This window comes from Microtus pennsylvanicus, chromosome 3 (genome assembly GCF_037038515.1).
Source record: "Microtus pennsylvanicus isolate mMicPen1 chromosome 3, mMicPen1.hap1, whole genome shotgun sequence".
Classification (NCBI taxonomy): Eukaryota; Metazoa; Chordata; class Mammalia; order Rodentia; family Cricetidae; genus Microtus; species Microtus pennsylvanicus.
The window spans coordinates 27,900,504-27,961,603 of NC_134581.1; the positions used below are offsets into that span (position 1 = coordinate 27,900,504).

General features: G+C 45.4%; 1 protein-coding gene and 2 long non-coding RNA genes across 4 annotated transcripts; 2 read left to right on the top strand and 1 right to left on the bottom strand.

Moving 5' to 3' along the window:
• Nucleotides 1-9,983: 9,983 nt before the first annotated feature.
• Nucleotides 9,984-18,259, bottom strand: Paqr9 (progestin and adipoQ receptor family member 9). 2 transcript variants are annotated; one of them, XM_075964976.1, is made up of 2 exons: nt 17,142-18,259; nt 9,984-16,561 (listed from the first exon to the last, which is right to left on the bottom strand). In XM_075964976.1, the coding sequence occupies exons 1-2, from the start codon at nt 18,257-18,259 to the stop codon at nt 16,555-16,557; spliced, it is 1,125 nt and encodes a 374-aa protein (XP_075821091.1). In that variant the 3' UTR covers nt 9,984-16,554. The 2 variants fall into 2 exon arrangements, with proteins under 2 accessions (XP_075821091.1, XP_075821092.1); XM_075964977.1 differs by having other exon boundaries at nt 9,984-18,259.
• Nucleotides 18,260-31,848: 13,589 nt separating this feature from the next.
• Nucleotides 31,849-49,939, top strand: LOC142846968 (uncharacterized). The gene is made up of 4 exons (XR_012910100.1): nt 31,849-32,011; nt 37,661-37,775; nt 49,570-49,663; nt 49,889-49,939. It is a non-coding gene; the product is annotated as an uncharacterized LOC142846968 (long non-coding RNA).
• A 7-nt stretch (nt 49,940-49,946) lies between these two features.
• Nucleotides 49,947-55,604, top strand: LOC142846969 (uncharacterized). Its single transcript, XR_012910101.1, has 3 exons — nt 49,947-49,981; nt 50,842-50,975; nt 55,479-55,604. It is a non-coding gene; the product is annotated as an uncharacterized LOC142846969 (long non-coding RNA).
• Nucleotides 55,605-61,100: the final 5,496 nt, after the last annotated feature.

Sequence of the window (61,100 nt, forward strand, 5' to 3'; positions counted from 1 at the left end):
ACCTGGTTCCAAAAGAGGTCTTTCTGGAAACCTTCTCACAAACATAGTAACACTGCGTCTCTGAGAGTGTTGTGTGTTGGGGGTGAGTGGGTTGGTGAGGGCAACGGAGCTTAAGAATCCCCCTACTCCCAATTTGGGGTACAGTTTTCCCCCTTTTGTTGTAAGGAACTTCAATCTGCCACTACACAAGATTGTGGACAATGACAACTCAGCACCCCACACAGTGTACCACATACAAGGATAATTCAAGACCCTAGCACAGCCCTAACAACTAGGCCGTTTTTCTAGGGCCATCTATTATTCACGATGACATGTGGCTGCTCAGGAGAAGTTGTAAACTGGCCCCAGCATTTGTGAAGGGCGCCAAGGACACTGTGACCAGACAGGTACTTTTGTTGAAACCATTTAACTATACAGCAAAACTAGAGGAAGGGGGCTCAACAGGAGAAAGATGGCTCAACAGTTAAGAGTGTGTACTGCTCTGGCAGAGGACCCAAGCTGAGTTCCCAGCACCCACATCACGTGACTAACAACTGCCTATAACTCCAGCTCTAGGGGATCTGACCTACTATTTTGGCCTCCCTTGGCACCCGAGTTCATGTGCACATGCTTATACCACACACACACACACACACACACACACACACACACACACACACACGTGGTTCCGAAACAGGAACCCTTCACTCCTTGTTCTTTTTCTTTTCCCTTTTACTTCTAATTGTGTGTGTGTGTGTGTGCGTGCGCGCACACACATGCGCACACACCCAGGCTTGCCATGGTTTATGTGTGCAGGTCAGAGGACAGCTTGGAGGAGTCAGTTCTCTTCTGCTATGTGGGTCCCAGGGATTGAAGTCACGTCGATAGGCGTGGTGCCGAGAGCCTTTACCCACTGAGTCGTCTTAACCAGTCTCCTTTTGTACCTTATGTTTCTGTGAACTAAAATCAGAACCTGAAGGAACTTGAGGCTCACGTTTAGATCATCACCTGAGAAGACCTGCTCACGTGAGGTAAAGCCCCACCAATACAGCACCACTCAATCAAGAGGGGTTGGAGTTCAAACCCTTTTGGGGTCTCACTATCCAAGCTGGCATAAACTCATGGCAATTCTCCTGCCTTAGCCCAAGTGCTGTGATTACAGGCGTGAGCCACTGTGTGCAGCAATCATGTGGAAGCAATGATTACATCTCGAGGAGAACTGTGTTTTATACTGACACACGTCCACATGATGCCCACCCTTCTAGACAGTTCCTACATGTTCTTCTATGTTGTGGAGGATCCAGGCGGGAAAGGAGGAAATTCTTGTGAGCAGGTCTGGGAGCGTTCTCTCTTGCAAATACTATAGCTTTCAACATTGCAAATCTCGAAGGTAAATCCCCATACTTTCCAAGGGATTCTTTTACCTTGCAAGAAAAAAAAAAAGATTGGCGAACAGGAACGGAGAGTGGATTTCTGAGACAGAAAGGAAAGAACCTCATTTACACGTGACGAAAAAGTAGTGAAAGTTCTACGGGAGCGATTTTCTTCCCTGGCAGGCTGCAGGTGCCGGGCGCCTGATGCGTCAGATACTGGTTCTTAATTCTGTTATCTCGACTGTCCAGGACATGCTGCAAACAGTCCACAGTCTTAGACACTTCCCAGTATTGGCTTCTCAGTTTCCTGTTTTCCCTGTGGGTTTGTGTTGGAATCTTTGTGTTTTTGAAGCACTAGGAATAAAGCCAGCCCCCTCGGCCCCTGCTAGGACAGTGCTGGGTCCCTAAACTACATCCCCAGCCCTTAACATGCCCTACCACACCTAGCATTGAATCTTTACATTCCGCCCTCTGTGTGGATGACTTACCTTTCTAGAATATTGATCGTTTTGTCTTGGAAACCTTAGCCCAACTGTTTTGAGTCTACTGATATCAACATTCTTGCCAAATCTGGACTTCATTCTGGTGCATGCTCTGTCTTGAAACTGTGAGTATCCCCCTCTTTTTCAGTAAGCTTGTGAATTTTTTTTTGTTGAAAAATAGACATGTCTTCTGGGTGGGGTGAATGAAATACGAAGACAAAACTCTAGACTGTTTCCTGCTCTGGGTTCTCTGGGTTCCATGTCCATCTCCACTTCCAGACAGTCACTCTATGACTTTGTTTATCTGGTACATCTGAGAAGCATTGTGGGTTTTCATTTCAGTTTCTTGTTAACATTTTACTTGCTACTTGGAGTCACAACCTGCAAGTTCCTTACTCACCACCCAGGAAGCCAGAGGTCCTCAGCCTAAATCCTTTACTCAAAGTGAAACAGGGAGAAGAATAACAAAAAAAGGAAAGACTATTGGGTTAACTCAAGAACTGCAAGATGTGTGCGGAGAAGGAAGGGACAAGCTCAGGACAGACCCCTTGTGACATACCTTCCTAAGCCTGCCAGCACAGTCCCACCCAGAATTGGTGGGTTCAACAGGAGAGACCCCTTTTCAGAAGAATTTCAGGAGGCTGCTAGTAGAAACAGCAGGTGCAGTGTAAACACAAGCACCTTGTCCTCAATAGGAAGAAAGCCTTACATACGTATGTCTTAGTATATACTCCTCCTGCGTGTCCTAGTTAGGTTTCTCTTGCTGCGGTAAAACAAACTTTGTGGTCCAAAGGAACTCAGCATAGGAGAGGGTTAATTCGACTTACATTTTCATTTCGTAATCCATCACTAAGAGAAGTCAGGGCAGGAACTTAAAGCGGGAACCTGGAAGCAGGAACTGAAGCAGAGGCCATGGAAGAGTGCCCACAGTGAGCTGGGCCCTCCCCCATCAACCATCCACCAAGAAAACACCCCACAAACTTCTTAGAGGCAATCTGCTGGAGGCATTTTCTCAATTAGGTTCTCTCTTCCCGACGGAGTAGAGCTTGTGTCTAGCCAACAAAACTAACCAAGATATAATATTACTGACCTTTTGGTTACTGGAGCATGAAATTGATATGAACAGTGTATAAATTATCTTTTTTATGGAAACACTACTTGTCATTTATAGTATTTATTTTCAGATTTCTTTTATTTGATATATACTCTTAAAGTGTGTGTGTGTGTGCATGAGCGCTCATATACATGCCACTGTGCACACTTGCAGGAGTCTGATCTCTCCTTCTACAGTGTGGGGCCAGGATGGAGATCATCTGGCTTGGCAGCAGGTCCCTTTACCCACTGAGCTATTTCACCAGCCCCTCACCCAATGAACACTCTGGGTATCGATGCTGTACCTCCCTTACTCATTCAAAACTCCCATTAAAGAGGGAAATTTCTAGGTAATTATCCTTCTAATGTTTATTATTTCGATTTTGTTTTGCTTTGAACCAAACTCCCCAAAGAGGCTGCCTGGTACAAAACCTGCTTTGTTTTGCCAAGAATTTTTTTTTAATTAAAGATTTAAAATAAAATATCAGAAGCCTAACAGTATGCTTGTCAATGGTTTGAGGAACATGGAGCTATGCCTCCCTGTTGCCAGAATCCCCTCCCATCCCTATCCCTGTTTATAACAAGGTCACATGAAGCCCAGATTGGCCTCAAATTCATCATAGAGCCCAAGAAAGAATGGAATTCAGTATGTGGCTGAGAACTGTCTTGAATTCCTAATCCTCCTGTCTCTTATCTCCCTCAGTTACCCTCTTGCCCAGCTTGCCCGCAATTTTTGATCCTCCTCTTCTCTGCTTATCTGAGATGTCAGTTTGAACTCAGTTGCAGACAACAGATCTCACTCAGGCAGCTGAAGGGAGGGGGTGATTATCTGGCAATGGCTGCCTTACCGACTCACTGGATAAACTAAAGGAGTCTGATCTCAAGGTCAAGTTTCCTGAACAAGAACGCAGTACCCTGGTGGGGTAGAGGTGCTGATGCCTAGCAGCCGAGTCGGAAAACTGCTGACCGAGACCAGAAGCACAGTGATGTCGATGGCTTCTGTTCATACTTTGAACCTTCCTCCACGCCTTCATGGAGGAGACGATCTGGCAGAGGCGGTCATGTGAGGACAGCAGAAGGTTCCAGAGGCAACACAGAGAGTAACGGAAAAGAGGACCTCAGAAACGCCTGTCCAGCTGGGGAGATAGCGCAGTGGGTAAATTACCTGCTGTACAAATATGGGGGCCTGAGTTCCAAGTAAAAGCCAGGCATGGTGGCATGCGTCTGTAACTGCAGCAAGGGATGGCATGGTGGCATGCATCTGTAACTGCAGCACGGGAGGGCATGGTGGCATGCGTCTGTAACTGCAGCACAGGAGGGCATGGTGGCATGCATCTGTAACTGCAGCACGGGAGGGCATGGTGGCATGCATCTGTAACTGCAGCACGGGAGGGCATGGTGGCATGCATCTGTAACTGCAGCACGGGAGGGCATGGTGGCATGCATCTGTAACTGCAGCACGGGAGGGCATGGTGGCATGCGTCTGTAACTGCAGCACAGGAGGGCATGGTGGCATGCATCTGTAACTGCAGCACGGGAGGGCATGGTGGCATGCATCTGTAACTGCAGCACAAGAGGGCATGGTGGCATGCGTCTGTAACTGCAGCAAGGGATGGCATGGTGGCATGCATCTGTAACTGCAGCACGGGAGGGCATGGTGGCATGCATCTGTAACTGCAGCACGGGAGGGCATGGTGGCATGCGTCTGTAACTGCAGCACAGGAGGGCATGGTGGCATGCATCTGTAACTGCAGCACGGGAGGGCATGGTGGCATGCATCTGTAACTGCAGCACGGGAGGGCATGGTGGCATGCATCTGTAACTGCAGCACAGGAGGGCATGGTGGCATGCATCTGTAACTGCAGCACGGGAGGGCATGGTGGCATGCGTCTGTAACTGCAGCACAGGAGGGCATGGTGGCATGCATCTGTAACTGCAGCACGGGAGGGCATGGTGGCATGCATCTGTAACTGCAGCACAGGAGGGCATGGTGGCATGTGTCTGTAACTGCAGCACGGGAGGGCATGGTGGCATGCATCTGTAACTGCAGCACAGGAGGGCATGGTGGCATGCATCGCAGCACAGGAGGGCATGGTGGCATGCATCTGTAACTGCAGCACGGGACGGCATGGTGGCATGCATCTGTAACTGCAGCACGGGAGGGCATGGTGGCATGCGTCTGTAACTGCAGCACGGGACGGCATGGTGGCATGCATCTGTAACTGCAGCACGGGAGGGCATGGTGGCATGCGTCTGTAACTGCAGCACAGGAGGGCATGGTGGCATGCATCTGTAACTGCAGCACGGGAGGGCATGGTGGCATGCGTCTGTAACTGCAGCACGGGAGGGCATGGTGGCATGCGTCTGTAACTGCAGCACGGGATGGCATGGTGGCACACATCTGTAACTGCAGCACAGGAGGGCATGGTGGCATGCATCTGTAACTGCAGCACGGGAGGGCATGGTGGCATGTATCTGTAACTGCAGCACGGGAGGGCATGGTGGCATGCGTCTGTAACTGCAGCACGGGAGGGCATGGTGGCATGCATCGCAGCACAGGAGGGCATGGTGGCATGCATCTGTAACTGCAGCACAGGAGGGCATGGTGGCATGCATCTGTAACTGCAGCACGGGACGGCATGGTGGCATGCATCTGTAACTGCAGCACGGGAGGGCATGGTGGCATGCGTCTGTAACTGCAGCACGGGAGGGCATGGTGGCATGCATCTGTAACTGCAGCACGGGAGGGCATGGTGGCATGCGTCTGTAACTGCAGCACAGGAGGGCATGGTGGCATGCATCTGTAACTGCAGCACGGGAGGGCATGGTGGCATGCGTCTGTAACTGCAGCACGGGAGGGCATGGTGGCATGCGTCTGTAACTGCAGCACGGGAGGGCATGGTGGCATGCGTCTGTAACTGCAGCACGGGAGGGCATGGTGGCATGCATCTGTAACTGCAGCACGGGAGGGCATGGTGGCATGCGTCTGTAACTGCAGCACGGGAGGGCATGGTGGCATGCATCTGTAACTGCAGCACAAGAGGGCATGGTGGCATGTGTCTGTAACTGCAGCACGGAAGGGCATGGTGGCATGCGTCTGTAACTGCAGCACGGGAGGGCATGGTGGCATGCGTCTGTAACTGCAGCACGGGAGAACAGATGCACAGATCCCAGAGCTTGATGGTCAGTCAGTTTGATTGAAAAAACAAGCTTCTGGTTCACTGAGAGAGCCGGTCTTGAAAACTCAGATGCAGAATAATAGATGAAGACACTGGCCTGTGGGTTTCCACACACCCACATGCTACTCTGCCCTATGTATACCACACACACACCCCGCACGTGTGCACACACAAATAAATACATAATTTTTTATTAGTCAAAGAGGAAGTGGTCAATGATTGCAGAAACATTAATGAACCCAGAGCGCAGTGGGTGGAGGAGTGAGCGGTAAGAAAGCCAGGACAACCCCCAGCACCTTTCCAAAGGCCTGTTATAAAGGAGGTGGGGGTGGATAATGATCAGAGGGTAGAATGGAGGCGGGAGTGGGGTTGACAACAAGGCAGTGTTCTCAACTGGGAGAGGAAGCCACTAGTAGTTCACGTTTTAATGCTCTCATGACTAATTCAGTGGGGAGGAAATAGCTGAGAACACACCGGAGTGCAAAGCATGATGGATACAGTGTGGTATCTGAACAGGTGGGCAGTGGTGGGAGCCGAAATCGGAGGAGAGGTGAAGAGTAGTGGGTTTGGAGACTTCAAATGCCTGCGCTGGAGGACAGGATGGAGAAAGGAAACTGTGGGTATCACAATAAGATCACTGGCTGAGTCCCACCGGGATGCAGAAAATCTGCACTTACAAATGAAGTATCGCAGGACCAGCGAAATAACTTAGTGGGTATGCGAGATGACATCTGCAGCCTGACACACACCTAGGCTTGTCTGGAAAGAGGGACTCTCAGCTGAGAAATTGCTTCCATCAAATTGGCCTGTGGGCAAGTCTGTGGCATTTTCTTGATTGATGATTGATGTAGGAGGGCCCAGCTCAGTGTAGGTGGTTATCACCCCTGGGCAGGTGGCCCTGTGTTGTTTCAGGAAGCAGGCTGAGCAAGCCATGAAGAGCAAGCCAGTACGCAGAGTTCCTTCGCAGCCTCTGCTTCAGTTCCTGCCTCTGGGTTTTCGCCTCCAGTTCCTGTTCTCACTCCCCTCAGGAATGGACTGTGACCCAAAAGCTGCAAGCTGAAACAACCCCTTTTCTTCCCAGTTGCTTTTGGTCGTGGCGTTGCATCACAGCTACCGGAAGCCTAAGGTATCAGGTAAATGCACTTGTCACCATGACGTTAGCCTGGGTTCAATCCCAGTGTGCTGTGTGATAAAGCTTTTCCTGAAGAGATGCAACATCTGGGCCTACTCACCCCAGACAGAGAACCCATGACAGACCAAAGTACAGATACTGCCGAAGTCCAACTTTGGGAACCAATGAGTTTTATTGGTTATATATTGGTTTCTTTCTTACATGCATATGGATGAGGGGTTACCTACAGGTGAAGAGAAAAATGACTCAAAGACAACTATGTTACCAAAGACCATGCCGGGATGGGTGACAGCTCTGCTTGGCTGAGAAGTCTTCATTGCAGCTTGGCTTCGCTGAGGGAGGACGCTGGGCTTGAGTTGCTTACTCTGCCAAAGAGGAGTCTAGTGAATCTGGTCAGTTTCAGGGACTTCCTTCAAGTTGTTCACTGATTTCCCCACATGCACTATGGCACAACTTCCCACCCAATAAATAAATAAAAGTAATTTTTTAAAACTTTGGCAATGTTTTACAAAGATTTAGTTTGCAGATGCTACAGTGTTGGACTAGTTCAGTTGAGGTGGGCAGAAAAAGAGATTTCACATTTCCAGAAGTTTGCCAGGCCACCTTGAAGGTGAGAATGAAGCCCAGACGACGCTGGGTCACCGGGAAGATGAACTTGGTGGTGACGGTGGGGTGGGGACACTGGTTTTCTCTGTCCCTCTTCTCAAGGTGGCTGCAATGAATGCATCTCCTTGATGTTTTTTTTTTTAAACTGTGTTTGGCTGTTATAATTGGCTTCTCAAGGATCTGTGGCCAAACTTCACTTCTTGGGTACAGACTGTGACCCCGAGTTTGATAACAGTCCTAACACACGTGACTGAGGTGAGCAAGTCTTACAGAAGAGTTAAGATACTTCTGGTTTCAGCAGTCCAACATAAGCCAAACTCTGTGATGAAGGGAATTTATTGGCTTCTAAGAGAAAGTCCAAAGGTGTGTAGGCTTCAGGCCCAGACTAAACAGCCTTCTGAGGACACGGCCCACCGCCACTGCCAGCCCTGTTCTTATCTTCCCTTCTTCTCTCAGGCTAGACTACGGTTGATAACAGCAACCAGGGTGGAGGTCTCAAGAAAAAAAAAACTAAAACAATGACAACAACAACCAAAACCCAGAAGCCTGGGAAGGTGGAAAATTCCTTCTGCCCTCTCCTGCCAATCCAGCCTGCTACCATTTCATCCCATGGGCAGGACCTTAAAAAAAAATCCAAGGAAGCCTCAGAGCAGCTCTCTGAGAGACAGGTGGCCAGTGAGTCTTGAAAGCATCAGGAAAGTGTCTGGCAGGTCCAGGAGGCACTGGACACTCATGGACATTCAGATGGATTAGCCCTCTTAGGGGTGGCCTCAAATCAAGTTGAGAAGTGGCCAGACATCCTCCACAGTGCATGAATCCTAACCTGAATGAGCGTGGTTCTGGAGGCTGAAGTACCGAGTCAGGATTTATGGTTGTCTTTGGGAAAGGGGGGAGCGGTGTAAGAGCTGGAGCATCTGTGTAGTAGTTGTATTCTGTGAAGAATTCTTGAGCGGAAAGGAGGGTGTGTGCTAGCGGGGGTGGGGTGGGGGGGCTGCTATTCTTTTAGTATGTTAGCTTCCCTCCCACTTTCCTCCCCTCCCTCCCTCCTTCCCATCCTTCAATAGGGACCCCAGAGTAGTAGGACACTGGCTTGACTGGCAGCCACAGACACAAGTTCTCATCTTCCCTTAAGGCACCATTGACTTCATATTTCACAATGATGGGCATCTGGGGTTTGCCTCTACCCACAGCACGGAGGGTGGATGAAATGGCTAGCAGTTAGCTTTGTCTAGCTGGCAGTTATTTTGTCTGCCTACCAGCCTTCCTGTGGGAAACTCTCTCTACCTTTCTGGTGGTTCTACAAAAGGCTCCAATGACAGATACCCCCACTTTGTCTTTGAAAAAGACCACGTGGCCTCAGGTAGATCAATCAGATGCTCTTTCCCCGGAATCTGAGTTGGGGGTAGCCACAGCCAGGCTAGAGAGCAGCTGCTGTTGGCTTGTCTGGTAGCAGTGCCCTGGAGAGAACTCTGGAGGAAAGCGGGTGTTCTTAGCTGGAATCGCCAGCATTGTATGCCTGACCAGTCAGCCCTCTGGATCCTGTGAACCGACCTTGCTCCTTCTAGAAACCTTGCTTCATTGAAAGGGAAAAGTTCTGTCCCTAATAATCAAAAGCCTCCAACAGAGTCCGGGTGATGAAAAGGCTTAGCATTAAAATGCTTCAGAGCTAAAGGAATTCAGTTGGATCTTCCTTCCCAGAAAAAAAAAAATATTGTGAATTCCCAGCATTGTCAACATTCAAGGGCAGTGTTTACTGCCCAGTACCTATGGGCCATGGACCCCTTTAAAATCAGTGAGCTGGTATTATAGGAGATATGACTTCAAAGTACCTTAGGAATTTCCCATTTTCATTTAACAAATGTTAAAAATAATATACTAAAGATTTTTTCAGGGCAACGATCTTCTTCTGACTGATTGTCATATTTCCTTATATTTATCAGTATTTCACATACTTTGCTACTTTTTTTTGAGAATTGCTAGATATCTTGAGCTGGCCTGTAGCTCACCATGTAGCCCAGGCTGGCCTCAGCCTCCTGAGTTCCAGGAGTTTTTCTATATATTTTACTGTTAGTTTGGGACTAGTTGGCTGAAGAATATGGTCTGGACATTCGCAGAGGCATACAAACACAGTCCAAAGCACTGTGCTTACAAAGTATTTATTATCTCATACATTTGTTTTTCAGCAAAAAAATGCATAGTTATATCATTTTCACAGATTTTTTTTTCATATTCAAGACAGGAGCAAATAAATGTCTCAAAAAATTAAACTCATAGTGAACTCTACAACAGAAATGAAAGGCAATTTGTTCAGTCACATGCACAGAATTGAGCAGAATAGTATCTATTTCTATAGATGAGTTTGCCTCGTTTTTCTGGAAATCTGAAATTATGATGAAGGAACGGTCTTCTGTCGGAATGGACATGAATGGACCATGGGCTTGAGACCACCTTAGAGTCCAGCTTGGAAGCTCCTCCATCCTGAGAATGCCTCTCTAGCCAGCTAAGTCAGCTCGGGATGAGGACCAGAGTCAAGGTGGCCTAAGAATTTAACAAGCAGTGATTCTTTATGCCTACATTATTCTTAACTCCCGTCTTCCTCTGCTGTCACCATTAAACGAAATTTAAAAACAATAGATGAAACCTTTCTATTTGGTCTGCTAAGTCACCCCCCCCCCCCCGCCCCTGCCCTGAAGAATGTGAGGACAGACAGCATCCCTTTTGAGCATCCCTCTCATAAGGCAGATGGTTGAATGCCTAAATACACAGGGAATCCTTTTAAGAACCCATGTCTTCAAGGCTGGATTTGTTTAAAGCGAAGGCTTCAAAGGTGGCTGGAATAGCTTGGGGAAGGTTAATGAAGATTCAAGTTCGGAGCTACCACGTGCCTAAGCAAAAGGAAAAGCTGCCACAGAATCCTTCCTACAGGCCTCCAAATGAGAAGCTTTCCTGTCCAGGCAACAATACACGGAACTTAGGGCTTCATGGGGAAGAATCAAGTGCGCAGGCAGAGCATCCTAGCGCTGTGATTTGCTATGACGGCATTCCATGTGCGTGAAACGTGCCTCGCGTCCTTCAGTTGCTCCGTTGCATCATCAGAAAAGGAAACCAGCGGGGCAGAGACAGGCCTCTACTCCCGAGCCTTCTCAGGAGAGGGAATTTAGTGACGTTTCTACCCAGAATTTTATAAAAGACTTTTAAGTTTAGCCTTGTTATACACCTAGAATCTATCTGATGCTTTTTTGTCTTTTTTAAAAAAAATGTTTATCTTTTTTTGAAAACTACAGAATATTTACAGTTTGAAAGATCCAAGAGGCCTTTATCATTTGGGTAAGAGCTCAGAATGATTAAATGCCCAAAGATGAGGCTTTTGAAAAAGCCCTGGTTCTCATCCATGTGCTAAAGCCCGTTTTTTGTTTTGTTTTGCTTTTTTAAACAAACAAATTGCTATTACAAACCTTTCAAATATAAAATTAAAATGTGTTTAAAAATTTTTCCCATGAATTGTCTTGTTTTGCATCCAGCAAGTTTAAAAAAAAACAACAACTATACTTTCTAAATAGAAATGGAACCAAAAGAAGCGAAAGAAGTGTGTCCCGACACTTTGCCCAGAACTAGAGTTTACTGACATGGTGTCCTATCTTGGTGTGGGGGGGTAACCCATGAGAAGCAAGGCCTTTACGGCTCAGCTAAAGAACCAGCTGAGGACTCCTCCCAACTCTGCCTTGAGTGCAAATGTCTATTGCATATTTTGGGTGGAGTTGTAAGGCATGCGGAAGGCGGCCTGCCACTCTTACACTTCCGAGAATAAATTTGCACACTCCAGACATTTCCTTGAGTGTCATGTTCGGAACAAAATGCATCAAAGCTTCCGTGTTACATTCTGAAGCTTAACACTGGGTGGGGGCAGGCATTTCCGAAAGCGGAAAGAGGCTGCTCTCTTTCTGCACCAAGTCGGAACTGCCTATTGTTGCACACAGGTGTGTGTTTGGAGCTTCCAAAAGGCACACCCCGCCGCCATTCCCAGATAAATGGGCATTTTAGGTCCTGACCGATAACTAAACTATCCAGTTCTGCAGCTTGCTCACAGACTGTGTAAGACGCTAAAACATAACAAAGCAAATCCCAAACAGCCTACAAATGAGTGAAACATTCACAAACCAGAAAGGCAATGTGTTTGTTCTTTGGGGAATGGCAACAGAAAATTATGTTAGGTTTTCTTGATTAGTAAGGACTGATAATTGTTTTGTAATTAAGAAAAACAATATCAAAAACCCCAAGACTTCAATAGGAAGGCTCATGGCCCCTCATAAAGGAATATCCTGAATGCCTGGTTCGGCCGTCCTTTCTCAGGGGACACTTGTTTGCTTTCGTCTGGCAATACATGTTAACAAATACTGGCAATCCTTCAAGAAAATGACTCAAAATGTGCTTCACAATTGGGCCCTGATGCCTTTTTGACCTATGCCCTAATTTTATGGAAACAAATTAAGCCACGGGATAAGCGTACTACTCAAAATATCCCATGGCACTCAGTGCTGGAGTCAAAAGCTACAGGATATTATTAAGATGCCAAATAGGATCCCTTGCCACCTGTTTGAACACTGACACCCTCCAAGTCCACATACTTTTCTAGGGACAACATTTAAAACCAGGTAACACTGTCCATGGGTGAGCGGCTGCCCCATACTGGCAGCTTGAATCCAATCCTACTCCATCTTACCTACACCTTCTGCCAATCGTGTGTGTGTGTGCCTATGCATATTTGGATATATATGTGTGTGTGTGTGTGTGTATGTGTGTGTGTGTATGTATGTATGTATGTATGATCCCCCTTTTGACAAATGATTTCTTTTTCAAGATGCTCTCTGAAAGTTGTCACTAAAGAACTGTAGAAGGAAGAAAGGAAAAGGCTAGGAACTTTCTGGGGATTTAAGCATTTAAGCTCACACCTGTGAGGGGTCTTGCTTTGATTTTACCACACTGTCTATGAAAGTCACTCAGTTACACCTTATGTTAGGCACTTTGAATGGAGCCCTCTTCAGAATGGCGTAGATGCTGTAAACCTTCCAGTAGCTCATCGTTAGCAATATCATTACTGTGATGATAAATGCTAAATTCTTCATACACACATTCTTCTTATACCTGAATGGTAAATTAAGGTTTCAAGTGGTTTTTTTGTTTGTTTCTTTGTTTGTTTGTTTTTTAACTTTAGGCTAAGGAACAGAGAAAAAAAGCAAAAAGCTGCAGATAAATTACTGTGTTAATTAAAATAAGATTCTAGCATACTGATCTTATACCAATGGGAGGAAGAACTCAAACTTGTAACTCTGGTAACGTTTGTAATACTATGGATGGAGGCACGGATCCTTGTTTAATGTCTCACGTACAGTAGATGTTCAGTAATCACTAGGGAGATTTCACAAAGACAAGGTGGACATAAGTCAAAGGACCATAACAGAGTCAGCAACGCCAAACCTAGCAGATGAAGAACAAGATGAGAAAAACCATTCCAGTGGCTGGTAACATTCTAAGATTTTATAATCTAATTTTAAAGGTAGCCATCTCTTCTTTTGTTCTATTCTAAAACTAAATATTCAATTAGATGGATATATTTATCCAAGATTATATACAGTAGATCCAATTAGCATCTGTATGTTTGACCACATAACAGAGTCCAGAGTCCTGCAGACTAAGAGACACAACTGAGCACACAACCATCTCTGCCTTTGAATAACAGTTTGGAAACTGAATTCTGCCACCTTCAGCCAATGAGAAAACCCTTGAGAAGTAACTTCCACCACACCTGTCTACCATAGCTTCATGCCAATTCATTAGCTGGGGGATTTGAAGAAAGAAATTCTGGCTAGCCGGGCGTGGTGGCGCACGCCTTTAATCCCAGCACTTGGAAGCAGAGGCAGGCGGAGCTCTGTGAGTTCGAGGCTCAGCCTGGTCTACAAGAGCTAGTTCCAGGACAGAGAAACCCTGTCTCAAAAAAAGAAAGGAAGGAAGGAAGGAAGGAAGGAAGGAAGGAAGGAAGGAAGGAAGGAAGGAAGGATGAATGAATCCTGGCTTATCCTGACTTATTGGAGTTAGCCCCCAGATTCATCACCAAGCAGAAACATTTACCAATTTTATATTCTCAGCAATGGTTCCCACACACAAAGGAGGTTTTCTGACTGTAAGCACTTACAGGTGGGGTTTATGAACGGAAGCAGACGAAGGCTACTCTGGACAGTTACACAGCCCCATACTTTCTCCCTGGGTTATTTATGGAACGTGGATGGCCACTGGGAAAAGATCATGTTTATTTTTACAAGCCAGTCACGACTTGAAGGACTTGTACTTCCTTTCTCTGGAAGGTCACCTTCTTCACCTGAGTGGCAAGACGGGTAGGAAAAAAGGCTCTCCCCCTAACCAACTAAACCTTATAGCCAGCCCTGGGACCAACCCACGGAGTAACAGGCACAGAATCAGACAGTTATTTCCCAGGCATAACTCCAAGGGGTTGCTCCTGGAGATGCCACCTAGATGTGACTAACAAGTGAAAATAAGATGGATTTCCTAATATCCTTCAAAATGTTACTGCCAAATAGATTATATGAAGATAGTAGAGTGAATTCTTCTTTATAATTTGTCACATATTGGGAAATGTTAAATGTAATAAAAACAAAACCGAATTTAATGGATGTGTGGAGATCATGGAAAAGTATTTTTTAAAGAAATTCATTCTGAGGGCTACATTACTCCTGAGATGTGTAACAAGCCTGGTTAGCTCTGTGCAAACGGGGACCGAGTAAATATTTGCTCTAAAACAGCGTTATCCGCCTCAGCAGGAATAATATAATCCAGCCGGTCACAGGGAGTCAAGCCATCCCCGATCTTGATGGTGTGTGCGGTACCTATCTGCAAACAGGAAGGGAAGCAGAGCCGCTGTTTTCAATTAGAATGCCCTATCGCCAATGCTCGTGGCTCATAAAGAGGAGGAAAGGAACCCAGAGAAGGGAAATGCCAGGAGGAGGGGGAAGCGAATCCTCCTTTTCCCTGGAGCATATGGGGTGGGGAGACCTTTCCTGAGAAAGCAGGTCATCTCGTTGGCTCATGCATCATAATCACTGGAAAATGATACAGGCATGATTTCATCCTCAAGTGGCCTCTGCTTAAAGACAAAGGCACAGAGCAAGAGGGGACCTGGAAGCCCTCCAGCCAAAGCCTAAAATGGCAAATTCTGGGTCCTCCTTCCTGTCCTCACGCTCACAGCTTCTTTCAGATGTCTCTCTGTGTGTGTCAGCCAGGGGAGGGGGTTCCATTCAACAAAAGCAAAACAACAACAAACCCTACAAAATGCTCTTCCACCATTTCTCTAGTTTACAAAGGAACATTCTTTGCGACTTTACAACAGTGACATGCAAGTAAGTCGACGTGGCTGTGTCCTGATCTCCAGTTATCCTTGAACACAGGTGCTGAATTAAGAGTCGCTGAGGTTCAGTCTCTGTGGTAAGTGCGCAGCAAAGGATGAGACACTGACATTCATAGGGTTGTGCAAAGTGTATTTAAAATCCCATTAAGAAGCCCTCAAGTCAATAAGCACACAGGAATTTAACTCGTGTGTGCACGTGAAAACACACAGGGCATTGGTTCCTCCAGGGAATTGTGCCAAGATTCACTATTTAAAAATACAGTAGCAATTAAGAGCATAAACAAAACAGCTACCTTTTTGGGAGCACCGTCTGACCAGTACTGAGGTAACCGCTCATGTACCCCATGTGCTTGCCTAAAATTATACCATGAAGCCGAGGCTCCCGTTCACCAATGTGGTTGGCTCTTAGCCAGAAGGGCTTACCAAGAAGCGTGACGAATATTTAATATACACTACCTTTGTGATGAAGAGCTGCCATTTTAATGACAGGTTTACATGTAGAAGAAATGTCTAACAACACTGGCCAGTCGGGTCATTGGAAGAGTCTGGGGGCATGTTGCGAAGCTTCTGAAATAGCTGCCAATCATTTCCATAGTCTGGATTCAAATGAGACTTTGGTGTTTAACCGGACAATTGGAGTCTTAACTCAGAAATTTCAGTAGTAAGTAGCACGATCCTGACTTTCATAATAGAACTGCCTCGTGCACTCCTGATTGCCTTTTAAGCATTAAGCAAGGTCGCGTGCATTCCTGCCCTCTCCCATTCCTTGTTGGCTGCACCAGGAACCTCAGCCATATTAGAGGGCTGAATCTTGCAGAAGTCATATGCGCTGTACACCTCTGCGCTTCTTCTGCTCCCACTACAAACCGAAACCCAAGCCAGTCTTCCTTCCCTTCTGTTCAACCTCCCGGTACAAGAACGGTGTCTGAGGACCAGTCATTTGGGCATTGCTTCAAAAGGCACGTTTATTTTAGTGGCAACTTAAATAAATAGAGAGGAAAGAATCAGATTAAAAGATAAAAAAAATAAAAACCAAAACCCAGGGTGGGTTTTGTGGACTACATTAAAGTAAGTAGGAATTGGAGACCTATACAAACCACTGGGGCCTCACCAATAGTCTAAGCAGGGTCCCTAAGTAGTCATTCGGCTTTATCACGACACTCACGGGCCTTCAGAAAACACTGTTTAAAAATGTGGTCGAGCGTTTAAGCAGCTTGTCCTGATGTCCAGCTCACAAGTGCGATGTAGAAGGCTGCAAAACCAGAACTGCATGACGGAGAAAACTCAGCGCGTCTCATGGGCTTTGATAAATTATGAAAAAAAAAGATCATTGTATATATTATCACTTAAATAACATCTGATAAACATTTTGAAATAATTAACTTATGTTCACATTCCATGCATTGTCTAGCGGGTTAAGCCCTGGGTTTGTGTCTTTGTGCCCATTTCTCAACACAGAAAGGTCCATTCTTTTGACAAATCCAGGCATTTCTAGACTGCGGTGGGGGCAGCCAGGGATTTGTGTTTATCCTCTTTACTGCATACCTGCCTGGATTCACTAAGGGACACAAAAGACTGTTAGGAAAGCCAACTGCTTGGGGTTCTGTGATTTTCTTCAGTGTCTTTGCAAAATCCCTGGATATCATAGACAATACCTAATTTTCTTCCCAGAGGGCCCCTTTCCTTCCTCTTCATCCCCATCTCCTCTTCCAAAGCCAGTGGACTGGGGGTCCCCAACTAGCCCAGACCTTTTCCTTATGGTCTACAGCACCCTCCTCTAGCAAAGGAAACAACAAAACTTGAAAACAAACCAACAATAACAACAGAAACTCCACGCAAACAGGTGGGCAAACCATAGTCTCCTCCCGGGTGGAGGCTCACTTTTTACTGCAGAATTCCGAGCTGTTCAGGAACTTTCTGATGACCAGCCCCAGGCAAACCACCAGCAGCAGCATGTAGCCCACCGTGCCGGAGAAGGTGGGCGCGTCAGGGGACGCCTGGAGGAACTGGCGCAGGCCCTCTTCCACGTAGTACACCTGGTCATAGATGCTGAGGAAGGTAAAGATGTGGAAGAGTTGGTGGCTGTGGCCTATGATGTCGAAGAGACCCGGCTGGATGCGCTCAGGGATCTTGCTGACGTTGAAGAAGGCGGCCACCACTAGCCAGAAGTAGCGGCGGTAGAAGTGCACGAAGAGCGTGGGGTTCTCGCCTCGCAGGTCGAAGAGCCAGCTCTCCAGCATAATGGGGCAGGCCATGCTGAGCGGCATGACGAAGACGAAGGTGCGCAGAGCGAAGGGGTAGGAGCACCAGTCAGTGCGGCTCTTGCAGCAGGCCACGGTGCAGGCCACGGCCAGCACGAAGGCCACGGGCAGCACGAGGGCGCGGTAGACGGCGATGAGGAGGGTGCAGTCCACGTGCCAGCCCAGGCGCTGCTGCACATACGGCGTCATGACCCTGGCGTCCAGCAGGCTCAGGCTGGGCAGCAGGTAGTAGTAGTAGGCCACGGTGCTGCCAAAGCCGTAGTAGCTGATGGAAGCGTAGTCCAGGTAGAAGAAGGCGGCGCGCAGGCGCAGCGACAGGCAGCTGAACACGTGCGCCGTGCAGCTCATGGCGAAGGTCAGCAGCACTCCCGACGCATAGCACCACAGCGGCAGCAGCCAGGGGTGGTGGAAGGGCAAGTCGCTGCCGCCCAGGAAGAACAGGCGACAGAACTTGCTGAGGAACAGCAGCAGCGGGATGAAGTGCGTCCAGAAGTTGAGCGTCTCATTGGTGGGCTTCAGCACCGAGGCCAGGCACTCCTGCGCCGTGCACGGCAGCCGCCGGTAGCCGGACAGGATGAAGCACTCCACGAAGTCGTCGGGCACCTCGTCCCAGCGCAGCAGCGGCTTGGCGGCGGTGGCCGGCGGGCTCCGGGGGGCGGAGGCGGAGTGCGAGCACCGGGAGTCAGGGGGTGGCGGTCCCTTGGCGCCCGCGCCCCGTTGCTGCAGGCGCCGCGGCATGGTGCCCCTGGCTGAGCTAGGGCGCGCGCAAGGCCACCTCGGGCGCCGGGCGCCGTCGGAGCCTTTGTGCGCGCGCGTGCGCGCGGGACCGCGGCCGCAGGTTGGCGACGCGGCCTCGGCTTGGGAGCCGGCTGCTCCGGGAGCTCGGGGCACCGGGGGACAGCTGAGCGCGGCTTCCCGGCGGCGCCCTCGCCACGCTCGCCTGTGTCAGCGCGCAGCCGGCCGCGCTGCGGTGGTGGCGGCGGTGGCGCGGCTGACTGCGGTGGCGGCGGCGCGGCGGTGACTGGGCATCGTGCGCGCGGGGCGGGCGGCGGGAGGCGGGATGTGCGCGAGGCGCTGGCGGGGGAGGGCGGCGCCGCGCAGGGCGGGGGCCCCCGGGGTTAGGGTGTCTGCGCCGCGGCGAGGGATGGAGGTGTCCCCTGTCTCACGTCGCCTACCATCCCCCCCATCCCCCTCTGGGGCTGCAGCGGCTCGGGCCGCCGCGTTAATGATTGATGCGGAGCCCGGAGGCTGGCCAGAGACGCGGCCGCCGGCGCTCAGTGCGAGAGTGGACCAGGGGGTTCGAAGCGCGACAGCCACGCCGGCGTTCTAGAGGACACTGGGACCCGAGTTCGCGGGGGGTGGGGAGCCGGGCGGGGCGGAAGGATGCTCTAACTGTAACCTGCCAAGATGTCAGGGAGGGCTCTGTGATACCCGCTTAGAGATGGCGTCCGGATCCGAGCCTTGCGGTTGTCAGATATATACCTGGTGCTGCCTCTCCACCCCGCTCTCACCGGTGTGTGAGTGTGAGTGTGTGTGTGTGTGTGTGTGTGTGTGTGTGTGTGTGTGTGTGTGTGTGTGTTCGCGCGTGCGCGAGTGTTGCCCTCCTACTCAATCCACAGCAAGCCTTAGTTTTTCTCCGCTCTAGCGGACCTATTCAGGTGCGTCACTATTCTCCTCTCTCTCTCTCTCTCTTTGTGGTGTCCAAAGGGACAGTCCCCAAACTGGTCTCCAGCTCAACTCACCAGTATGAGAGCTCCAGCTCACCCCTTTGTGTCTTTAGTCAGATGAGGAGCTCAGGGGCGAGGCTCGACAACAGATTTTGAAGAACAATTTAAAACGATGTTATGAAGCTGAATGCCTTGAAGGAACAGAGGAATTTATTTAAAAGGGTTTCCCAAGCAGAGCTGTTCAGGAGTTTCTGGAGGGTGTGGATGAGGAAAGACTATAGGTGCCTTCTAGTAGGAACTTCAAAAGAGAGTTGAGACCTTTCTAGAGACAAAGAGGCATGGGCTTGGATAGACCTCTGCATAACCAGGAGTACCTGGCCGGCTAGTTTGGGTTTCTTCTGGCAAGGGATCTGAAGAAAAGGAGACTTGAAGAGTTCAAAGGTTTGTGATGGGCAGTGGCATAAAAATACCATACCCTAGGCTTCCAAGATGGCGTTTCCCTGTGGCGTTGAAATGATCACCATGTCCCATGGCCCAGTGACAGCTGGGGTGTGGTTTCATCAGACCAGTGCTTCACCTTGGTATATGTGACGTCTAAAATTTTAGGGAGAATTTTAAAATGTCTTAGATATTCATTACCTCGTTTTGCAGGTAAAGAAATAAAGGCCCCGTCACCATCATGAGCACGCCCAGGTGGTGAATCTGAACCCAGACAGGCTACTTTTATATTTCATGTATGAATCTAGAACATCCAGTAACCTCTTTCAGCCAGGACACTGGAAGGAAGAAAGGACCATTTCACCTAGGAAAAGGCTTTCAGTTTTCTTTTGAAAATGTATTTCATGTTCATTTTAAAATTGAAAGAGCACTATCATTAAAGCAAATCCTGTAAGGAGGTTAAAGAAGATTTTCGTAGTGGCACATGATCTAAGTTATGGATAAGTTGTTTATAACTAAACTGTTATTTTCTATTGTAAATGTTTAGAATAATTACTCGTCTTTTTTTTTAAGTTTCAATCCTCTCTGAAATAGTTTCCTTTCATTGATTTAGCAAATGCTTGCACAACTAGGCCAAAGGTTCACATTGGCCTTGTATCTTTCTGACCTATCACACGTTTCTGGTTAGTGGGTTTGTAATGAATTAGGCTTTGTTGAAAGTTTTTAGCTGGTATTTTTCTTTATTTCTTTTTCCCTTTTAGTGCTTTTCATTTTTTTAAAAAATAAGCTTTATTTTCCTTTAACGCATGGAAAGGGACCTGTTGTAGGATATTTTATACTATGTGAAGATGTATTGGTGTAATAAAAAGCTAAGTGGACAATAGCTTGGCAGGAGGTGTAGGCAGGACTTCCCAGGGAGAGAGAGGAAGAGGAGGAGATAACGTAGCTGCAGCAAGGTGCCAACAAGACTCAGAAGGAGCCAGACATACAGAATGGGAAAGAAAGGTAAAAAGCCACGAGTCAAACAATTAATATCAATGGGTTAAATTAAGTTATAAGAGATAGTGGGAGAAGCCTAGCCAAGGCCGAGCTTTCTTAATAAGAAATCTCCTTGTCATTATTTGGGAGCTGGCTAGTGGGGCAGAGCAAGACTGGCTACAAACTATATTTTTCTCGTGACTTTTTACCTTTTTTTCCCATTCTCTATATCCCACCCATTCCGAGTCTCGTTGGCATCTCCCTGCACCTCAATTATCTCCTCCTCTTCCTTTCTCTCCCTGAAAATCCTGCCTATACCTCCTGCCTAACCATTGGCCCTTCAGCTTTTTATTACAGCAATCACAGCAAATACATCTTCACGCAGTGTACAAATAGTCCACAACAGGGACCCATGCTAATTTGTAAAACCGATTAAGAAGAGTCGAGCATTTAATTCAGGTGGATGAATGCTGAATCCAAACCGCAGGCAAATCATTAAAAAAAACTGTTCATTTTCTCTTTGTTTCCCCACAAACAACGTAAGCTGTGGCCTGGAAAGGTGCTGATCATATTATAATTCCCACATTTGCAACCCCTTGTTTGCATAAGCAGCAACTTTCATTACTGGGAGAAATTTCGTGTTTATTTCACAGATTTTTCTTTCACATACAGACCTAGACTTGATTTCCTTTGCCTTGTTTTTCTTTGGGGGACAGACTCTCACTATGTAGCTCTGTCTGGTCTTTAACTAGCTATGAAGACCAGACTGGCCGTGAGATCATACAGATTGACCTGTGTCTGCCTCTGAGTGCTGGGATTGAAGAGGAGGGCCCTCGCACCAGGCAGAACTGTACTTTTTACAGATATCAATGCAAATGCTCTGAGAGCAGGCAGTGGGCTGGCTGGGAGAAGAGCGAGACCAGTGAGGGAGGAAGAGAGGAAGGCTCTACCAAGAAGGGGAGACGGGTGAGTATGTGCAAAGCACAGTGATTCATCTTGATGAAAATGCCACAGTGAAACATTATTCTGTATGGTAAAGAAATACCTCAAGCAGAAGGATGGATTGACTAAATGATTGTGCACAATCTCTATATAGCTAAGTAGTATATGCCTTTCTAATTAAGGCTGATAGAACTGGCCTGGCATGATGACACACACCTTTAAACCCAGCACTTGGGTCCCAGAGCAAGTAGATCTCTGAGTTTGAGGCCAGCCTGGTCTACAAAGCAAATTCCAGGATAGCCAGGGCTACACAGAGAAACCCTGTCTCAAAAAATCAAAAACAAAACAATAAAAAGTGATGAGAGTTGACTCTGTTGAAATATAGTGAAGCTGTAAAGTCAAAAACTGTTTTGTGATGTTCTTTCTTTGAGAAAGTCTCATGACCACTGTCCTTCTTCCTTCCTTTTATATTCTATACCCCACATACCCCACATGAGGCACAAAACCAACCGATGTAATGGGCAGGGTGACTGTGAGCGAGGAACATGATACACACATATGAAAATGTATACAAATCCCAAAAGGACCTTTAAAAATATCCAAACAAGAAGGACCAGGTTGTGCTGCAGAGGGAAAGTGGCGTTCATGGTCCTTCTCTGGTGTAGAGTCCAGACCACTGTCCTTGCTGCCTGATAGAGCGATAGAGAGGAACTAATGAAATGGCAGAGCTTATAATAGATGCTTTCATCATCAAACAGAGCAGCAATGCAGTCTTCCTTAACTACTGACAACCAATAGAGCTTCTCGAATTCTTTGTTTGTTTGCTTTTTTGAAACAGGGTTTCTCTGTGTGATCCCGGCTGTCCTGTAACTTGCTTTGTAGATCAGGCTGGCCTCGAACTCACAGAGATCTGCCTGCTTCTGCCTCCTGAGTGCTGGGACTAAAGGCATGTGCCACCACCACCCCCTGGATGCGGTTCTCTAATTCTTGAAATTGAAATATATATGGAACCATTTGCCATATGCAAATGGTGCACGAGCTGGGTTTTGGGTCTGGTCTCTGGTACTCTAACTACTTCTTGTCAGCAAGAAGCATGTGCATATCGTTGGGCTTGGCAAGGCAGATAGAAGCAATGGGCCAGCTGCCATTCCCAGTGCAGTGCCGTAGATTAGGCATCTCAAGGGAACCAGGCTCTCTGCAATGTTCTTGATGGCCAGAGACCATCAGGAGTGACGCTGAGAAGCCGATGCTGGCATTCAGAGATAGATGCTAGCAAGGTCTCTCAAGACCGGAAAGTGGCTTTAGTTGGTGAGAATACAGAAACTGTAAATTGGGTTGCTCCACGTCTTAGGAATGGAGCTACCTGGAACTACTGTAGCAAACCAGATGGATTTCTCTCCCAATAGGATTTTCTTTGGTTGTGTGTCTTTCTTTTGGGAAAAAAAAATGTAACAAAAAATTCTTCAGCAATTTCAACCTATAGAAGAGCAAGTCCTTTTATGATATACCTATTTTCAGAGAGATTTTTCTTTTGTTCTGGCGTTCAAGCCTGGGGCCTTGCACATGCCAGGCAAGTACTCTACCACAGAGCTACATTTCCATCCCTTTTTAAACTTTTTTATTTTGAGACATAGTCTTAATTAAGCAGGTTGTCTTTGAGCTCACTAGGTGAGCTCAGGCACGCCTTGAACTGTCTATCCTCCTGCCTCAGCCTCCAGAACGGCTATAATTTGAGGACTACATCGCCATGACAGTGAGAGCTAATTTTGTTTTTTGTTTTTTTTTTTTAGTTTCATTGTTGCCCTGAACCAGCCAACTAAACAAAAAGCCACAGTGGACCTCCAACTTCACTGCCCTCAAGAGTCTACGTGAGAATTCTCTCAAACATTCAGGCTGAGCAGAGATGTCCCATTCTCTCCCAGATACAAATAGCTTTGCTGTTGTTTTCAGTCACTCTCTTCCAGGCCAGAGAGAGTCACAATAGAATAATAGTGTCTGAGCTCCCTAATGGTATAGAGAGTACCTGCAACAGCCGTTGGAGAAGGCCTGGTGGAAAAGGCTTGCCCATTGATGGGTTGGGTTCTTATCTCTCGAGCTGTTGCTTCTAAGTTGGCAACAGGGTTATCTTTTGAGGGGGATAAAAGCAAGCCGAGGAAGACTTATTGAGACTATGTCCACCTTTCAGGGTCAGGGCCATTCTCTAACCTCAGCAAGTTCCTGCTCCCTTCCCCAATGGGCGGTCTCCAAAGCAGGTGCACATAGCAACTAATTAAGATGAAGAATGTCCAACTTCTGCACAATTGGATCTCCTTATTTTCAGTGTCTGTACTGTGAGGATATCATGATACACCTAGCAGGTCATGAATGTGTAAATGCGGTCTGGTGTGGGGCGGGGGGCACAACACCGTAAGGAGAGAGATCAAAACTGTTTATTGACCTCTGCTCCACGATCCATTGCCCTTGTTTGTCCCATCTGCTTCCGTCCCCTTTCTTTCAGGATGGACTCCTCCTTTCTGACTCCATGAGGGGCATTTGGGGGTCACCGTCTGGGGTGTTCCTCCTAATTCTGCCCTTTGTGTTTCCTGCCCAAAGCCTGAATTATCTTTCTACAGAGGTTTCATATTTGTTGCATTGAACCTGGTTCCAGGTTATCCTCTAGGGAGGAGCCTGTCGTCACCTGCAATGTTTTGCTTGGTATGGCTTGTTGGGAGATTGCCATTTGCTTGACTTGAGAAAGAGGCAAGTGTGGACCATAGATTACCAAGTGACTCACTATCTACAGGTCTTCTTAAAACACACTGCCTTGCACATTGTAAGCACCCCAGCACATCACAGCGGGGCATGTTTTCCATGTTATGTAGGCACGAGGGCATGAGTTTAGAGTTGAGACTGAGAATCTCAGAGTAGGGACCCTAATAGTTACGGACCTATAGGATGACTTCCCATCCATGGTAATTTTTTTTTTTTGCTATACTATATTCAGCTTCCTTGGTGGGAGCTTTACCTATACCACTGATTCTCAGAACACCCTCTACAAGGTGACTATGCCATCCCCTTTTTGAGACAGAAAACAAGACCAGCTCAGAGAAGTTAAGCAACTGGGTGACAGGGCTTCAGTGAACGCTTATTCCTCCCCAGCCCCTCATTCATGCCTCTGCAAGGCAATGTGTCCTGGGAAATTGCTTCATGGTTAGCCTTGAACATTTCTGGGAAAGTGGCTTAATCGCTTCCATTTAAATTTTCTTTATCATTGTTATTGGAAAGCCTTGTTAATAATTAAATGAGCACAACTGATGAGAAAAACATACTGGTGCATCTGGGCCTGAACGTCAGCCATAAAGGTTATTGAATACGGGTACCCGTTGGCTTTGGCCAGAGAGTCCCCAAACCTTGCTGCCAAACGAGGTGTGTGCGCATGTGTGATGCGAAGGCTGAATACTGACCTGGCATCTTTAAAGACCATTCTCCAAATGAATGAATTATTGATCCCAGGGGTAGGCTGGACCCAGAACAGCTGAGAGAGGCAAGCATTACACTATGAGTTTATAGATTATCTTTACATTTGGCATAATAGAATTGATTATAACAGCTGATGGGTAGAGGAAGGGAAGTATTCAGCTGAAATGTCACGTGTGCCTAAAATCAAGGAGAAGGCACCTCGGTTACCAGGATGTTTGGCCTTCATATTCACTACCAGTTCCATTCAGTTCTAAAATGCGATAGTATTCATTGTTATGGCTTCAGTGTCTGTTGGAAGTGTTCATGGTTATTATTACCTGGGTTTAGCCATTCGCTAAACCAAGAGAAGCGTACCACACTCTATGTGTACAATTTCTTGATCGTGTGCCAGTGATCCCACATTCATCTCGGGCCCCATGTGCAAGCCACAAGCATTTGGGGTCACTCTTGAGGCCTCGTTGCACACTGTTGTTTCTACACAGGGAACAGGAAACATCTTTTTTTTTTCTTTCTAGGAACCTATTTTTTGCCCATGATCACTCACTGCTCTATGTCCTTGCCATGTGTTCTCTCTCTCTGGAAAGTCTATGATCAAATAAATGCTAGAGGGTTTTATCGGGTGTGTGCATGTGTGTGTGTTGTGTGTGTGTGTTTGCGTGCGCGTATGCATTTGTGCGTGTTGGGGGGACGTTTGTTTGTTGCTGGTTTGGAACTTTCGCCTTCTCTCCTGCCTCTACCTCCCAACTGCAGGAGTTACAAGTGGGCACCACTGTCACAAAAGATCTAGTTTGTTTTGTTATAGTTGTAGCTGGAGACTCTACTTATGCTTCTGGCCGGCCAGACCCAAGTAATCACACACAAACTATATTAATTACAACACTGTTTGGCTTATGGCTCGTGCTTATTCCTAGCTAGCTCTTACATTTTAAATTAAAACATTTCTATTAATCTATGTATCACCACGAAGCTGTGGCCTACTGGTAAGGTTCCGGCAGCATCTTTCTCCTTTGGCAGCTACATAGCATCTCTCTGATTTTGCCTCCTCTTTTTCTCTCTCTCTCTATATATCTCTTCCAGCCTGACTATATTCTGCCCTGCCATAGACCAAGGCACCTTCTTTATTAACCAATAGTAATAAAACATATTCAGAGCATACAGAGGGGAATCTCACATCATCTCCCCTTTTCTGTCTAAATAAAAAGGAAGGTTTTAACTTTAACATAGTAAAATTACATATAACAAAACAGGTATCAAGCAAGAATTATAGTTACAATATTTCTTTGTGAGTCTGAAGTTTCATATCTATCTTTTATCATAACTAAGGAAAACTATAACTTCAACCATCTGTCTTCCACTCCATCAAAGACCCCAGAAGGATATAATATTACCTAAGTAAACAGGGAGTGCATTGTAAGCAACTTCCAAAACTCTAGAATTGACAGAGACATCTCGCTGCCAACAGTCACCCAAAATTCTTCTTTAATGTTGGGGCATCCATCTTCAGCCTACAGGCACATAGTATTTGGCAGACTTTTCAATAAAGCAGGAAATTTGGAAGACTGTCTCGCCTATATTGGATGTTTGTCAGTCACTTTCCTTTCTGTTCTGCAAAATGTCTGGCAGTTTCTTCTGTGAAGCAGAAAGACCTGAAAGACCAGCCCACATTTTTCAGTCCGGCAAAGTTCTTAAGCTTTTTTAAAAGTCTTATATGGATCCATGTCCCATGTTGGGTGTCATTTTGTAAACGGAGACTGCTTGTTCATTTCCCAGCCACCCAGACCTGAATAATCACACAGAAGCTATTAATTACAACACTGCTTGGCCTATTAGCTCAGGTTTCTTATTAGGTAACTCTTACATCTTTAACCCATTTCTATTAGTCTGTGTATCATCACGAGGCTGTGGCTCCAGTGTGTCCTTCTCCTTCGGCAGCTACATGGCATCTCCCTTACTCCACCTACTCTCTTTATATATCTCTTCAGCCTGACTGTATTCTGCCTTGCTATAGGCCAAAGCAAAGTAACCAATAAAAGCAACACCTATACAGAAGGATAGCACACATCACTTTTTTTTAAGACAGGATTTTATGCAGCCCAAGATGATTTTTATTTTTTTGCTTTTTTTGAAACTGTATTTCTCTGTGTAACAGACCTGGCTGTCCTGGACCTTGTTTTGTAGATCAGGCTGGCCTCAAACTCACAGAGATCCACCAGCCTCTGCCTCCCAAATGTTAGGATCACAAGCGGCAAAGGCCACCACACCCCACTATTTTGTTGCATTATTGATCCCTGCCTTGTCCTTGTGGCATCTTCCCATCTTCCTCCCTTCCTACTTCTCTTGTTCCCTCCACCAAGTCTCAGCTATAGCTGCCCCAATCTTATGCACACTTACTTCCCTATCTAGAGACACTTCTCAGTGCTGGATTGGGTTATTTGCTGGATCCACACTGAGCATTTTTAAGGCACTAATAAGCATCAAAGCCAGTAGTACGAAGGGGGGTGTGTGGAAGAGCGGAGAAATGCAATGGAGCATGGTGTAGTGAAAACAGAAAGCATCTTGTTTTCAGCTGTAGGGAGATGGTCCCACCATGCTTTAACACAGCCATTCGAAGATGACTCTCCTGGGTCAGCTGTTTTTATGTTAGGGAGATTTCAGTACCAACCTAAGTACTTTTAAGCTTTGGATGCTTTTCTAAATGATGTGCTAAAGGGGCTGGAGAGATGATTAATGGGTGTAGGCACTTGCTGATGAGCCTAATGGCTTGAGTCCAGTCCCTGAAACCCAGCAGAGAGCTGACTCTTGGAGTTGACCTCTGACCTCCACATGTGGGCATGCCACACAACCACCAAGCGCCAAAACAAATCATATTTTTTATTTTAAAAAAAAAGAATACCTTCACCCATCTCTGACCTGAACCCTGTGGGGGTTAAGGCTGGGGTGAGGACCTGAACCATGTACACCTCAGAGACTTGTCCATACCCACTTATCCCCGAGACAGCTGTCAGACCCGGAGAACTGACTTCCTTTCCTAGTGTCTGCCCAGTGTGCTGGACATCCAGACACCATCCTCACTCACCTGTAGTTAACACATGGATCTGGATGCTGGCGAGGGAGCCTTCCTCTCTTTGCTGCTTGGCATCGCATGAATGGCCATCTGTACATTCTTCAGACTTCCTGATGATTGCACTAGCCGTGTTTACGGAGATGCTTGGGAGGGAAGACGAGTGGGCTCCCATTCTACCCTGTGTCCCCAGCTCTAGAGAGCAACCTGAGCATTTCAAACAAGACACCCAGCAATGGCCACATCGACAGCCACTTAGGGGAGACAACGGCCCACAGGGCTGGTTGACGTAAACAGCCTAGGGCATTATATTCTCAAATTACTTTTCAGTTTTAGCTACCAAAAATTTTATGTGGAGATATCAAAGCTATATATTATGGTTTTTTCTCTTGGATTTATTTTATGTTTATGAGTAGGCATGCATGCCTATGTAGCACATGTGTGCCTGGTGTCTGAGGGGGTCAGAGAGGTCATTGGATGTCCTGGAACTGGAGTTATGGATGGCTGTGAGCTGCCATGTAGGTGATGGGAATCAAACCCGTGTCCTCCGCAAGAACAAGTGCTCTCGCCTGCTGAGCTGTCTCTCCAGCCCCATTGTAAGGTGTTTGAAACAAATCAGAAAAAAACAGTCTCATACAAGGAAAGGAAATCTCATGAAAAAAGAGTGAGAAATATCTGATTTACTTGATTTTTGTAATTAAGAAACATAGTATTATTTTACGTTTATGCTGGGCCATGCTGACTGTGCTGTGTAGAATGTCTTGCCGTAGGGAGACTAGTGTTAAGAACAGATACTAACAACGAAGGGCTAAGTCAGGGAGGACAAATTGCTCTATGGGAATCAGATGTGGAGATGGCCAGCTTCCATATTGAGTATTGTTATCATTAAAGCTGATATGATTTTAAAATCCTGCTTCTTCCTCCTTGTTGATGGTGTCTTGTTAACGGTTCATGGAGAGGGGACCTGGTGTGTGTGTGTGGCTGGGGGGGGAGACTTTGAATTTTGTCCCGTGTAGTTAGTTGGTAGTGCTTGGTTTAAGAGAGGAAAGCAAAAAAAAAAAAAAAAAAAAAAAGACTGGGATGGGGCCTGGTGGTGGTGGCCACGCCTTTAATCCCAGGACTTGGTAGACAGAGGCAGGTGGATCTCTGTGAGTTCGAGACCAGCCTGGTCTGCAGAGTGAGTTCCAGGACAGGCTCCAAAGCTACAGAGAAACCCTGTCTCAAAAAACCAAAACCAAAAAAGACTGGGATGCCCAGTTTCCACTCTCCGTCCTCGTCTTTCTGGCTGTCAACCTTCCTGTGGCTCCTCTAGGTCACCAATGTGTGTCGCTAGGAAAGGCTCCCTGTGGCTGTGCCCAGGCTGTCCCCTGCCCAGTGACCCAGGTGAGGAAGAGTCAGTCATGCTCTGCCACCGGGTCCTGAGCCAGCCTGTGCTATCCGCCCTGGAGAGGAGGGACCATTTCTCAGTTCACTGGAAACTAAGCCCTTGCACTCGAGCGCTCTCTACCTCTTTCTGCCTCGCATGCTTTTCTTCCAGTCTCCCTCCATCCAGTCTCTGCTTAGCGTCACCCCTGCTTTCAGTACGAGGTGTGATATGTTTTTATTCGTTTTCTTTCTCATCTGACGAAATGAAAGATATATAGAGGCAGGAGCTTTGCTCAGTGGTCTTTCTCCAGTGCCTGTGCACAGTGGGCAACTGATGAATGTCTATGGAATGATGAAGAGGCTCCCATGAGCCGGTGACATGGCTCAGAAGGTCGAGGTACTTGTCCTGGAGCTTAACAACCTGAGTTGGATTCCCAGGCGCTCAAGTGCGTGCACACATATGCACGCACGCATGCATGTGCATGCACACACATGCACACACACACACACACACACACACACACACACACACAATAAATGAAATACAGTTACTTAAGGCTCTTCCAAATGCTTCCTAAACCCAGAGTATAGACTTAGCTCAGAATATTTGTATCGACAGTGGTCTGGCGTAGTCTCCACAACCCAGACCTGCTAAACCAAAAATAGAAAACACAAAAGCTGTTGGCTGTGAACCGCAGAGATTAGGGTAGTGGTTTCCGTTCTTCTCCATCAATCACTTGGGGACCTTTAAAAAAAAGAAAGGAACAATAAAAAGAAAGCATTGTATGCCACATCTTCACCCCCACTCAGCCGAGCTTCTAGTCCAAGGCGTGCTGACATGCGGGACTGGCGATTTATCTGGAAGGAAACGACACAGAACATAGAACACCTTGGTAGGAAGAGCTGCGGGGCTTTCATTTGAATTTTAAAGGTCAATTCAAACAAAGTAGTTTGCATCAAAGAGAATTCTTGAAATCTCTTTTATTAATAGCATCATTTAGCATCCCTACCGTTCAGCAGCACCTCACTGTGTTCTCCCCTTTCCAAAAATACAATAAATGTCAGCACAGATCTGAGAAATCTACACTCTGCCTTTGGCCTGAGCTTTTAGCATTGCCATCCTCTTCGAAGAAGCTGGTTTTAAACACTAGGGGTTTCCAACGTGGAATGAGCTTGTGAGACCACTCACCGTGCTCTGGTAAAGCACAGCCGAGCATGCGGACACAAAGGGGAACTGGCTTACGTAGAAGCCGTGTCCACTCCTGGCACTGACAGTTGGCACAGCCTGCTACAGCGATGCACGCATGGCCCCAGCGGCAAAACCCTGTGGGAAAAGACCAGGCCACTCTTGAAAGCAGGGTCCCTGAGTGTGTTCTCCTCTGAAGCCGATAGACATGGTGTGTTCTTCAGGGGTCAGGTGACCTGATTGACAGCCTCTCCAGGAGCACAGATACTGAAAGAGAGCCCTGTGCTGGAGCCCAGAGCGGGGGAAGAAAAAGAGCTATGGGAAATGTGGGCCTGTGAAAGGTGGCACACAGAACAGTTGACTTGGCACCAGTAACAGACAAGGAGGGCAGCATTCTGCTTCATGAGATTGGCTGTCCTTTCTACTGGTGTGTCAGCAAGAAACTTTGATAGTCTTGTATTTGCGAGAGCTTGTGTTTGTGTGTTTAGTGTGGTGTCAGGGAGAGGTTGCAGCTGGTAACAAGTGCTGGGCAAAGAACAGTGTATGCCTCGCTGCCTGACCTTTCAGAAACACTGTTCCTAAGGTCATGGTTCCTCTCTGTGTTCTGCATGTCTGCTGTTGTGGCAGAGTCTATAATGATATTATTTCGTCTTGAATGCAAAATGTATTCCCTCTTTCTATCTGTACATTCAACCTCCTGGTGTAGGTGGATCTCCTTCCGGTGGGCCAGTCTTACAGCCCAGTCACAAATATTTCCCCTTACGTTCCCCAGTCTGGAGTAGCCCTATGAAATGGTAGGGCAGAGGAGGGATGGAGTCCTGTCCTGCTTCTTCATGTGATAACTGGGGACAGCACCTGGTCCTTTCTTCTCTTCGTAAACGACTACCAGCCTACATGTGTGCTGAACAGGGAACCCAGACAGTATGGCAGTGGTCCCTGGGATACAATGGGGCCCCGTAGCCTGCTTCCCCAACCTCCTCTGTTCTGTTCCACTGGGCAGCTCCCTCGCAAAGCCTAGAGGGGTGGAGAGTGAACTCAAGACCTCATTTCTGACTATCATCCTGGTTTTCCTGGAGACTACCTGGGTGCACAGTGAGTGGGGGTTCAAAAAACCTTAGCTTCCAGGTCAAACCAGCCTGGGCTTGAAGTCTGACTTTTTCATGGACTAGACATTTAACTTTGTGAACGTTGTCTAAACTCTTTTACCACGTGACTTTACTGTAGCGTTCTCATGAAGACTGACGTGTGGAGTGTGCCAGCCACAGGATGGTACCAGTGAGAGGAAGATAGTTCTATTGCTCCAGTGCCCCCTTAAGCGGCAAGAAGCTTGGGTACCAGATTGTGAAACGTGAGCTTAAGATGGTACACTTTCCAGGGTAGTCCTCTTTTAATGGGTATGTCTGACCAGGATCAGTCATAGAGATTTAAAGGGATGAACCCCTGGGGGTGGGTAGATATTGGCCACCCAGTTCACTGCGGGGGGGGGATTAAGTGTTGGGGAAGCTCAACTGGAAGTTTCTGGGGGGAATGCACTTGGGAGGAGACCTCAGAAAGGAGATATCCTGCCTGGGTACCAGCAGTCAGTCTCCTTGGGGAGGATGAGCATCCTGGAGAAATCCTGGCCACATCTGTAGAAGAGAGATGGAGGCAGCAACTGGAGTGGGGGTGGGGGAGTAAGAAACCAGGTTTGATTTGAACAGCTGCCCTCAGTGTGAGCTGTAGAAGGTATGCTTAGTTAGGGTTACTATTGCTGTGATGAAACACCGTGACCAAAGAAACGGAGAGCAAAGGGCTTGTTTGGCTTACACTTCCACTGCACTGTTTGTCACTAAAGGAAGGCAGGACAGGAACTCAAACAGGACAGAAACCCGAAGGCAGGAGCTGACGCAGAGCAATGGAGGGGTGCTGCTTACTGACTTGCTCTCAGACTTTCCTCATCCTACTTTCTTGTAGAACCTGGTGCTGTGGGACAATGGTCTTGTACCCTGTGAATGTTTATCACTTGTGTGGTTTAATAAAATGCTGATTGGCCAGTAGACAGGAAGTATAGGTGGAGCAACCAGGCAGGAAGTATAGGCACAGCAACCAGAACAGGAGAATTCTGGGGAGAGGAAAGACTGAGTCTGCAGTCGTCACCCAGACGCAGAGGAAGCAAGAATGAGAATTCCTTGCTGATAAAAGGTGCCAATCCACGCGGCTGACACAGACAAGAATTATGGGTTAATGTAGGATGTAAGATTGAATAAGAAGCCTGAGCTAATAGGCCAACAAGTTTATGATTAATGTAGACCTCTGTGTGTTTCTTTGGGACTGAATGGCTGTGGGACCTGGGGGGACAGAAACCTCTGTCAACAGCCTAGGACCACCAGCCCAGGGGTGGCACCACTGTTTCGGGATTTCTGTTGCTATGAAGAGACACCATGGCCATGGCAACTCTTATAAAGGAAAACACTTAATTGAGGTGACTTACATTTTCAGAGATTTAGTCCATTGTCATCATGATAAGACATGGTAGTGTGCAGGCAGACATGGTGCTGGAGCAGGAGCTGAGAGTCCTACATCTTCACCAACAGTGGTCTGAGACACTGGACGTGGCTTAAACATGTATGAGACCTCAATGCCCACCCCCACGGTGGCACACTTCCTCCAACAAGGTCATGTCTACTCCAACAAAGCCACCTCCCAATAGTGCCACTGCCCGTGAGCTTATGGGGGTCAATTACATTCAAACCACCACAGCCATCCACTATGTGCTCGGCCCTCCCCTGTCAATCACTAACTAAGAAAACACCTTACAGCTGGGTCTTAGGGAGTCATTTTCTCCGTTGAGATTTCCTCCTTTAAGATGACTCTAGCTTGTGTCAAGTTGACACAAAACTAGCCAGGACCAGGTGACAGGCCGCAGAACCTTGAAAAGCAGGATCTAGGCACAGACTGACAACTCCAGCAAGAAGGGGGTGGCTTCCGTTCTTCCCTTTACGTCTGGCAAGAATAGCTCATCAAGATGTCAGTCATCACTTGTTCTAATTTGCATAAGAGGGCGTCAGTTTTGTTCAAGTGAAGACTTTCTAGGGAAAGACAGCTCATTGCTTCCCAAAGCATTGGCTATATCCAAAATTCTCTTTAAGGCATTTTTAAACTAACTAAAGCTCTTCATGCATTTACCACCCATGTGTGAATTCCATCCCATGTTCTGTTTTTATTGCCTCAATGGAGCCACACATGTTATTTTCACTGCAGGTGTCTCTGTGACATTCCAGCCCATCACAATGGCTCACCACTGAGAGGGCTTGATAGTCAAAGAATTATGAGTGGTCACTTAAAATTTTTCATTTGTTTACTTCCTGTATATTCCCAAGAATAGAATTAGAAAGTGAACTATGTGAACAGTGGGTGGCTCCTGTTTCAACAAATTTCTTTTTAAGAAAATAAAACAAAACAAAAACAAAACCCTAGATGTTCCTCTTCACTTCTCTGTCAGGCTTTCCCTGCTTATCCCACAGGCATTCCCAGATGTGTGGGGACCTCTGCCTGGGACCCCGAATTCGCACCGTTGTGTGCATGAAGGCTGGGGCAAGGCAGAGGGGAGATGCCTGCTGGGATAGCTGGGGCATGCTGGCCTCAGCCCTAGAGAAAGGGCAGAGAAGAAATCCAGCTTCTCCCTGCTTAAGAGAAGAAAAAAATATTCAGTAAGGGGTGTCAGGGGAAACAGGTGGGCTGCACGAACAGTTAGAGACTCTAACATCATAAAATCTGCCTGCGATTGAAAAAGCAATTTCTGCAGTTAAACATTGGGATGGTTCTTCATTTACCAGTGGTACTCTATTGCAGCCGTGGTGGGTTGCTCACAATTTCTGTGCAATACAATCCATGTCCCCAAGCCCCTAAGGGCAGGCACCAGCCTAGCACACTGTTCCCTGTACCTGGTCCTCATATCACAGGAGCCCATACAGGTCAAATTCATAAATAAATGAACATATTCCTAGAAATCGGAAAATTCCCACAAATGAGAGATCTCAGTTCTGCATTTCCAGAGGGATTCCCAAGCAATCTATGTAGCTGTTTGAAAACGACAATCCAGAAGACTGTTGGGTGGCATCAATCGCGTGCCCCTTGATGCAAAGGCCAGCAAGAACCAAAGAAAAGGAATCCTTAATTACAAGAATTCTTAAGAAACGGAGCTTAATCAGTAATTTTCTGAGAGTCCCAGCATTGTTTTGAATTCCTTTGGTGCCCTTGTCAGGCTGAAGGAAGGAGACCTGCTGAGTCAGCATGCATCCCTCTCTATCATAAATGGCTTGCATGCATTAATCATCAGACAGCGTGCAGGGCTCCACCCTTCTTGCCGCTTTCAACACAGCGTTTCACAAATTCTCAAAGAAGGCAGAAAAACGTTCTTAAAACCCCGAGCAGGATTTTCTCACTTGCAATCCTAACTGGTTGCTTTTAGCATGTAGCTTCTGGTTTACTTGGTATATCATTTGTGTATCTAGACCCCACCCCCCCCCCCCCCGCTAAGCTTATATTTTTGGTTTCCTTGTTCTGGCTTGGAGTTATAGTCTCCTATCATTTGTTGCCAGTTTTTAACACGACCGGATTATATTCTCTTGTTTTATTTAGAATTGTTTATATGTGTTTTCTTAACAGAAAGCGTTCTGTAATTGTTGTGTTGTGTATTTTGTAGCAGATTTTTTGTGTGTGTGTGGCTTTAAGGTCATGGTGGAATCTCACAGTAAACTAAAAAAAGGCTCAACTTTTCCCAAGGTCAGAATGGCCGAGGTGCCCGGATGACCACACAGTGCATGTCCCACAGCTGTGCACTCCACAGCACTGGAAATACCACAGTGTCCACAATATTGTAACAAACTTAAGGGCAAAAGTTATGTGATTATGACACTAGATTTAAAAAAAAACAGGGGCCGGGCGGTGGTGGCACACGCCTTTAATCCCAGCACTTGGGAGGCAGAGGCAGGCGGATCTCTGTGAGTTCAAGACCAGCCTGGTCTACAAGAGCTAGTTCCAGGACAGGCTCCAAAACTACAGAGAAACCCTGTCTCGAAAAACCAAATAAATAAATAAATAAAATAAAATAAAAATAAATAAAAAAAACAGGGAATAATTGGCTGGGTGTGGTGGCACAGGCCTCTGACATTTGTGACATTAGCACTAAAGAAGCATAGATTGGAGGGTTGCAAGTTCAAGGCCAACCTAGTCCATTTACCTGTTCCAGACCAGCCAGACCTACGCAGCGAGACCTTGTCTTAACCCAAGCCAGATAAACAAAACAAACAAACAAAAATCAACCAATAAGTGGTCCTACAACCCCCATTCAGGAACATGAACCTAAGGCATTCCAAATGCTAGGTAAGTGTTCTATCGTTGAGCCGCAAACCAAAGTCATTAATAATAATAAATTCTAAGCACATTAGGAGCACAAGGAAGCTATCGAAAGCCATCAACGACTGGTTTACAGTGCTCAGCGCCATTTTCCTGAGTGAACACTTAAGGTCGCTGTCAAAATGACCAGGGACGAGGGATGGCGCTGCCCTCAGCGCTGTTGTGCAATTGCTGCAGGTGGCTTTTAAAGAAGGTGTAACATTCTCTGTCCAAAAATCTAACTGGAAAAGGGAGCAAGCCTTTGCAGGGTACGTTTTATAAAAGCAAAATCTAGAAGCCAGCTATGGTGGCAGAGGCCTACGATCCAGCACTCAGGATCTGAGACTGGAGAACTTCGATTTTTGAGGGCAACTTGGGCTATGTAATGAGTTCCAGGCCAGCCTGGGCTACACAGTGAAACCCTGTTCCCAGAACAAGAACAAAAACAGGTTAGGCTCATAAACACACACCTCAGCTTTACCTCTGTGATTACCGGATACATATGTGAACATATCCTACTCACAACATGATGGCTTAGGGAGTTCATACAAGAGTACAAAGAGCTAGAGAAATGTCTAACCTTTTATTGAAGACTCTAAATAAGTGGACATTGTACCATGTGACTGAAGAGAGAGATTGATACATAAGTGTCAATTCTTAACAAATTAAGACACACTTAATGCAATCCAAATCAAAATGCACAGACATGTTTTCTTTGGAACTGGACCAATGATTTGCCCAGAACAAACATCCAAAATTTATTAATCTGTTAGATGGTTTTGTCATGGACTTGCCTTATCAAAGAGAAAACAAAGCTTACCCTGAAAGTATAAAATGAAAAACAGCATTGTGGTGGCACAGATGCAGTGGACTCCAGAGACAAAGTGACCACATTTGAGAGCTTGAAGATTGGGGCCTGGGAATGCAGCTCCACCCTGTAGCATGTGTGGTGCCCTGTGATCCTTAATACCAAGCACACACACACACACACACACACACACACACACACACACACAATGGAATGTGTGATCCAATTACATGGAAAAAGGTATTAATTAGCTCTTCATCTGGATATTTGAGGAGATAGTCCAGAGTAAGATTTAGCTTAAGTCACAGTGTTTAGTATTAGGAGATACGTGTGCTTGGGTGATTCCTCAAGTTTTACAATACTCACTTTTCTTATCTATATGAACTTTAGACAGTATTTTTTCAGAGTGCCTAGCTTGTAGAAATTCATCAGTAAATGTTAGCTATCATCATTACTTACATTATTTCACACTCTAATAAAAACAGATTCCAGGCTGATTAGAAATATAAATAACAAAATAACAGAAAAAAAATGTAGAAGAGTATTTGTAAGAATCTCAGCATGGAGATAAGGTAGGAAGACAAGAAATCACCAGTCTTAAAGTACAATACAGCAACACAGGCATTGAATGGAGACAGAGAACAGGTGACCCCCACTCAGTATTGATATGGGTGATCCTCGGGATTACTACTGCAGTTCCTGGAAATGCCATTCCAGCTGGCAGGCAAGTTAAAATGGAATTTATACAGGCATTTCGACTCAGAAGTTTTACTTTTGAAAATGTAACTTATAAAAACAAAAATGTCAATATAAAGGCCATAGATATATAAGAAATTCATTGTGTTCTCTTTTTTTGTAGATTACATCCTTGGCAGGAGGAACCAAAATGAAAATAATCTGAAATTTTTTTAAACAAAGGATTGGGAGAACAAGTTATGGAATATTATGTAGTTCTACAAAAGAATGACTTACATGTATGTGTAATTTTAATGTGAAATGATAAAGCAGGGGCGATGACATGGTAGCTAATATGTTCTCAGATAGCATCTTGCACTATGGTTTGGCCTCCAAACCAAAAGAGAATCAGGGGTGTGCCTCATGAATTGGAGGTAGAACTGAGAGGTGGCGAGCCTTTAAAAGATGGGGGCTCATAGGAGGTGATTAAGCAATGGGGGACACCGCCATTGGAAGAGATTAAGGTAGTTCTATGGGACCTCAATAGTTCCCACCCAAGCGAGTTGTCAAAGCGGAGTGCCCTGAGCCCTGAATTCTCTCTGACTTCCTGTCTTACCGGCTGACTTCTCCCATTTGCATACCATCTGGCCATAATCCCACCTGCTGTGTGATGCTCACAGTCAAGGAAGCCCTTGCTGCTCTAATGCCACCTCCCAATTCCAGACTTTCAGCTTCCAAAATGTGAGCTAAATACTCTTTTCTCTATAAAACAGCCAGGTATTTTATTGTGATAACAGAAAGCGAGAGCCGCACTGTGCTAGTCTGGATGTGAGGTCCTTGTCAGCGCTGTTGCCCGCAGCTCTTGGCCTTATCTGCCTTCTCTTCCCTGATATGTTCTGGATCTTTGCTTCCTTATCTCTCCTCCAGCTTTATACTGTTCTTCATTGGCTTCCTCTCCTATTCTCTGATGATTTGATTTGATTTCTCTCCTTTAAAAATATCAACACAGTGACAGTCTCCGGGACAGGAGTAGGCAAATGTGCATGCTTAGCTAGTTTCCTTGAGTGAGAAGCTTTTGATTTCATGTTGTCAATAAGGGATGGGGGTGGGGATAGCCCTGCATACATATGCATTGATCTATATAGATTTCTCTGGGGGCAGAGGACCTTCGAGGTATACATAAGAGTTAACATTTGACTTGACACTTATTTGTCAAACATCGATTTGTCCTTGACTAGAAAGCCCTCGTGATGTTGTGACTAAAATTATGTCAGTTGACAGCTGTGGGGTGACCTGAATCAACAAAGCAGTCTTTCGTCATCATACGGTTTTGTCCACTTGGGGCTGCTTATCCATAAAGAAGGCAAAAAACCACAAACGGATAAAGAAAATGATTGTAAGTAAGGTCTCCAAGCCGAATACAGTCTTTTTGACCAGAAACAGCAAGGAGCAGCATTCTAGAATTTCCAAAGTCCGCTGTCCTGTTGGCTCCCCTGCCGTGGCATTGTCTCACAGGCTTGGGTGGCTTCTCCTGAAATTATATTTTCTCCACTCTTGAGGTCTGATCGTGGTCCAGTAGGGTCAGTTCCTGGCAAGAGCTCCTCCTGGCCAGCAAAGGGCTGCATCTCTGATGGCAGAGGCAAAGAGAGGATTAGGGGGGAGGGAGTGAGAGAGGGAGAGAGAGAGAGAGAGAGAGAGAGAGAGAGACAGAGACAGAGACAGAGAGAGAGACAGAGAGCACCCTGGCAAAGCTTCTTCTTATCAAAGGACACCAACTCAGCTGCATTAAGGACCCACCTTGATGATTTTTTTTTTGAAAACTGCTATCACTTCTCCTAGGCCTCATATCCACACACAAGCACACCTAGGATTACGGCTTCATTCTGGGAAAATGGGGAGGGACGCCATTCTATCTTTAGCGACTGCCTCAGATTTCTTCGCTAAATTTTTAAAAGGCTGATGAAGAAAAACCTGTTAGAAAAGAAAACTATATTCAGACGTACCTTTATGCTGTTGTCTGAGAGTGTAAAGAGATTTGAAAACTGTCTTGGTCCTCTGGCTGCACACGTGTTTGTCAAATCAGTTTCTTTGCTTTTCGGCTAGCCAGCGGGGAAAGCTCACTAAGAGGCAGCAGAACAATGTGTTCCATTATCCACACACTAAACCACAGGATTAACGAATATTCTAGCAAAAGCAATCACATTTATTAATGTCCCTACAGAAATGTGGTCTAAAACAATAAACTGAACCAGAATAATTTGATATCTATTAATCAGATAAATGGACGCCTTCACTACTCTTCCTGATATATTAAAGGATGGAGGAGATAAATATTTTATCTTTTAAAAGGGTGACTTTGGAAAGAGAATAAATTAAAAATATGTAAGCAATTAATTTGCCTTTCCTCCCAGCTTATGACTCAGGCAAACCGCTGCACAGATTTAATGAGCCCAGTTTTCTCCATTGTTAATGACATTACAGAGCTGAAGAAGAACCCACATGATTGACAGGAAAGGCTGGCAGGGATTCCAGAAAGCAAATGGGGAAGAAAGAGATTTTTTTTTCTCACCCATTCACCAAATATAATTCAGTACTCCTCTTCAGAAGCTAGTTGATTATCAGCTGAACAGAATCACCTGGGAGATGGGCCTCTGCTCATGCTTGGGCAGGGGAGGAGGGGATATCTCAATTATATTACCCTGAAAAGGGCACCGTGGGTGGTGCTGTTCCCTGGGATCCTGGACTAGATAAGTGGAGGAAGAGAAGTGAGTAGCAACATGCTTTCCTTGCTCTCTGCTTCTCGACTGTGGATGCAACATGACCCTCTCCCTAAGTTTCTGTCTCCATGACTTCCCTGCCGTGATGGGTTGTAATCTGGAACCATGCGCCAAAAAAACTCTCGCTGAACTAAGCTTGTTTTTGTTGGGGGTAGCACAGCAACTGAAAAAGGAACTAGAAAGCCAGGACCAGAGTTTTTTCAAAGTGATCCCATTTAAGAGCCTCACTAACCCTTCCCAGTGAAGAAATCAGAGAGAAGAGGCTTGTCAGAGGGAAAGGGAGGTTGGAGGGCCAAAGAGAGAGAAAAAAGAAAACCTTGACCTGGTAACAAAGTGGTGTTTCACGTGCAAAGCATCCAGTCTTTGTAACACCGTGCATGGTGCAATGATCCATACCTACAACTCTTTGCTAAATCCCTGAAGGCAGAGGCTGTGCCTGTCTTATCTGGCTCATTGATTCCTGTACCCCTTATATCACTCTCCAGAGTGCTCCCTGGTGACCACTGTAGGAAGCAGGGCGTTTTCTGTGATAATTTGCTTCCCCCTGCTAAGAGTTTGTTCATTTCACTCCAACTAGGCCTCCCTCTGATGCTAGGTGTCACACCACAGCTCCCTCCAACCACTTTCCAGATGGCTCGCAGGATGATCTTTGGGAAGCAAATAATATAATCTTGGTCTAGAATAAAACATCAAACCTTCCTGTGGGTCTAAGCCCTATGGCACTTTCTGCTTCACTATCTTTTTCTGGGTACCATATTCCCCACACTGTCTTCCCCTCTTCTTACTTTTCTCCCTCTCTCTTCACTCTGTCAATGATTGTGGAAAAATACCTACGCAAGAGATCTTACAAATAAATGCTTATTTTATCATTGTTTTTATACAACAATTTAGAATAACCTCAGTTATTCTAATAATAAGCCTCAGTAGGAGCAGTGTGTTAGTGTCTTAGTTATTTTTCTATTGCTGTGAAGAGACACCATAACAAAAGCAACTTATAGAAGGGAAATTTTATTGGGGCTCACAGTTTCAGTGGGTGAATCCATGACCTTCACAGCAGGAAGCATGGCAGCAGGCAGGCAGGCATGGCACCAGGGCAGTAGCTGAGAGCTTACACCCTGATCTGTAAGCACAAAGCTTTGAAACCTAAAAGCCCACCCCCAGGGACGTGCCATCCTACAACAAGATCACACTTCCTAACCTTTCCAAACAGTTCCATCAAGTGGGGAATCAGTCATTCAAACACTGAGCCTATGGGGGCCATTCTCATTTAAACCATCACAGTTAGTTACTTGTTTTCACTGCTGTGATAAAAAAAACAAAACAAAACAAATAAACAGTAATGAGAGCAACTTAAGGTAGAAAGGGATTTATTTGGCTTCACAGTTCTGAGGTTTAGTTCATCATGGCCAAGAAGTCTCAGCAGCAGGAGCTTGAGACAGCTGCTCACACTATAGCCAGGAAACAGAAGGCCCTGAGTGCTTGTGATCAAATGGGTTTCCTCTGTTTGTATAGTCTGGGCTCTCAGCCCACGGAGTGGTGGCATCCACAGTGGGCAAGTATTCCCACCTCAACCAACCTGGTCTACACAATGTTCCACAGACATGCCAGAGCCTCCTCTCATAGGGGGTTCTAGAGCTCATCGAGCTGACAATTTGACAATCAAGACTTACCATCTTAAGGGGCCCATATGCTATACCATCTACCTTCTGAACTTGAGAATATTGTACAACAATAAAAACCTCCTAAAATGTAAGTTAATGTTGGTCAGCTTAGTAATGTCTATCAAAATTAGCTGTTCATTGATACCTTATGCAGTTTTCCTTTGAGAGATTTATCCTGAAGACATGTTTGCATACTTGAAAGTGGCTAAGCACAAGGTTTATAGTCTAACACTGGTTGGAACAGTGTACACTAAAGACAACTCAAGACTTGATTGATAAGGATCTGATTAAATTATGAACTAGCAACACAGAACACCATGCTTCCATATCGTCTTAGTTAGGGTTACTTACTATTGTTATGGTGAAACACCATAACCTAAATCAAGTTGGGGAAGAAAGAGTTTATTTGGCTTACATTTCCACCTCATAGTCTATTACTGAAGGAAGTCAGGACAGGAACTCAAGCAGGAACCTGGAGGAGGCAGCAGCTGAAGCAAAGGCCATGGAAAGGTGCTGCTTACTGGCTTGTTCCCCATTGTAGTGCCTGCACTACGGGACTGTGTGCAAGCTGGGAACTAAGCTGGAGACTTAAACAGACACACACACACACACACACACACACACACACACACAGAGAGAGAGAGAGAGAGAGAGAGAGAGAGAGAGAGAGAGAGAGAGAGAGAGAGATGGGGACAGGGTCCTTGAACCAAGAATGCCTACTTTATTGTGCTCAGGGGCAGCTTATATAGGGCCTCTGGCCACGCCCCAGCTCTTGGGATCTTCCAGCTGCAGACTCATCAGCACCCACTCCTCTGCCATCAGGGTCTCATTCTCAGAGCAGCTGCAGACTGCCAGAGCAGAGGAAAACAAGTTGTTTACAGGAAATTCAGGGTCATGGGGTCCACAGCCCCCAAAACCACATGACTTGCTTAGCCTTTTTTATAGATCCCGGGACCACCAGTTCAGGGATGAGTACTGCACACAATGGGCTGGGCACTCCCCCACCAATCACTAATTAAGAAAAATTGCCCTACAGTTGGATCTTATGGAGGTATTGTCTTAATTGAGGTTCCCTCCTCTCCAGTGACTCTAGCTTGTGTCAAGTTGATATAAAACTAGCCAGCATACGTATGGATGAAGGTGCTCTAAGAGATGTCTTGATTGAAATGGAAGACACTTCATGATGATCAGGCAGTAAATGCACATACTATTTTTTTAAAATTGGAGGAAGAAGCTAGGCAGTGGTGGTACATGCCTTAATACCAGTACTTGGGAGACAGAGTCAAGCAGACTTCTGTGAGTTTAAAGCCAGTCTGGTCTACAGAGTGTCGTATGGAGGCTGCTTGTTTGTTTCTTGGCTGCCCAGACTCCTGAAATAACCACACAGAAACTGTATGAATTAAATCACTGTTTGGCCTATTAGCTCTAGCTTTTTATTGGCTAACTCTTACATATTAATTTAACCCATCTCCATTAATCTGTGTATCGCCACGTGGCTGTGGTTTACCGAGTAAACTCTGTCTGTGAAGGCTACATGGCTAAACTCTACCTTCCTTCTCCCAGCATTCAGTTTAGTTTTCCCCATCTAGCTCTGTTCTCTCCTGCTCTGCTATAGGCTCAAGACAGTTTCTTTATTAACCAATTGTATTCACAGCATACAGAGGGGAATTCCACATCATTTCCCCTTTTCTGTTTAAATCAAAAGGAAGGTTTTAATTTTAACATAGTAATATTACATATAACAAAACAGGTATCAAGCAAGAATTAAAGTTACAATACTTTATATACTTTATCTTTTATCATAACTAAGGAAAACTATAACTAACTATTCTTCAACTCCATCAAAGACTCCAGAAGGTTATAATATTGCCTGAGTAAAAAGGAAGTACACTGTAAACAACTTCCAAAACTCTAGAATTGACAGAGACATCTCACTGCCTGGACAGTCTCCCAAAGTTCTTCTGTACTTTTGGGGCATCCATCTTCAGCCTACTGGCCCATAATATCCAGTAGACTTTTCCATGAAGCAGGGAATTTCAAAGACAGTTCTGCTTATATTGGCAGTTTGCAGTCACTTTCTTCTGTGTCCTGCAGAATGTCTTGCAGACTCTTTCATGAAACAGGAACCCTGAAGGATTGTCCAACCTTTAGGGTAAGTTCAGCAGTCTGTGGGTCCTGCATGTCCAGTTCACACAGCATACCATCAAGCAGTCCAGGCAAGAGTGGTTTCTTGCCCAAATGACTAACAAATGTAATCAACAGAGCAAGTTCCAGGACAGCCAGGACTGTTACACAGAGAAACACTGTTTTGAAGAAATGAAAAACAAAATAAAACAAAAAAGGAGGAAGAAGAATCTGGATGCTATTCAGATTTGATTAAAATGCATGTGAACACTCCGTTGTCATGGAAAATAACAAAGTTTGCCATGAAATTGGTATGGAACCTATGGGGATGAGGGACAGGAATGAGAAGAAAACTTGGCTGAATATTTGGTATGAGGAACGCAGAATGGTTGCTTACAAGCAGGGTATGTTTCTGCTGGGTAGAACATGCATTACACACCAACATGGAAAGAAAGAACAGAGTTTTTGTGATCTTAAATTCTTTTTATAAAGGCTAGACAGGCATCTTATCAAGGATATTATACATAGACACATCTCTTAATTCTTCTCTATAAGGGGCAGGTAATATGTTCATGCGATTAAAATCCAAGAAGTATTAAAATATGAACAAAGAATTTTTCTTTCCACTTTTGTCCCTAGTCTACTGTCTAAGTTAAGGTTTCTATTGCTGTGAAGAGACTCCATGTCTGTGGCAACTCTTATAAAGGAAAATATTTAATTGGGGCTGGTTTATAGTTCAGAGGTTTATTCCATTATCATCATGGCGGGAAGCATAGTAGCATGCAGGCAGATGTGGTGCTGGAGAATCAGCTGAGAGTTCTGGATCCACAGGCAGCAAGAAAAGACTGAGAGAGTCACTAAGCCTGGCTGGAGTTTCTGAGACCTCAAAGCCAGCCCACAGTGACACACCTCTTCCAACAAAGCCACACCTCCTAATGGTACCACTTCTTATGGACCTACGGGGGCTGTTTTAGTCAAACCGCCACACCTACACAGAAGAAGGGCTGGAGAACAGAGTCTTGGATTTGCAGAATGAGGGGAATGAGAAAGACCATCCCTTTAGCTGTGTGATTTAACTCTTTTTCAGGAAGCCTGTAGGGGCTGACGATATAACTCAGTAGGAGGGCATGTGCCTTGCTAATATCTAATAATCAGTTAATTCAAACAGTGTTGCTGGGATGGGTAATCAATGAGCAGATCAAAGGTCGGGTTCTGAGAATATTAATGATGCTAGTCCAGACACATGCTGGCACTGAACCCTTGAAGCGTTGCTAGTCTGATTTGAGATGCAATGAGTATAGATAGACTCTCTGGATCATAAGGATTCAGAAGAGAAAAAAAAATTCAGTGATGGTCTTTAATATTGACTATATGTTGAAATAATAATATTTGTATGATAATATTTGCATATATTGTATTAAATCAATAAGTTGCTTCTTTATTTTATAGATTGGATTTTACAGAGTAGAATACACGAACGACTGGAATTATGGGGCCATTCTATCCTGGCTCTGCTTCTAATTTTTTAATGTAATAGCTACTAGATCAATTGAAGTTATATATATACCTAGGATTTTATTTCTGTTGAACAGAGTTGATCTTAAAATGCAGGGGGAAAGGTCCCAAGGAATCAGCTCTGCATGGCTGAAGGTCAGGGGGTTTGAGGAACGTTTTGGAAATGATTGCCTCGTTTTGTTCCTTTGAGTTCCAGGTGGAATTGGCTTTTTCTCAGCTTGCTGGGAAGAGCCGGGCTCCGAAATACAAGGCAGTACGTAGTCTGGGACTGCCTGGTGGCTGAAGGGGTGGCATTGGAAGGTTTGCTCATGGGATGGTTCAGGCACTGCTCAGATTCTCCTGTCCTTCATCTCGGGGTACCTTCCCCCCTCTTGTCTTAATTGGCTAATAATGCCTGGAAGTGTACCTTTTACACAGTGTTGTTCCGTGATTAAGACGAGCCTTTCCCTTAAATATAGGAGAGAGAATGACTCAGCAATTAAAAAGTAGAAACTATTTATGCAGAGGACCCAAGTCGGTTCCCAGAACCTACATCCAGTGACTCACAACTGCCTATAACTCCAGCTTCAGAGAATCTAACACTCCCTTGTATCCTTGGCTTTTGTGGGGGCTGTTGCCACCCAGCTCCCAAATAAATCACATGGAGGCTTCTATGAATGCCCGTCCTTAGCTTGGCTTGTTTCTAACCAGTTTATCTTAACTGATATTATCCTGTCTATCTTTTGCCTCTGGATTTTTTTTTAATGTATACAGTGTTCCGCCTGCAGGCCAGAAGAGGGCACCAGATCCCATTATAGATGGTTGTGAGCCACCATGTGGTTGCTGGAAGTGGAAATCAGGATCTCTGGAAGAGCAGTCAGTGCTCTTAACCTCTGAGCCACCTCTCCAGTCAACCTCTGGGCTTTTACCTTTCTCTATTTCTGTATACCTTTCCTTTCCTTCTAAATCTGTGTTTGGTTGTGTATCTGGGTCCTTGATCTTGCTTCTTCTTCTCTTCCCAGATTTTTCCTTCTATTCATTCTCTCTGCCTGCCAGCCCTGCCTATCCTTTCTCCTGTCTTGCTATTGGTCGTTGAGCTCTTTATCAGACCAATCAGGTATTTTAGACAGGTAAAGTAACACGGTATCACAGAGCTAAACAAATGCAACATAAATGAATGCAACACACCTTACATTATTAGAACAAATATTTCACAGCATAAATGAATGTAACACATCTCAAAATAATATTCCACGACATTCTCTTCTGGCCTCAGTGGGTACTGCACTCATTTACACAAACCCATATACAAACACACATCTATACATACAATTAAAAGGAGCAATAAAGTATTTTTTAGATGTTGACCCTCTAATGAAAAACACAAAGTGAAACACCAGGAGATGTTGCTCATGTTGTATGTTGACCAAGATAAAAACAAAACAAAATTAAAAAAAATCAAGTATAAACCCAGCGAACAAATAATAGAAAAATAGGATGGGAGGGGGTAGAGGAAGATGAATTGACAGCAGCAGCAGGAACTTCAGTTGTGAGCATCTTTGGATTCAATCAATATTTATCCTACAGATACGGGCATAGAAAACCGACATGCATAAAGAGGTATTCATCACAGCTTTGCTTTTTGACAGAACTTTGGTGGAGACAGAGTAAGTTAAGCATGAGCATAATTATAATAGAACTGTGGGACGGCATCACTTCTTTAAAAGTGCTGTGCCTTTAAGGGCTAGCAGCTTGCAGACAACGAGCCACTCCGTGGTCGGCTGCAGGAAGATCACCAAGACTTCAGTTGAAAAAGGTGAAGGTGATGGGAGAAGGGGACAAAGCACAGAGGCATTCTGTGGAGAAGAAACCGTCATGGACCTCCCGAGCTAAAAGTCAATAAATGCATGTTTTTGTTATAATATACAAGAAATTAGTGGGCGTTGTTCTTCAAGGTGGGGAGCTGTTGTAGGTAGAGCAGGGAAGCGGGAGAGTTGACCTCTCAATGTCTACTGATTTGTACTTTTTAGGTTTCTATAATATAAATATGTTGCCAATAAGAAAACCTAATTGAAAATTTGATGCTTCTATGTAAGGATGGAATTCCCTTTCCGTCCTCCCTCAAGCTTCCTTCGCCTTCAGTCCGCAGCGCAGCGTTTCCCTGGGACTGCACCTCCTGTTACTTTAGAGCAAACCCGAGTTCTTTCCTCCCATTCTGTGCTGATGAAAAGGTTTGTGCATCTATTTGATTGTATAAGGCAGGACCCAGATTAGATTTCAAGGATTTCCCCTTGTCCTCCATTCCTTTCTTCCTACTTAAACATTTACCAAAAGGCTAGTCTTGCTGGAGTGTGCCTATATAATTCCAGCCCCTGGGATGTGGAGGCTGGAAGACCAGGAGTTCAAGGCCAGTCTCTGGTACAGGAGTTTGAAGCCAGTGTGAACAAGAGAACCTGACTCATAAACAAAATGAAGGAACAAAAACCCTTCATTCCATGCCTATGGACTCCTCCTCCTCTTCCCTGAATCGCTTATATGAAGACCACTTATCTCATATTCTTCTTCTTATCTTCTGAAACACTTTGAAATCTACATTTTGATTTTTATACAATTGAAGGGGGAGAGGGAGTAAACCCAACCCCAAATACCATGTGTGATATGCCCTCTAGTGGTTAAATACTCAAACTGTTCATTCACTAGCCCCTAGTTTTTCAAAAAAAAAAACGACTGTTATTTGAAAAGCTAAGTAAAAACTCTCACTCTCTGTCTCATGGAATGGCTCTCGGTCTCACAGGATGGCTCTCGGTCTCACGGGATGGCTCTCGGTCTCACGGGATGGCTCTCGGTCTCACAGGATGGCTCTCAGTCTCACGGGATGGCTCAGCGGGTAAAGACACCTGCCGCACAAGTCTAGACAACCCCCCAGAACCCACATAAAAGTGGAATGGGAGAAACAATTCCACAAAGCTGTCCACTCTGTGGCATATACTCCCCACATACAACATATCCTGCATCTATAATATATATACATATAAACATACATACATACGCATTATATGTACATAATATACATACATACACACATTATATGTAGACTTTTGGAGTCAGGATTTCCCTGTGTAGCCCTGGCTGTACTAGAACTCTTTAGACCAGGTTGGTCTCAAACTCAAGTATCCACCTGTCTCTGCCTCCAGACTGCAGATATTAAAGGCATGAACCACCACATCCAGATTAAATTAATTAATTTTTAAACTTTTAAAAAATCTGGGGATACACAAAAAATATATCTCAAGATATGGCATACCCTTGGAAGAAAATGATTAAAATATCTCTAGCTATTTTAATATTATTTATATTTAATAATATTTAATATTAAAATATTTCCCAAGCCAAATATTCAGGTCAAATGTGGTTTTCAGTTTAGACCCAGATGTGTGGATCCCGTCACTCACTTGGCAGTGGAAACCTAAACTAACTACAGTCTAATTTGCCCATGAGAGTAACAAGAGAATCAGCATAAAATACACAACTACCAGTGTGGGTGGAGAAGAATCCTCATTTTAGTGAATTATCTAAGTAGGTAGGACTCAGAGAAAGATCAAAAGCAATGTCGTTTGTGGAGTGTCCTTGTGCCCAGCTACAATAAATGAGGGTCTCTTTGGACAAACTTAGGGAAAATCAGGATATCAGGATGTGCTCTTCTCTTCTCGTCTCTTCTCTCCTCTTCTCTTTCCTCCCTCTCTCTCTCTCACCCTTCTTTCTTTCTTTTTTTTTGTTCTTTTTAATTTTTGTTTTCGTTGTTTGTTTTTTGAGGTTGTTTCTCCGTGTAGTGCTGGCTGTCCTGGAAAGAGAGCACTTTGGTCCTGTAGGGAGGGAAGGTCAGCTCAGTTAGGAACGGGTAATGGTCGTCTTTACGAAAGTGACGGGTGGTTGTCCTGGGGCCAACGGTGCGAGGTTCCTCGGCAGAGTACTGTACACTATTGCTAATGGAAGAACTTCTCATTTCCTTTTTCTTCCTGTTGTTGGCCATGCTTTAGTATTTTATGGGACACGTGCACTGGAAGGGACAGAGGCAATGAAGGAACAATGGCCGTGCTTTTTCTTCCTGGACCTTAAGTATAGGGCTTTCAGGTAATTACACTTCTCGGTTTCGGGTATATCATAGTTTGGTCTGGCTGGATTTCTTTGTGATTGATTGATGCATTTATTCGATTATTTATCTTTTTTTCCCCTGTTCACTTCCTTTTAAGACATACGTAATGGCATTAATTGTAATGTGTTTAATATGTATCTTTTGTTTCTTGTTTATACAGTTTATTGTTTTGTGTGTATCTTATATATTTTCCGTTTATTCAGCCGACCTGTGTTTTGAGACCCCGGGCCAGCCTAGATTGCTCTCCAGAGTCATTTTTGTGCTGAGGATTGAACCCTGGGCCTCCTGTATGCCTGGTAAGCACCCTGCCCACTAAGCTATATCCCAAGCCCTATTTTTGTCTTGTTTTTGTTTTTAGAGATAAGCTCTTGTCCAGGAAAAATCACAAGGTCAAGAATCAGATACAAAAGAAATTGGGGAAGGGAAATAAATTCTACTCCCACCACAGGGGATTGAACTTAGAGCCCTTTTCTCTATCTTAAGTTGGGGGTTCTATATATGATCCTCCCACTGGCCTTTATTATGAGCAGCATTGATAGGTGCATCATTCTGAGAGCTTCTGGTATTACAATCAAATAAATGTGTAGCCCTGGCTATCCTGGAATTAATTACTATGTAGACCAGGCTGGCTTCAAATTTTCATTGATTCTCCTGCCTCTGCTTCTGGAGTGCTGGAATTACAGGTGTGTGCCACCACACGCAGCTCTAATACATCATACTCCTTGGTGTGTGTTCATGTCTGATAATCCTCCCAGCAAATTACAGTTAGCCAGTTGTCTCTTAAATCCCTAATACCAAAATAATCTATCTCTTTATGAACCTAAAAAGGAATATAGTTGGGATGCATATTGCAGGAAAGGAAATTTCTGAGCCGTAGAACTGAATATATTTAATTTTATATTATATATATAATATATATTAATTAACTATATTTAATTTTAAGAGCCGTACAGGATTGTTCTTAGAATGGCTGAACCAATGTCTTCTCTAGAGTAAAGGCCACTGAAAGGCCTATAAGGTTTGATTACATCCCATCCATAGGTTTCATTACAGGCCCCGGGTTCGGTCTCCAGGGGAGAAAAGAGTGGCTCTCGTTTTCCATCCTCCCTTTCCCTGGCGCTGGATTTAATCTTGTACATGTTTTGAGCAGTAACAGTATTTTCTAACTCTATTGTGTGAGGTCTGCACCAGATCTCAGGAGCCATTACTGTGTGCTTGGAGCCCTTCTGACATCATACAGAAGCCCAAGTTAACCTCTCGGGGCTGAGAGACACGTGGGAGAAGCTCCAGGTAGGCTAACCTCCTCACCTGAGATGCCAAACACTTTAGTGAGCCATGAGATACCAGAGCAGAAAATGGCTGTCAAGTAGAGCCCACTCCAAACTCCCTACCTCTAGAATTGTGAGCTAGTAAAATGGCTGTTGGAAGTCAGTAGGACTGGGGTGCTTTTCTCTGTAGCTATAGATGTGTGATAAACTCCCACCAGAAGAACTAATAGTTCCCACTCCCCACAGCCACCTGGCAGTGGCAGCTTTTCTAATTTTACAACTCTTACAGGGACAAGCACTTTAATAGCAATTCCTCCAAAATTGCTAACGAAGCTGTAACTTTCTTTATATTCTTAGTAGCTTTGGGCCTTTTCCTTTTAAACTGTATATTTATCATTTGCTCAGCTTTCTTATGGAGTCCTGTCGTTTCTTCATGGTCTGCTGGAGTGCCTGTATATTCTGGGTGTTTCCAGTGTAGTCTTCGAACTGAAGGAGCACTCACAAGAGGTTAACAAAGGGTTTTATTCAAAAGCAAGGCTAAAGAATACACACTAAAGAGCAGCCTGGCTCTGAGAGACTGGTGCAGCTCAAGATTGGAGGCTAATCATTGCCCAGTGGCTTCCTTTCCTGGGTCCAGGAGGATTTGCTTACTAGGGACGAAGTTGGGTGCTTTTCTGTTCTGATTGACAGGCTTAGGTTATGCAACCACTTCCCATATCCTTTCCCACAATACATCTGAATTTGATCACAGGCACTCCCAGTTACGCACAAGCAAAGGATTTTTCCTAAGAGTTTACTCACGGGATGTAGTTTGCATTCCAGCACATGCACCCAAAATGAGTTCAGTCTGGACCAGCCCACTGCCCTGGTCCCAAGATATATTCCAAGATGTATTTGAGCACAAAAGAGAGGTTAATATGGGTTTCTAGAGAACTACAGGTCAGTGACTGGTAGCTTTGTATGGAGAAGGGTTTGTGTGCAGGCCAGTGTAGGTGGGGGTCCTGCTGCTGAGTGCTTTGGTAAGAAAGAGTGTGTATGTAGCCCAATCTAAATTGCCTTGCTAATTTCCCTCAATACCTTTTCATTTTTTATCTCTTATATTCTGCAATATCTCTTTGTGTCTATTGGGTTAGTTAGGGTTTTTACTGCTGCAATGAAACACCATGACCAAAAAGCAAGTTGGGGAGGAAAGGGTTTATTTGGTTTACACTTCAACATTGCTGTTCATCACTGAAGGAAATCAGGACAGGAACTCAAGCAGGGAAGAATCTTGGAGGGAGGGGCTGATGCAGAGGCCATGGAGGGGTCCTGCTTAGGGGCTTGCTTCCCATGGTTTGCTCAGCTTGCTTCCTTATAGAACCCAGGACCAACAACCCAGGGATGTCCCCACCCACCATTGTCTGGGCTCTCATCCTACACAGCCTGCCTGGCTTTTCAACTCATGGTCCGTTTACCCTCCATGATCACTCAAAAGGCTGGTCAGTGGGGCAAGGTGAGAGTCCATCGTTCCCCCTCAGTGAGCACCAGCCTGGATCCAGAGTTTGTGGTCGGCTATTCATATTCAGATCCCATAGTATTTTATTTAAACAGTAAGCCTACTGCTAACAATGGCTAAACTGCTAAAACCAATGTTGTGTGTTGGATTTGGGTCACATGGGTAATAATTTACAAGATAGATCTGCGGGCGGTAGGAATGATGCAGAATCTGTAACTATAATATTACAGTTCAGCTAAATGATTAAAAACCAGTGGGCCTGGGTTCTCACAATACAAAAAGGAAGCAGGGCAGTGGTGGTCCATGCATTTAGTCCCAACACTCGGGATATCAAAGCAGGCAAACCTTGATTTCAAGGTCAGCCTGGTCTGCAGAAGGAGTTTCAGGACAGTCAGCGTTACACAGAGAAACCAAAACAACAACAAACCAATAGAAAAAAAAGAGTGTAAGTTATTTCCTTTCCTTTTTCTCCTTTCAGTGGAGCCTAGATTCCATTTGGATAACGAACCTTAGGCCATGTATTCCATATAATCCAATCCTAGCCATCTCGTTTCATCTTCTTCCCTAGCAATCGGTTGGTTTAAGCATTGGTATTTACACATCTCTGACCACACCGAGAGAAAATTTGCTGGAATGGTTTCTAAGAAGTGCCCGCCCTCCCTCCCTCCCTCCCTCCCTCCCTCCCTCCCTCCCTCCCTTCCTCCCTCCGTCCCTCTATTCTCTCTCTCTCTCTCTCTCTCTCTCTCTCTCTCTCTCTCTCTCTCTGAGACAGGGTTTCTCTGGGTAGCCTGTCCTGGAACTTGCTCTCTAGACCAGGCTGGCCTCGAACTCATGGAGATCCACCTGCCTCTGCCTCCAGAGTGCTGGGATTAAAGGCGTGCCACCATCACCCAGCTCACATGCCAGTCTTAAAAGAGACAGGCAAGGTTTATGCGAGTTGGCGGGAGGAGGGTACTAACATTTGTGTATTTCGTGCCACTGTCCACTTTCCCGCTTCCAACTGTTCCCTATTTACTGCCTAGGTGTTAAAGACAGGCAGATCTTTGTGAGTTTGAGGCCAGCCTGGTCTACAGAGCTAGTTCCAGGACAGCTAGGGATGTTACACAGAGAAACCCTGTCTCGAAAAACAAAAACAAACAAACAAAGACAGAAAAATGGTAGTAAGGGTCATGTAAATCCATCTGAAACTAAGTATTCAGCCCCAAATAGTGAGGGGCCTGGCCGCCGTGGCCCAAGGGTGAGAGGGTTGAGGCAAGTGTGGGCTAAGGATATTGGAAGAGTCTGCTGTAGGTTCCCATAGGGGTTAATCACACAGAAGGGCCAGACAGGAAACCCAATGGAAGAGCTGGAACTCAGATGAGGCTGGAGCACTAGGAAGCAGCCAAACAGAGAGACGAAACGAAGGTGCATGTCCATGTTGCCTAAGAGAAGGGAAAGGAGGGAGTCTTTAGGTGCAGCCATGGGAAAGGTGCCCAAGGGAAAGCCTGAAAAGATTTCTTTGTGGACAGGGAACGTACGCAGATGCAAAACAAAGAAAGGAATGAGGGAAAGAAGAAAGGAAGGAAGAAAGAGAGGAGAGTTGCAATAAGGGGCCTTCAGAATTTTTGTTTATTGAAGAATGCTAATAATATTATGAAGAATTATGTGGGATGGAGAGGCTGCTCAGTGGTTAGAGCACTTGCTGCCCTTGCAGAGGACCTGGGTTCTGTTCCCATCTTACAACAGTTTGTAACTCCAGTTCAAGAGAATTCGACGTGTTCTTCTGGCCTCCTAAGGCACCAGGCATACACATGGTGCACATACATATGTGCAGACAAAATACACCCGGAAATATTTTAAAAACTCAAAAAATCAGTATCCTAAAACTGTCATGTAGAAATACGAATTTTAAAATGAAGATCCTATGGTTCAGTTGGCAAACCATTCCCCGACAGTCTTCCAAATGGGCCTTTGTGGGGGTCTCTTACTTCCAGCACCACTGCAGCTGGTGACGGGGGATGCAGATGCTGTCTAGTCATTGGGCTTGCTCAGGCAATACAGGAGCTAGGCCTGGATGATACAGGAATATGAGCGTGGCTCCTGAGCATGAAACATTCTACATTATAGAAAGAAAAAAAAACCTCATTTGTCTCTATAGGACAAATGACTCCATTTCTTTAATAAAATTCTCTTAAGAAAAAAAGAATTGTGAATAGTGATCCAGGCATAGTAGTATCTGCCTGTAATCCCAGAATTCTAGTGTCTGAGAGGGGTAGGGTTGTGAGTTCAAGGCTAATGTGGGCTACATTGTCATACATTAGTATGACATTATCTCAAAAGCAAAAGAGAATGAAACAGGAGAATTATGAAAGGTGGTGGTAAAACACACACACACACACACACACACACACACACACACACACACCAGTTCAGGAATACCCCTGAGAATCGGTGACTGCAGATCAACCCATAACCAACAGTAATTATTTCCCATTGTCTAATTACTTAAATGTGGCTTTTGTCTTACAGAAGCTTCTCAGTCTCAGGAGGTCCCATTTATTCAATGAGGCCCTTAATGTCTGCGCTGCTGGGGTTATACGTAGGAAGTGGTCTCCTGTGCCCATGTGTTATAGAGTACTTCCCACTTTCTCTTCTATCAGGTTCAGTGTGTTCGGACTGATATTGAGGTCTTTAATCCATTTGGACTTGAGTTTTGTGCATGGTGATAGATATGGATCTATTTTCATTCTTCCACAGGTTGACATCCAGTTTTGCCAGCACAATTTGTTGAAGATGCTCTCTTTTTTCCATTGTATACTTTTAGCTCCTTTATCGAAAATTAGGTGTTCGTAGGTTTGTGGGTTAATGTCAGGGTCTTCTATTCGATTCCATTGGTCGACTTCTCTGTTTTTTATGCCAATACTGTAGCTCTGTAATAGAGTTTGAAGTCAGGGATGGTAATGCCTCCAGACAATCCTTTATTGTATAAGATTGTTTTGGCTCTCCTGGGTTTTTTGTTTTTCCATATAAAGTTGATTTTGTCTTCTCCAGATCTGTGAAGAATTCTGTAAAGCAAAGGACACTGTCACTAAGACATAAAGGCAACCTACTGACTGGGAGAAGATCTTCACCAACTCCGCGACTGACAAAGGTCTGATCTCCAGAATATATAAAGAACTCAAGAAACTAGACCGTAAAAGGCTAATCAACCCAATTATAAAATGGGGCACTGAGCTGAACAGAGAATTCTCAACAGAAGAAGTTCAAATGGCCAAAAGACACTTAAGGTCATGCTCAACTTCCTTAGCGATCAGGGAAATGCAAATCAAGACAACTTTAAGATACCATCTTACACCTGTCAGAATGGCTAAAATAAAAAACACCAATGATAGCCTTTGCTGGAGAGGTTGTGGAGAAAGGGGTACACTCATCCATTGCTGGTGGGAATGCAAACTTGTGCAACCACTCTGGAAAGCAGCATGGCGGTTTCTCAGGAAATTCGGGATCAACCTACCCCTGGACCCAGCAATACCACTCTTGGGAATATACCCAAGAGAGGCCTTATCATACAACAAAAGTATATGCTCTACGATGTTTATAGCAGCATTGTTTGTAATAGCCAGAACCTGGAAACAACCTAGATGCCCTTCAATGGAAGAATGGATGAAGAAAGTATGGAATATATACATATTAGAGTACTACTCAACAGTAAAAAACAATGACTTCTCAAATTTTGCATGCAAATGGATGGAAATAGAAAACACTATCCTGAGTGAGGTAAGCCAGACCCAAAAAGAGGAACATGGGATGTACTCACTCATATTTGGTTTCTAGCCATAAACAAAGGACATTGAGCCTATAATTAGTGATCCTAGAGAAGCTAAATAAGAAGGAGAACCCAAAGAAAAACATATAGGCATCCTCCTGAATATTAACCTTCATCAGGCGATGAAAGGAGACAGAGACAGAGACCCACATTGGAGCACCGGACAGAAATCTCAAGGTCCAAATCAGGAGCAGAAGGAGAGAGAGCATGAGCAAGGAACTCAGGACCGCGAGGGGTGCACCCACACACTGAGACAATGAGGATGTTTTTTTGGGAACTCACCAAGGCCAGCTGGCCTGGGTCTGAAAAAGCCTAGGATAAAACCGGACTCGCTGAACATAGCAGACAATGAGGACTACTGAGAACTCAAGAACAATCGCAGTGGGTTTTTGATCCTACTGCACGTACTGGCTTTGTGGGAGCCTAGGCAGTTTGGATGCTCACCTTACTAGACCTGGATGGAGGTGGGTGGTCCTTGGACTTCCCACAGGGCAGGTAACCCTGATCACTCTTTGGGCTGATGAGGGAGGGGGACTTGATTGAGGGAGGGGGAGGGAAATGGGAGGCGATGGCGGGGAAGAGACAGAAATCTTTAATAAATAAATAAATTAAAAAAATGTGGCTTTTTGTCTTCATTTGACGCAATGACATATCCCCAAATAAACAGCGAAGGTTTACAGTGAGCGACTGTATGTCCCGCCACCCAAGTCCCAGAATCTTTCCTTAGAGACAAGAAGAGTTCCCAGCATTAAAAGGAATGAACTGCACGAATGTGTTCACAAATATACCTGTTACATCACATCAGGCGATTTGTTATATAACAAATTACCCAGCATTTTATTAGTGCCAGACAATAAGCATTCCTCCTGCTTCAGGGCTGAATTGGCTCTGATGAGGGCTTCCTAAGGCAGGCTGGCATCAGGCTGCCAGCTGGTGCGGGTTCTCTGTAGGTCTGCTGAGTCCCCTGCGGACAGGGCAGAGCTCCTCACAGGCGATTGGACAGGCAGCTTCGTTTGGTCTCTGACTTTTGGCCTGAGCCTTCCTTCAGGTTTTTGCTCCATGGGCCTCTCAATAGGAGCACAAGAAGAGGAACTGGCTACATTAGAGCAAGGGGAGGGGGGCAGGGGACCAGAAACTGCAGGACAAGAAGCCAGGATTAGAAGCCAAGCTGATCTTGGAAGGACAGCCTGTCACTGTTGTTGTGGTCTGTTTGAGGCCATCAGGGGCCACCTGCCACGTGTGTACTGCATTTTTTTTTTGCACTTCCATACTTTTCCTCATGCCATTGCACAGTTTCCACATCATTCGGAAAGACCCCCTCACTTTGACATGGCGTGCCATCTCAAGCCCATTCCACACAGCATTCTTTGGATTTGTGGCCATAAATGAAAGTCCCATATTGGCAGACTCTCGGATGCTTTGGGTCGTTGGCCACACAGTAGCTTCTCAGCATGTACCTTACATTTTGATGACTACGGCCAAATTGCCAGTAGGGGGCGGTTGAACCAAGCTGCAAACCCAAAGCAAGGGCTGTCTGCTTTATCCACAGCATCTCTCTACAAATTCCAGCGATATGGGAAAAGTGAAAGACTAAACTTCAAAGCTCCTGGATTGGACGAATAGGAACATTTGATTTTTAATGGCTAAAGGAGGAACAGGACTCGGCTATTTCTTCAGTTGGATCTGGATTTACCCAGACATTATTTTTCCTATTATTCAAATAAAAGCTGCAAATGGTGGCTCCCACCTGCAATCTCAGCAGGTAGGAGGCTAGGCTGGGGGGATTATCAGGAGTTTGAGGCTACACAGTGAGATGCTTTCTCAAAATAATAGTGATAAAAAAAAATAATAGTGATGATGATGATAGAAAATAAAGAACACACACAGATACTGGTAAGGCGCCTTCAGCGCGGGCCCTGGTGTACCTGGGGAGCCCTCTGGTCCTAGTGACATAGCCTGAGATGACATTTCTTGTCGAGGTTGCTGTCTTTCTTAGCAGTATTGCATAGTCGTCTTATTAGATTCAAACTCCATAGGATGTGGCGCTAGATGCTATCAAATCACGTTGAATATTTACCTGGGAAATGTTGCACTTTTAGCCAGTTTTGGTTTTCTTCCTGATCTTTGAGGCTGCAGGGTAGAGTTTAGCGAGGGAACGGTTAGCCAACACTTCTCCATGTGACACACGGAGAAGCTGACTGACGGTAGACAAAGCTCTGCAACATGAAGGACAGCTGGAGGATCTTAGGCTCTTACCCTGCAGCCTCTGTCTTTCCCATGCCTCAAAGTTCAGCTTCTTCAGCCTATAGTAGGGCAGAATATAGCCAGGCTGGAAGAGATGTAAAGAGAAAGTGGGCGGAGTCAAGGAGATGCCCGTAGCTGCTGAAGGAGACAGTCGCCAGATGCTTACCAGTAAGCCACAGCCTTGTGCCAATAAATAGATTAATAGAGATGGGTTAATTTAAGATGTAAGAGTTAGTTAGTAAGAAGCCTGAACTAATAGGCCAAACTGTGTTCACTAGTTAATATAGTTTTTGTGTGATTATTCTGGTCTGTGCAGCTGGGAAATGAAAGAGAAGTCTCTGGTTACAAATGATAATAATGATAATAATAATAATGATGATGATGATGACTATTGTAAGAATCTACTTACATGTGGTGTTTGCAATGATTGTGTAGAATCCAAGGCTAAGCGGTGGCTGCCAGGGGCTGATGGGAACAGGGAACAGAGACTTGATTTTAATTGTGTAGGGATGAAAATGGGAGAATGATGGCTGGCAGCCTGAAGGCAGTTGTCTCCTCCCAGAGCCTCTGCTTCCTCAGGAAACAGGGCTACCCTGCTGGATGTAGCCAGTGGAGACGTAGGACAGGCCCCACTGCTGGGGCATCCCTGGTCTCTCACATAGCTTTGCTACCCTGACTCTCTTACAGACGTTTCTAAATAAACACCTGTGCTTTTCGGTCTCTTTTTTTCTTTTAACATCACACATCTAACCTCCTTTAAGCTATTTTCCTTTAAGCACATTTATTTTTCCAGCCTCAGAACAGACCCAGTTTACTCACTGAAAGCTTGGCCGACAAGGATAGGTTATTAGGATTCAGACTTGGAACGATGAGCACGTCAAGATCAGGCTCTCTCCCAGAGGTTCCTGGTGTCTTCACAGAAAACCTGCTGGGGTGCTGGGGTGGTGACTCACACCTTTAATCCCAGTGCTCAGGAGACAGAGTCAGGCAAATCTCTGTGAGTTCAAGGCCAGCCTGGTCTATATAGTGAGTCTCCATTTTAAGAAAGAGAGCCGGGTGGTGGGGGCACACATCTTTGATCCCCGCACTTGGGAGGCAGAGGCAGGCAGGCAGATCTCTGAGTTCGAGGACAGCCTGATCTATAGGGTGAGTTCTGGGACAGCCAGGGCTACACAGAGAGCCCCTGTCTTGAAAATGGGTGGTTTATTTTCTCTGCCCTTAGCAATGATGCTATGTGGCAAGGCAGCACCCGAAGTCTATATAGCCTGTCTATGTAGAAATCCCATCATTCTTGGGGTGAAAAAAGGTTGTAAATTGATGAGAAGGTCTGTACTGTTTGTATATGGAGACTTTCAATTGTTTCAAATTAGCATTATTTGACCTTTTAAAAATAGTCCGGTGTCAAGGTCTCCATCTTTCTCTGGAAGGCTTGTATCAAGTTCTGTGATTCAGTCCTTACATATACTACCCCTTTGTTGTTTGTTTTAGGTAGGGTCTCATGTAGCCCAGCCTAGTCTTGAATTTTTGATCCCCTTGCTTTCACCTCCGAGGTGCTGGGATTATAGGCATATGCTAAAGTGCCTGGTTTCTGTGGGGCTGGGGGTTGAACTCAGGACTTTGTGCATGCTAGGCAAGCACTCTACCAACTGAGCCACATCCCCAGCTCTCAGAGATGAAATTATAATTTTATTACATTTATGTATGTATGTATGTATGTATACATATGTATGTGTTTTTTTATATGTGCATATGAACATGCTTCGGCTTGGGAGGAGTTGGTTGTCTTCTATCAGGTGGGTTTCAGGGATCAGTCCAGGTCACCAGGCTCAGCACCAAGTGCCTTTACCTGCTTAGAGATACAATCTTAAAAATCTTTTTACAAGATTTTATTTATGTGTATGAGTGAATATTTTGCCTGTGTGATGTCTGTGAGCCATGTGCATGGCCCACAGAGGCCAGAAGAGGGCATCAGATCCCTAAAACTGGAGTTACAGAAGGTTGTGAATGGCCATGTGGATGCTAGGAACTGAAGCCAGGTTCTCTGGAAGAGCAGTCACTGCTCTTAACTCTGAGCAATGTCTCCAGCTCCCAGCAATGCAAACATAAACTGAACCGGCATTCCTTGAGATTCAGCAATGCCCATCACGACATTTCTCTGGTACTGATTTAATCTGATAACAATGCTTATTGCTTCTCTGTGTGGTACTTAGCCTGGTCGAGGCCCTTCAGATACAGCAGTGAGTGTACCTCGGACTCCAGCTCCAACACTCTTACCATATTGTGTCCTTTTGATCCCAGTAGGCCCTTTGATGACACCAGCCTGTCTTTTCTCATCTTCCCTGGAACACATCTTTGACCCACTTGTTGGGACACCAGACCCCGAGTTTCTTGTAAACAACTTGTTTTCCTCTGCTCTGAGCATGAGACCCTGATGGCAGGGGAGTGGGATCTGATGAGTCTGCAGCTGAAATATCCTGAGATCTGGGGCGTGGCCAGAGCCCTATATAAGCTGCCCCTGAGCACAATAAAGTGGGCATTCTTGGTTCAAGGATAAGCCATGCCCCCATGTCTCTGTGTATGTATGTGTTCAAATTTCCAGCCTC

Bases quoted from the DNA above. Each gene is read 5' to 3' on its own strand.
- Paqr9 (XM_075964976.1), bottom strand. From the start codon at position 18,259: ATGCCGCGGCGCCTGCAGCAACGGGGCGCGGGCGCCAAGGGACCGCCA.